At 40.0% G+C, this 71633-nt stretch overlaps 3 protein-coding genes across 6 annotated transcripts in view; all 3 read left to right on the top strand.

Moving 5' to 3' along the window:
• The first annotated feature begins 15753 nt into the window (after nucleotides 1-15753).
• On the top strand, nucleotides 15754-25322 carry IL12B (interleukin 12B). Its single transcript, XM_010579102.1, has 7 exons — nucleotides 15754-15791; nucleotides 18219-18300; nucleotides 20166-20447; nucleotides 21605-21722; nucleotides 22748-22941; nucleotides 23726-23871; nucleotides 25165-25322. The coding sequence occupies exons 2-7, from the start codon at nucleotides 18219-18221 to the stop codon at nucleotides 25288-25290; spliced, it is 948 nt and encodes a 315-aa protein (XP_010577404.1). The 5' UTR covers nucleotides 15754-15791; the 3' UTR covers nucleotides 25291-25322.
• Nucleotides 25323-35106: 9784 nt separating this feature from the next.
• Nucleotides 35107-40217, top strand: LOC104839010 (ovomucoid-like). The gene is made up of 4 exons (XM_010579101.1): nucleotides 35107-35170; nucleotides 37283-37302; nucleotides 39512-39639; nucleotides 40172-40217. The coding sequence occupies exons 1-4, from the start codon at nucleotides 35107-35109 to the stop codon at nucleotides 40215-40217; spliced, it is 258 nt and encodes an 85-aa protein (XP_010577403.1).
• Nucleotides 40218-54785: 14568 nt separating this feature from the next.
• The window catches only part of FBXO38 (F-box protein 38), a 26282-nt gene continuing 9434 nt past the window's right edge, over nucleotides 54786-71633 (top strand). Inside the window, exons 1-15 of one of the 4 annotated variants that reach the window (XM_010579096.1) lie at nucleotides 54786-54865; nucleotides 57596-57737; nucleotides 58621-58754; nucleotides 59890-60053; nucleotides 60454-60619; nucleotides 60968-61105; nucleotides 61410-61547; nucleotides 61973-62066; nucleotides 62490-62620; nucleotides 62939-63109; nucleotides 63365-63507; nucleotides 64380-64602; nucleotides 65296-65415; nucleotides 67616-67795; nucleotides 69608-70327. In XM_010579096.1, coding sequence (XP_010577398.1) covers nucleotides 57610-57737; nucleotides 58621-58754; nucleotides 59890-60053; nucleotides 60454-60619; nucleotides 60968-61105; nucleotides 61410-61547; nucleotides 61973-62066; nucleotides 62490-62620; nucleotides 62939-63109; nucleotides 63365-63507; nucleotides 64380-64602; nucleotides 65296-65415; nucleotides 67616-67795; nucleotides 69608-70327 — 2650 coding nt within the window. In that variant the 5' untranslated portion in view covers nucleotides 54786-54865; nucleotides 57596-57609. Of the gene's footprint in view, nucleotides 54866-57551; nucleotides 57738-58620; nucleotides 58755-59889; nucleotides 60054-60453; nucleotides 60620-60967; nucleotides 61106-61409; nucleotides 61548-61972; nucleotides 62067-62489; nucleotides 62621-62938; nucleotides 63110-63364; nucleotides 63508-64379; nucleotides 64603-65295; nucleotides 65416-67615; nucleotides 67796-69607; nucleotides 70328-71633 lie in introns of those variants that run through there. The other 3 variants (XM_010579097.1, XM_010579100.1, XM_010579099.1) reach the window with 3 other exon arrangements.

Raw genomic sequence — 71633 nt, 5'->3', positions numbered from 1 at the left:
ATTGAGGTCAACAGGAACTTGAACTTTTGTGCCAGGACTGGGTAGGAGGTAGTCTCTGGTCTGAAGCTGGTAATAAAGGTCAAAGGCTACCAGATGTTACTGGCAGCGCCTTGTGCCATCCTGGGGTTCCTGTTATATCTCAGATGCAGGAACCCTCCCACATGGTTGTGGGGCAGGTCTCAGCCTCCAAAAAAAAAGACAGTGACTGGGAAGGGGAGATGCCAGATGTTCTAACTTCACACTGAATGATGGACACAGTGCCTTCTCCTGTAGAGAGGATCTTTAATCACAATTTCCTAAGTTTAAGCAAAGGGGATTTTTTTTGCTTTAACTTTGACCAGGATTCCCCTTCCAACTGAAAAGCTTGGTTCTTTTAAGAGGAGTGGCTTTAAATTTTCCTTCCTAAATGCAGATCTGCTGAAGTTGTTTGTGAGGAATATTAAACTTATTTGCATTCTGCTGGATTTCAACAGTAGTAATGCTTTTTTATACATATAAAATGAGAAATGGAGGTAAAGAACCTCTAGGACAAACCCTCATGGCTAAGTATTTGAACAATGAATACTGATAACAGACATAACCTATATACAACTACACACAATGTTATCTACTGATGCCTTGTCCACATCATATGGTTTTTTATGTGCTGTTAATGGAAGTGTACCTATGTCTTCACTAGCGCATTTCTGCCTTGCTTGCTAGGAATTCTCATTCAAGTCGTAGCAAAAATCTAAGCACCACTGAATATGTCAAATGGGACCTTTCTCAACAAAGATGTGTCTGGCTCACCTATGAATGCAGACATGATGTACAACAGCAGTGCAGCGTGAGATAATGTCGTGGTTTAACCCCAGCCGGCAACTAAGCACCACGCAGCCACTCACTCACTCCCCCCACACCCAGTGGGATGGGGGAGAAAATCGGGAAAAGAAGTAAAACTCGCAGGTTGAGATAAGAATGGTTTAATAGAACAGAAGAGACTAATAATGATAATGATAACACTAATGAAATGACAACAGTAATAATAAAAGGATTGGAATATACAAATGATGCACAGTGCAAGTGCTCACCACCTGCTGATCAACACCCAGTTAGTCCCAGAGCGGCGATCCCCCTGCCCCCCACCCCCCCAGTTTATATACTGGGCATGATGTCACATGATCTGGAACACCCCGTTGGCCAGTTGGGGTCAGCTGTCCTGGCTGTGTTCCCTCCCAACTTCTTGTGCCCCTCCAGCTTTCTTGTTGGCTGGGCATGAGAAGCTGAAAAATCCTTGACTTAGTCTAAATGCTACTTAGCAACAACTGAAAACATCAGTGTGTTATCAACATTCTTCTCATACTGAACTCAAAACATAGCACTGTACCAGCTACTGGGAAGACAATTAACTCTATCCCAGCTGAAACCAGGACAGATAATGTAACCTTCACTGTCTTGACAAAAATCAACACTATTTAGTAGAATCTGTGTTTCTCTCCCTGTCTTTCCTTTTCCGTAGATTTGTTATACATAAATAAAGCTGCAGTGCAAGTGAATGAAGTTCTATCTCAACTGCTCAGTCACAGGCATTCAAGAGACATTTGTGCATAAGATAGTATGTTTCCGGGGTTCTTTTCTCCTCATTTCTATTTCTTCCTTTTCATGAACAATTAACTGCAAGGAAAGGGCAATGCAAATGTAGTCCCCTATAATGAAATGGTAATTATAGTATTGTCACAAGGGAAATTCATGACTGCTAGGGATTTTAGCTCTGATGTCTCTGTTCTCAAATTCATGGCTGTGCCCAGTCACCTCCCATCTAGCAGCTGTGAATAAAATTTGCCATGGATTATTTATAACTCTACTGCAGATTGGAAGGTTCCTGTTTTCTTAAAATGACACAATTTGTTGCAGAGTTGACTTCTGTGGAAAGCTGTGTGGTGACTCCAGGAATATGGTTGTCTTCATATCAACCCTGTGTCTGTGGTGTTTCTGCCAGCTGGTTCATGGAGCAGTGCCAGGCTCGTGATGCTGACCACAACCTGCAATGTGACTGGCCCTTTCAGCCAGCATGAAGCTCCCTGCAGATCCAGATGGAAGTGTCCTTCCTTAATGATGCTCACAGTAATTAAGTAGTATGTTCATTAAATTCAGCTGGTTGGGGAAAAAAAAAAAAAAGCAGGAGGTAGCAGTTAACGTGTGAAGGATACTGTTTGATATATATTTTTCTACTGCAAAATTCCTATTCCATCCAATATATCTACTGCATTAAGCTACCTCTACTGAGCTGCATTGTGATAAAAGTGCTTTTCTGCTGAACTCTCTAAATATGATTGACATCTTGTTTGCTTTGGGCAAACAACAGTTCCTTTGACAAAGGGATTTATTGTTACGATTGTCAGACTAAAGCTCTCTGAAGTGATTCTTACTATCAGATGTTAATTATAGGTGGAGTGAATTGAAACAGAACATCTAAAACTGATATTATTATTACATATACAAATAAGCATTGCATAGGAATATTAATGTTTAACTTCTGAGGTAGTCAGGCGTGTGCTTATGGAAGAGATTCTGCAATGCAGGGCTTTCTCCTGTTGTTTCTCACTTGCCTTAGAAATTCCATAACTAACTGGAAGATAGTACAGCTTTGCCTCACAATATTAGAGGAATTTACATTGTGGAAAGTCACAAATACAAGCAAAGTCTTTGCTCAGTCAACCGAAGTCACAGAAATAAACAGTGAATATTAGGTGCACTGTTTTCATATGGTGTTCCTTGCAGTAGCTATTACCACGGAAAGGAAGTAATGTCATTTGTGGCTGGAACCCACATTTGATTGACTTTCTAGTGCCAGGGAAAGGTTTGGTGGAGATAGGAAGAAACTCCATGATGTGTTCATTACGTCAATACCTATTGTGTAACTTCATTTTGCTGTGCACAGTGGAATTGAATTTTTGTTTTGAGTACTCTGAGTGTCCTAGGGGATTTTGCCTATAGAAAGAAGCAACAGAAAAAGCCAAGTGAAAATGGAAAGTTAAAAATGCAGTGACACAATTTTGGCTCAAATAGCTTATAAAGTCAAGTGGAATTTGGGGGCCAATGAATCTTTATGCTCTGCAGCTCTGCACTGTGGGGTTGGAGACTGAGTTTAGTTTCCATCCTGTTCATTCATTCTCCAGCTAGATAGAGTGAGGACTACCGCTGCAAAAAACACAGTTAAGCTTCAGGGAAGAGCAGAGTTAGGAAGTGATACAGGACAGTCAACAATCACTGTGTGACAGCTGCAGGGGTTATTTATTTACTTAACAGGATAGCATCCTCTTCTCCCCATAATCTAGAAGGTCCTGGTTTCATTACCTTCATACTTTCTGCCTATAATGAGAGGCGAACCCAGTAAAGACTCTTCTTCTGGCACAGGATCAAATGGGCTCTCATATGTGCAACATCAGTCAATTTTAACTTGAATTGAGTATTGATATTCTGCTTGCAACTCTGAAGGCACCAAAAAAAAAGGAACTGGGTTACATTTTTGGCAAAAACCAACCCTTAGTACAAATCCATGAACATTTTAAATGTGAAGCATTTCCTTTTCTTTTTTTTTTCTATGTCTCCTCAGAAAAATTTAAGAGAGATCTCATTCCTCTTCAAGTCCAGGAATTTACTGACATTGGTCGATGACTTCATCTGTGTCAGACCTGTTGTGGTGCATTTACTCAGGGTGATGTCAGAGCTAAGGGAGGAGCAAGAGAGCACAATTCCCAATATGAGCAACTCCCACATCCTCATACTCCATAGCATGATGGTAAGCAGAAACAAATTTGTTCACTCCATGCAAACAGTTTCATCATTCTTTTGGGAAAGTACTTAGTGGAAGTTCCCTCATGCAAGGCTTTCTCCTCACTTTGACACCTAAATTGTTTGCTGAATGACAGTTATTGACCAACCAGTAATCTCCCTTGAATAAGGAACAGTAGGAAGGTTCACACTCAAAATCTCAAAAGGCACCCCATAATGACATGAAAAGCTATGTGTCTGCTTTTGCTTTGCTCAAAAAAATTGTAAGCAGTTACCTCCTTTCCTGTTTTGCTTCCTCTGTGCCCCAGTCCGGTTACATTGCTCGCAGGCAGTAAGAACTGAAGGACAGTGATCACTCCCTCTGCTCCTCACCATTCTGCACCTGTGCAGCTCAGGCAGTAGAGACCTGCTCCTTGGATGAAGCAGCTTGATCTTAATGTCTTAACCCTCCTACTCTCTTCCTTGCATCTGAACACAGGAGCCATACCAGCTGGCTCAGTGTTCACCTTCTTAGCTGGTTGGTTGATGCTGTATCCCCTGAAAGTAGCTTTTTTAAGAAACTGCAGAACAATAGCAATAAAAACAACACTGGAGTACGTGACAATGTCTGTTAGTCCCATTGCTGTTAAGTCTTGAGACAACGCATTGCAACGTACTTTGCGTCTTGTGCCACACATAGGCACAAAGACACAGGACACTGCAGTGGAACTATTCTCTTGTTTTTCCCCTGCCATAGTGTTTGGGGTCAGGTAGATGTTCAGATCTTTTAAGGTTAAAATAAGAAATAAAATCCGTGATTTCTCAGAATTTTTAGAAGCAATACTTTAAAAAACAAATTACATTCTTTTGTTTCTTTATTTCCAGTCACATTTCTATCATTCTAGCATCTGTATATGTAACACTGTTGAGTACGATTCTGGCCTACGGATCAGCATACGGATCAGTCAGCAGCTGAATACGAAAAAAACTCTCTTTAGGTACCAGTGTGTGCTTGGTCTTAACTAACCTAAAAGTCTTCCCTGTGTTCTCTGCTACCGTTTGAGACAGGATACTCACCTCAACTGGGCTTTGGCCTGATCTGGGCCATACATTCTTATTCTTTGCTTCCAATTTTACTTTTTTTATTTTTTTCTTAATTAGAAACCTAAGGGGAGATCAGAACTGTTAAACCATGAACTATTTATAAAAATGTTATATGACACAGCAAAATCTACCAGCAAAGAGTGACTTCTACAGGATCCAGAACTGAGTCAGAGATCAAGACTCTCTGTGTGTCCATACGGACTCAAAAACCTGCCATTGCTGCATTCTCGTGGTCACAAAGACTGTCCGTGTGCCTGTCCTCTGTAGTTTGTGTAACCTATGTGCAAATAAGGTTGTGAATTTTGGGGGCACAAAATGAAGTGAAAGCCACAGGCCATACAGCACACAGCAGGGAAAAGCAGCAGAGCAGTGGGCTACAACCAACAGCTGAGTCACTTGCACCCAGTACAAAACTGCCGTTCAGTTGGCGTGAACAGAAACGACGTATTCCTGGTAAGGAATGGAGGTGGCAACACTGAGAAAGCTCAGGACAGGGACCGTACAGAGATGCAACTTCAGATTGTCGTTAGTATTCCATTCTTACAGCTGGCATATTGGCACCCACACCTGCCCCTGTATCTTGAACAAGAAGCCTTCTGCAAAGATTTCATTCAGAAATGTGGGGTGGTGAGAAATGAAGTTGCTGTGGTTAAGCATGAAACAATGTAATTCCCATTAATCTTGTAACAGTCTGTATGCCAATGCCGCTGGGAATGAGGCAGACAAAAACAGTTAAAAACAAGAGACTTTTTCTTATGTCTCTTTCCTCTGCCTGTTGAATTACTTTTGGCTGCAGAGACATCATGGTACTGGTAAAAGAAATTTTTAAAAGACTTCCCCCTTTCAAATAAAAACAAGATAAATACAGTTAACTGAGTAGTATCATATACATTGTAACAACAAGAACTTGCTGTTGTTACTACAGCAGTTTAAAAAATAACAAAGAAAGATGATACTGTTGAGAAGAGAAAAAATACATATGGATCTCCTGTTTGATGGCTACAATTAATAACTAATAAAGGGCAATTTTTCGGGGACCATAATTTTTAAAAGTAGAAAAATATAATACAAAATTACAGCACAATGCAGTACTACAGAAAGTGTGGTTTTGCACTCAAAGAAGTGACACTGTAAAAATAACTTTTTGGGCTTCCATTTTTTTCTTTTACAAAGAAATACATTGAGAAATTATTGAAATATTTGTATGCTCCCTATTAGAGTTCAGGTCTACTCTGAACACCTTTTTAATGGACAAAGTTAAGGAGTGTGAATTCTATTGCACACTTCCAACTTAAACTCATGTGTTGCTGGTCTCCCTAGTGGTTTGCTGCATGATTAACTATATGAAATTAACTACACAGAGAGAACAGAATATATTAGTTTTCTGTCCTTGAAATTCCATGATATGTGACTCAAGTGGATATTGAAAACCTGGGTTTCATATTTCTTCAAATTTTCCAGTGGAATTTCAAATGTCTGTTGAGAATTGTAGACTACTGTGGTGACCTTACTCTTTAAAAAACTCATTTATAAGCATCTTAAAACAGGCTGTGGGCCAGTTTGCAAACCTCTGTTGCATAGAATATATTTTAAAAGCCTAACACTTGCATTCATTCCCTAAATAAGCCAGAGGATAGACCTAGGTCTCCTGGCCCACTCTTTGAGAAGGCATGCAGCACACTTCAGGTCTGATCATGACCCATTTGAAAACAGTGGAAGTTTTTCCTATCAAGTCCAGTGGTTCCAGGTTGTTTCAGCCAAAGCCTGTGCACATGGGGCAACCTTTCTGCAGGGACCTTGGTCAGATTCAGAGAAGTCTGAAAGAAGTTTTCCTGTGTAAGCATTGTAGCTTTAGTACCCAAGAGGGTTTTTTGTTAATACTGGTGCAAAAGCTGTTTTCACTGATGTCTGCACTGAAACACCCATTATATTAGAGGGACAATTAAGCCTGTACTGTTTTCTCTTTAAACATGGAACATTCCTTTTTCTACTGTACAAACTCTATAAATTCTCATTAATCCAAATTTGTCTTCTATCAGGAATAGAAAATAAAAGCCAAAAGAAGGCTTTTCTTTCAGCTTTCTTTTAAGACTGTGCTGCAAAGTTCCAGAAACCGCTCACAGATTAGTTTACCTTTTGCAGTTTGTTGACATAAAAGCTATGTAAAGTTTTGAATTATATAGTTTTAATTAGTCCTAGACTAGTACTAAACAACCTTATTATTTCTCTAATTATGGTAATAACAACTCTCACAGTTTTACAGGGACTCATCTTTTCTTAACATGACAGTTAATTTTAAGGCTTAGATTTACATGGTAACACATGAGATTGAATCCTCAGCTTACATTTTGTACTAAATCAGCTTCTAGCTATTGTGGTTGCAAAGAACAGCTCATGAGTGTAACTTTGCTCTACCCTAATCCTAAATACAATAACAGCAGAAGACAGAAAATATTGTTTAAAAATAACTTCTTGGAGTAGATAGTATCTGGGGACTATGGAAGACTAGCAGGACTGTAGCCCCTCCTGGGTACATTTATTGCAAATGTTATCTATCTGGTACATAACAGCAGGGAGGATTCGTCAGACCACAGTCCCCCTCTTTTCCTCATTCTACTGTGGTTGCTAGAAACCATCACATGTCAAAGCTGAATTTTTAGCACTCTGGGTTGTTAACACTGTAGTCCCACTTATTACAACATGACTTTAGCAAAGCTAACGTTCACAGAAGTTACAGAAGCAAATATTGTATCACAAAGCAACCACTGGAGTCATTTCAGAAATTTCCTTTGACTTTCAGAAGTTGAGGGATGCTTCAGTGGTTCATTTGTGAAACATCTTTCCTTTCCAAATAGGCCTTGTATGACCTCATTCATTAACAGTCACAGGAAGTGTTAAAGCTCTTATTACATAATTTAAAACATCTTTTCACCACCTCCAGGAACCTGGAATTTTCTGACAGATAAAAAATGATGCAACAAGATGCCTAGACCATGACTGGGCACTGGATCTTACTATGAGCTCCTGGTATCCCTTATAAGATGAGGTCCCATTCTCAGTTTGAGTCTCTAGGCTTTAGCATAAAATGAATATATACGCATTAATAATTACATAGCAAAATAGGAAGTTGTCATGACTTCCCTTTTCTTCCAGGTATATCCCTGAGTACTTTAATTTATGTCCATCTTTCCCTTCAAAATAGCAATAAAGGCAGATAAGAGAAGTATTTTTCATAATGATTACACTTTGTACTGACATACATGCACCAAGAGTGCAACTGAAATTGTGTCAGTACAGTATTTCATACACAGATGTCAGCTTGCTCTGCTGGGACCCTGAACTTGATCAGAAGTTGCATGGCAGTAGCGCAGTCCCAAGCCTGAACGACGTGCTCTCTTAAGAAAGGTTCAGATCTGCTTGTGGAATACCATGTAAACGTAGACTTAGTCAATGGAACTACTAGCAAGAATAACTCCTCTGTTCTGCTCTACTTTGACCTCATTAATGCCCTGATAACAGGCTAGTACCTGAGCAATGTGCACGTATACAGCACAGATTGTTTTCCCCTGAGGAGGAAGTGTGTGCAGATTAGAAGGGCAAAAAGGAGGGTTTGTTTGTTCTTTATAGATACAATGCAGGCAGGGGAAAAAAAAAAAAAAAAAAGGTGCATTTAGAGCAGAAGGCAATGATGTTTTCTGACTTCCTGGAACATGTCATTCAGAAGTCTTGGGCCATTTCTGCAGAAAGACCTATTTTCCTCCCTTCTTCCCTAAAGAACCATTACCTTTATGTCCAGATTTCTTACTATTAAAAAAGGTGAGAATTCTTAACCACTATTATCCTCTTAACACTCCAGGTGTTTTAGATTTCCTGAGTGCAGCTCTGATGCAGCTGGAAAAGAATGGCCATGAGGGTCCCAGATAAAGCTGGAAACTTATGTGCATTTTTGCAATATACTACCAAAAGGGTAGAGTGGTTCAAAATGTCTTTCAGTGCCTTTAACAATTTTCCCTTTCCCCCCAAAATGGAAGGAAATGAACAGCACTTTTTTTCCCCAGCTCTTCCCTTTACCAAAGCTGCAGACCACTTAGGATGGGCTATGCTTGCCAGTGCAAAAACATCAGTCCTTCACCTATGGTTCATGAGCAGCCTGTTCCTTGTAAGGCCCTTTGATATTGCATGTGGCCATAGGGATTTAACAAGCGCATACTGCGTTAAAGGAGAACAATGTCTCATGTTGCCAACAGCTTATTATTTCTTTCACCTCTGAGACATTAAAGGCACCTCTGAGACTGAAAATCCAAGTGCCAAAATGAATTCTTACAGTTGCTGAAACAGAATAATTAAAAAAAGTAAACTGTCCTTCAAATACTGTGTTATCAAGTGGTAGGTGAGTGGTTAAAAATAGAATATTCCACATAATTCCACAAAAATTGCTACGTAATGACACCTGAAATATAAAAGATCTGCAAAAGATGTTGTTATAACACCTCGCTCTCTGAGGCATGCTTAACCTTTGCAATTCTTTTGTACTCTGCTTCTATTTTCATAGAATCATAGACTCCTAGAACAGTTTGGGTTGGAAGGGACCTTAGAGCTCATCTAGTTCCAACCCCCCTGCCATGGGCAGGGACACCTTCCACTACACCAGGTTGCTCAAAGCCCCATCCAACCTGGCCTGCAACACTGCCAGGGATGGGGCATCCACAGCTTCCCCGGGCAACCTGTTCCAGTGCCTCACCACCCTCACAGTGAAGAATTTCTTCCTTACAGCTAATCTAAATCTACCCTCTTTCAGTTTAAAACCATTACCCCTCAGCCTGTCACTACCCTCCTGGATAGAGAGTTGCTCCCCATCCTTCCTGCAGGCCCCCTTTAGGTACTGGAAGGCTGCTGTAAGTTCTCCCCGGAACCTTCTCTTCTCCAGGCTGAACAACCCCAACTCTCTCAGCCTGTCCTCATAGGAGAGGTGCTCCAGCCCCCTGATCATCTTTGTGGCCCTCCTCTGGACTCACTCCAACAGGTCCATGTCTTTCTTATGTTGGGGGCCCCAGAGCTGAACGCGGTACTATTTTGCTTAAAGTCACTCACTGAACACTTTGTCTTAAGTGTGTGCGTTAAAAGCATGTCACTCGCTGTACAAAACTGACATGTATCACAAAGTTCATCCCCACCTATCAACGAGTATCTTTTGTAATGATATCTAATCAAATAGATGTATTTCATATGAGAAAATCAATTAACATCTGAGAAAAGTATTTGATTAATTTTAGAAGATTAATACAATTCTAAAACCTGAGAGTAATTTCTCAGTAACTTCTCTAACTGAATGTTAGTGTAGATGTTTTTTCTTCTGTTCAATGTCATGCTATAGTTCTCCACTTTATCTTTCTCCTGCATTGGTCTTTCTTCAACTGTGGCCAAGGAATAACTGAAGAGCAGTATGAGAGCATCAAAGCTTTTCCAGATCATACAATAGATGCTCTCTAGTAAGTGTCCACATTGAAATAATTTTCCTACATTGCCTGATCCTAACACCAATAGCAAGTCTTATGTAAAGAAAATACAGACTTTTAGTACTGAAAATACAGACTTTTCCAGGGTTGTTCTTATGGCTTAAAGTACTGTGATGGACTACATTGGTTGCTGCCTCCTTTGTCACCTTCAAGTTTATGTAGAAAGGCTACTGTTGTTCCCTCTAGACTTGTTGATCCCAGTCCAGTAGTGTGATTTTGGGTTTTAAAAGTCTGTCTGACCCCATCACACATCCATTGCTAACAATCACTGGCTCTAAAAACTGTGACCAATCTATCTACCTACCTACGTACCTTTCCCTGTCATGTCTTAAATCAACTGAAATTCCTATTAGTGTAATACAAATCACAAGTAAGTCATCAGGTTCTCTGCACAAATACTCAGCTACTGAATTTGTTGCCCAAGGATTTTATCCTTGCCTATTACTAACTTATTGTGAATACCTGAAAAAATGCTATATGCAATTTTAGAATTGCAAAGAAATCAAGTGTCCAGTCTCTTTTGTATAGAAGTTGCCTGACAAACAAGAAAATGCTTCTTGAATTTAAGTCATTAAGTTACTACTGGGTTTTTCCCTTTACTTTCAGTTTGATATGTTATTTCCCCCACCCCCAGCACTATATCCTGGCCTAAGTAATGGTGGCAGTGGATTTCAAATAGTTGCTACATCACACTCAAGAAATGAGTGAACTTCACGTAAAGTGAACAACTTGCATCTAGATCCTACAGTTGAGTGTAGCATGTCAGATTTATCAAATGTAAACAACAGATTTATGATGGAAACAGCAGACTGATGTAATAGGAAGCATTGCATTGCACTGCATTGCATTGCACTTAAAAAAAGCAATGAACCGTCTTCATATGCACGCTCTGGGGGAGGAACTTCTGTGCTTCTTGCGTTAAAGAGGACTGGTATCTCTATAGTTCTGCAATGAATCTTTCAGAGATACCAGTTTCTTTTGTATCTCTGCCCCATATTTTCTGAGTGACTATGAAGATTTGCAAAAGCATATCATAGACTTAGGTACCCAAATCCCATTGACTTTCTGGAGTCATTTACTGTAGAAAATGTGATTTGGTTCTTAAAAGTATTTTGAAATGTCATAGCTCTTTTTGCTTTTTCTTATCCTTATGCAGGATAGTACTATCTTCTTCCTCGCATTCTTTTTTTTACTTCTAATATTGTCTCTAAATACAGGCTCTATGTATAATAGAGTCTATGTAAAGACACCCAATGCGTTGTGAGTTACAAATTGACTGGGCAGATCTGGATTTACCGGGGGAGAAGGGATTATGACTAAGAGATTAAACCCCCTTCTTTCCACTTCTCTTATTTAGCACCAGCTAGTGCTCTGTGTCTACATGTATTTTATATCCACATTCAACACTACCCTGAACAACAGTTAGCTGTAATCTGAACGTTGAGTAGCTACATTAGCTACTGGCCAATTGATTAGGTTAGGCCACAGTAATACTATCGTGCAATTTCTATTCTGGAGGTAGTGAATGGTCTACCAGATGGAGCGCAAATGAGGTAAATAATGTCTTACTGTCCTCTCCATCTAAGGAGAGATACCCAAAGTCCCCATCTTGGATGGCTGCTCTAGTTGTATCATGATGCAAATGAATCACTGTTGTATAAAGCTTAGATTTTTTTATTTTTAGTAGAAGTGGGCTGTATTTTTCCCCTCTATTGTTTTGCATTTCTCTCAAGGTTTGATCTTGGTTCAGTAATTCCACGTAGTAGCTTGCGACTGGAATTTTTTAGGAAAGTTCATTGATATGCTAATATTACGTAGTATTTCCTGATGAAATTCACTGTTTAGTGAATTATATATAAAGAACAGAGTTCCCTTCTCACTGCTACTACATTAATAATAACAATTAGATCTTTGGCATTAATCTCCAAATCGACATCCATGTATAACTAGACAGATGCTGAAGGAAATTCCATATAGAGGAATCATACTGATTATACAGTTAATATAAATCTTCCTTTTACTAATGTTATGCAGGTTTTTTCCTGGATTGTGGTGATATAACTGTGTCATTCCACAAAGCAAAAATCATCTGTCCTTCAAAAGAAAGGAAAACCATTTTGAAAAGGGCCATTTCTGCCAAAGAGGAGTGTTTCCACTGCATTAGAGGAAAGCAAAACATGGACATAGAGTTTCCACCATTCTCTTTCAGTGTCATAGGGGAAGTAGGATAAAATGATGGGAGAGAAGCTGCTCTCCTCCAAATTTCCCCTTAAGAATATATGAGCTCATAATGGAAAACCAGACTGTCATCAAAGGATATTTTCATAATCTCTATGTTTTAATATTTAAAAATTCCTCTGATGGATCATAGCAAACTATCCCATCATGGAAGTTCCACACAGATGTGTCTGTGCTCCATAACTGGCATCTGGGGTTCTTGACATAAAGCTTGGGTACCGTATTACTCCATTTGTCCTGTAACAACTGAGCTAAGGCAGTTACGTAGGCTTTATGCATGTGTGTGCAAGCATACACTCTGAAAATGTATATTTATTTATATTAATCATTAATTATTCATGTTCCAGAACTGAGCAGGCATTTAAAGATTACCATGAGGTTGGGCAGATGTTTAAGCTATGCATTAGTGACATCAAAATCAAAAAAGAAAAGCCATAATACACGGCTGACATAAGCAAATAGGCAAGCTAAGATGGGTTGAGAAAGAAGTAGGCAACATGTATGTAAAGTTACTTGTGCCCTTATTTATCTGCTCAGTGACTGAATGCAGCTCTCAAGTTTTCCTGGTCATTGCTGGCTTGCTGTTAAACTTGTGCATTATCACAGAAGTGAATTTTGGAAATTGGAAATTGTCTTAAATGGGAACAAACTGTTGCCTAACCTTGATTCAGCCTGGGCTCTTTCTCATTTGTGAAAGGAGAGCTGCTCTAAGTGCTTCCCAGAGGCTGCAGTTAGAACAGGCTGAGACTACAGGGGGAAAGGGGTGACACTGTTCACTGAGGCTTCCTTCCTGCCCTTGTTCCAAGCTTTCCCCTGGGAGGAGAAGCAGATGAATGGGAATACGGTGCACAGCCCAGCCTCCTTCTGACATGCATTTCAAAGGTAGTGAGGAACCAGGATCAGAAGGAGACAATTTTGTCACCTGGAACAGGTTGAATACCTTTCACTTGCCTCTGCCCCAGCTGCTTCTGCCACATCTTTCTCAACATGCTTTCTCAGACTGCCATTTTCTCTTTCCGAACCATGAAACAACAGCAGAAGCTTCAGTGTCTGCATGGCCCACCTTTGGCAAAATGGCCTGGATAACAACAGCTTTTAAGATAGGAGTGGGAATATCAACAGCGTATGTGAATGGAGGACCCAAAACTGCCTGAGAAGACGTTTGTCCCAAATGATCATGTAAGAGAGGAAGACAAGCATCAGTCAGATGCAAAGACGGTACATGTGCTTGTAACCCACACATCCCCTTGATGTGTGTGTGTAAGACCATGTGTATATGTGGGGGACATATTTTTATATGTTTTTGGGATAAGTGGAGGGTGGAGATGTACAGATATTAACATTTTGGAAGTGTCTAGTACTCTGGCTTATCTGTTATATTATTGATATGTATCTCAAATGAAGAGTTCACTGGTTGCTAGTCAATTCTGTGTCATGAATAAATCAATAAACCACTTTGATCCAGACTCATTATACAGTATGTGAAGGGAGCAGTTCTCCTCTGTGACAGAGCCGCCATTTCAAACCTGCTTCAGAAAGCTGCCCTCAGAGCCTGCAGCCTTCTCACTCTGCTCTTGCCCAGCCCTGGCTGTGAGCTCTAGCAAAGGGAAGTCCGGGGCTGACATTCGAGTAACAGGTTGGGTACACTGGACTCGGCAGGGAAGTTGTCAGGCCCACCGGAGACTGCAATGCTCTAGTTTTGTGTTTTGTCAGATGGAAGGGAGTTAAAGCTCAGCTGCCAAAGGTGTATGTGATCCTACTCAAGCCATGTTTCTTTGAAGAGGATGGCTAAGGAAAGAAAAGGATTCCACTGGCCATACTGTACATTTGTGTAAAGCTTTCAGCACGATTAATCAAGAATCCTGAAACGACTCCGTTTCAAATTAGAGCATGCCACCCCCTCTGCTGTTTGCCTCTCAGATGTGTGACAATAAACAGGAACCCCATGCCCTGGGAACTGCTGGGGTTCACAGTGTTTATCTCACTGTTAATTTAAGTTGTTCCTCCTTTTGTTTTATGTTCTTGCCATATTTGGAGGCACCAAATATGCAACATATTGCAGATGCTTGTGTTGTTTCATCTGTGTGAAAGACTTCTGAATGACCATTGACTATAGCAGAAGGGACAGGCACCATCTTTTCATTGCTGGATTACTACATTACAGCTTTGATCTCTGGGCTGTGGGAATGCTAGAAAGCACACAAGATAGAGTTGTGTCTCTTTATGAATTCCTAAAGCATGTCAGGTTGAATTTCAAACCATTTTTTTTGCTTTTATAAGGAATGTGTTTCTTCTTGCTTATAACTTTTCAGTCATCTTATTCAGGTTTGGAACAGGGCTAGAAGAACAACTCAGTTTTGGTTTGCCTGACAAATAAAGGGAATTCTTTGCTATTATTTCACAAATAATAAAAAAAAATAGAAATTTTTTCCTCATTTTCAAAGTATATGTTATGTATGGCGCTTTTCTCATGCTTGAGTACATGTCTATAAATCACTTCATAAAGAAAAAACAATAGGTTATATTTAACAACTGCAACATAAAATGATGTGACAATCTCAGGCTTTTATCTCTAAGCCAGAAATAATTGTTTATTTTTTGGTTGACCTAGGTCTCAATTTTTAGAATAAATACAATTCTAAAACAGCAATTAAAAATTAATTTTCCATTAACTTTAATTCTGATTGATGTGATAGCTGAGATTTTGTTTCATATAATTATCTCTTTTGTGCTTACCAGGTAGAAATAGATTTAGTTTATTTAACTTTCTCTTTCTGTCTTCATAATGTATTTCCCATCAGACAGTTTTGGAAGTTTATTTAGTTTGTATTTACTCTTCCTCAGATGATGAACAGGCAGTATGAGAGAGACAGAAAATCAGGCAGGAAAAGAAATGCCTCTGGCATACCATAAAGGTCATTGTAACAATCTCATAATCTCATTTCCTCTTTAAAGTTTACCTGGGAGTCCCAAACTTTTTTTTTTTTTTGCCTTAGCTCTGTCACTATGTAAAAAAGGAACTCAAGCCACGTGTTGCAATTCTGTGGTATTGCGGTGAAATGGAGCATCCCTTTGCTTTCAGAGTTTAGAAGTATTTATAAGGGAGCCAGCATTTTGCTTCCTTCAGATCACAAAACCAACCTGCCTGGCAACTTCAGCTAACAGGCATCACGGAAAAAGGTGAGAATTCCTTTCTTCTCTAACACTGGGGCAACACAAGTCTGGTACCAGCTGCTTCAGATGAAACTAATGAAAACTTAAAATCATTTATTTAAAAGTGTATTTAAATAGTTGTTGTGACATTTTTCTTAGGACAGTTATTTATACGCTTATGTGCCTGAAATTAAGCATGATGTATATATGTATATAGCTCATAGAATTGTTCTAACTAACAGGACAGCTAATGTTATAAGGTAATAATCTTTTTTATCTTACCAATATTCATGTTGCTGGTGTGTGTGCATCAACAAATACGTATTTTGGTCAGACCGTCCTCTGTTTTAAAAAACATGCAACACCATTGACTTGGCCCTGCCTTGAGCTGGGACTGGTCCAGATGACATACAGAGGTCCTTTCTGACATAAATTATTCTGTGATTCTCAGTAAAGGAATCTGTGCTGATTTACAGCAGATCACAGGGAATATATGATGTTGGTACACTCTCCTCATCTATGAAGTGCTGGGGCAACTGCACAGCTTAGTGCTGTTCAGAAACTGAGCTTATTTCTGATTAATTTTTCAATAAAATTTTGAGATGGGGGGAAGGGGTGTTCTCCCTCCATCTCAAAAACTGAATAATTTTCCATGAAAATTTTAAACTTTTTTCATCAAAAACCTGAATCATGAAGCTGCTTCCTAAAACCAGGAGAAAGTTTCCTGTTTCCAAGGTTTCAATTTTGATGAAAGGTTGATATGGAAAAGAAGGCACATTTTACACCCTTTCCCTCCAAGTTTTAGTTGATATTTCGGATACTGGTTTTATGAAGCATAGTGATGAATGCCATGTTACAATGAAAGAAATTAGTATCTTTGAGAAAGTTGCAAAATGTATTTTTCTTTCACAAATTACAGATAATCCTGCCTGCAGTAGAAAATCATGAGGTGCTAAGCATGTTTGCCTTTTAATGAAGCAATATACTGCTGATAGGCTGCTTGATAGTATCTGGCTTTTCACTGAGGCTCGTGCCTCTCTCTGAGTACAGATGCAATTTGAGCTGGTTCCTGTCCTAGATACTCTCTCTAGATACTACATTTGTAGCTTCTGGTCCCATTAATAGCTGTGCTGTGCAGTGTACAAAATCAGATGGCACACTTTCTTGGCATTGGTCCAGAGACAGCTGACTTCTGATCAAGATTAAGGACTGCTAATAATAGCAGGAGCTGCCAGTGAGTAACAGATTTGGTGCACATAGAAATATACATATACTCTTCCTCCATAAACCAAAATGAAAATGTTTTGTAACACATGAGAAGAAATCAGGAGGACTGCTCTCCTTTCACTGAAAAAGACTGGTTTGGGAGGGAAAAAAATCCAAACCACTTAATTTTGTGTTTTTCATGTGCATTCAGACTCCCACTGTGGTCAGAATAGACTTTGAAAGATATATTCACCAATCTCTTTTTCTAAGTCATGCCCCTATTCATTTGGCTTCATCTCCAGTTGAAAAAGGTCTGAAAGTGTAGCTAAATAACTGTTGTTGAAGTTTTTTATGCACCTGGTAGTTACTACAATATTTGGCAAATATGTTTTGTTTTTCATGAAGAGCTCTAGCTGTATTTTGAATTCAGGACAAATATACATTTATGTATTGTATATACAGCTATCTCAAGTGAGATATATGGGTATGTCTCAAATGAACGCAGCAACAATGATATACATACCCAGCCATTTCTGCAAATATAGCTGTGGCACAGAAACCAGTAGCAATTTTGCCTGAAATTGCTTACAAAATTAATTAGACTATGCAACCTCAGGTGGATACTAGAACTACTATCAGTTAGGCAAGTGTCAGTATTGATGCTAGCTCTACACTGCATTATTGACACTGCTGTCACTTGTTCTCACATAGATGGTGAAGACTACAGTCCAGCAAAACACTTCAGCAGGTCCTTAATTTTATTTGCAGTCCTTTGTTTTAATAGGACTACTGAGATGCTTAAACCAAGGAATATACTTATAAGCTTTGTATGACTGGAATTTAATGTCCATTGATCCTTTAGTCCAATGCCTTTTTCATGCAGCTGGCCTCACTTGCATCAGTGGGGCTTTTCTTGCATGAGAAATATTTGTCTGAGGAACCTGGGAATGCTTCTAGGCTCCTGACCGTATAAGGACTACGCACACAACAATTTCCTCTAAGTTCCATAATTTCTTCTCTAAACTGGTTTGCGGTGTGAATAACAAGCAGATCAAAATCTTGGCTTAAGCTCCAGTACTAACCTGATATTAAATTTTTATGTAGTCTAAGAGTTCTTAGAATGGGAGAATATTTCTTAGTTCACTGGAACTGACTCTGTCGTCTTATTATCCTGTCCAGCATTGAGCTCGATTTCAGTACAACTCAGCAATCCTCAGTGAAGTTTAGTAATTTATTTTTTCCCTACAGATGTCTCACCTACTATTTGCCTTACTTTCATTATTTTCCTTTGCTGCCCTTCTGGAAGCACAGTGGAAACTGAGGGAAAATGGTAAGCAGTCTTCACTTACTGAGACCTACAGCTGACTGTAGGACACGAGGCTATCTCAGTGTCCACAAGCGCAGAATTTTTTAACTACAGTATTTTAGGCCAAGGTTCTTCCTATTTGTTTGTGAATAACTAGCCAACTAATTGGTATTAATGGTAGAAATATTTAGAAGTCCTAAAATGTCGTACAACAGCCATTCTGAATATTAGCATTAGTAACTGTCTTTATATCCTATTCCCTGTTCTCTTGTTTCAAAAGTGTCAGTCATGCAGTCTGGAAGCAGAAACAGTATCTTGTGACTTAGGTAACAGCCCACAAGCAAACAAGTGAAGAATTAGTTGTCAAAAAGAATAATTTACAGTAAAACCTAAAACATAGAAATAGTTTGTCAAACTTTTCTGGTAAATAACTTAAATGTAAATACATTTGTAAAACCACAGGGTCAGTAATAAACAAACAAATCTTTTGAATAACTTACCAGAAAATTGGGCTAAATTCAGATAATCAAATTTGCTTCTCTTATTCACCTAGTGTAGCTCCATAATCCAGGCTGTCTTCAATGTGATTATCCAAAAAGAAGGACCCTAATCAACATGAGAAAAGCATTCACAATCTGATTGTGTTCGTGCTTAAAACTGCAAATATGTTTTCCAGTACTGAGAATAATCTTTGTGTTTGAAGTCTGTAAGATTTACCTTGCCTGTGCTTCAAATATCAATAAGCAGTTTGGTAAGCTTCCAAGCTTCCTAGAGTTGCATGTTTTCTGCCATTTTAGATTCAGTGTTTGACATGTATTTCTTAGTGTTTCTTCTTTGTGGTAAAGTCTTAATGCTCTCATTCTGGTAGTGAAATGCTCTGGTGAAAAGGTTTTAAGAGCTCCCTGGAACTCTGATTTCCTGAGCTGAGTGCTTGCTGTGGTGTTGACACACTAAGAAACAAATTTTTGCCGCTTCTTGCAAGTAGAAGAGTCTCTGAGGGCACTGAGCATGGTTGGGGAGCCTGTGATGGCAGTAGTATACATGAGCAATGACAGTTAAATTTGAGAACTGTTGCCACACAGGAGTGTAGGTGAAGTACTTCAGTCAATCACAGCAAAAGAGACAAGAGAAGATAATATTTCTTTAATGGAATTGTTTCAAGTTATTTTGTTATGTGGTGTGTCTTCTAATTTGGAAAGACCAGCAGGGCACTTCAGAGTTACAAGATGGCGTTTAGAAGTCCACATCTCCCTGTTGCAGTCCATTTAGCTCTGCTGTAGGTCAGCGATTGCCCGTCTCTTAGTAGTTGCTCCACTGGGACCAGGGTGATAGGAGTACAGATTGTTCCCTGCAGAAAATGGAAAATTGCATCAGCTACAGGCAAATACAAACCACTTACCCAGAGCTTCCCTCCTTCCCATTGCTCACTCACAGACCTTTGACGCTGAAGAGGGCAAAGCATTATAGCTTTGCACCATAGCAAAGCACCAAAGTACAGAGTGGTTTTACATGCCATTCTGTGAGCAAAGGCCACAGGCCACGTGTGGGAGGAATACCTGGGCTCAGTGTGTCCTGGCATCCTCACCTTTGAAACAAAGGTACCTGCCTACTTCCCACAGTTATGAACTGCTGTGAGATTTTCTGGGAACATGGGAAAAACCTCCACTTCTTCCATCTTCTGATCAGCAGGTTCTAGATACACTGTAAATTTCTAAGTCAATCCTCTTCTTGTAGTAAAGATTTCCAGGTGATGGTGAGGCCTTGCGCAAGAAAGCCAGAGATTTGTTAGCAGTTTTCCTGGAGAGCAGAGCTGAAAAAAAGGGCTCAGTTCGATCTTCACACTGTTAAGTATGAGTAGCTGCTAACATGTCTCTCTCTGCAATGTCCAGTGTACGTCATAGAGTCAGAGTGGAATGATGAGACACCAGCTAAAAGAGTGGAGCTCACCTGTAACACATCTGATGAAGCACTGCCAGTTTACTGGAAAAAGGGCAGCGAACTGCAAGGAACTGGAAAGACTCTGATTGCCGAAGTGAAAGAGTTCCCAGATGCTGGCAATTATACCTGTCTGACTGCTAATACCCATGAAATCATCAGCTATGATTTCTTCCTCATAACTAAAATAGACTCTAATGGGCAAATGATAAGGTCAATTCTGAAAAGCTTTAAAGGTACAGTCATAAGATGATGTGATGCATCTTGCTCAGCTTTGTGTGTTGGAGCTTTGTGAGGACCAGAGGGAGCTCTCTGGAGAAATGCATGAGAAATACCCTCTTTAAAATGGGTCCTCTTCAAATGCTTTACTGACTGTGAAAGGCAAAGAATTACTTTTGTGGGTCTGTATACAGGGCAGCTGATGAGCTGCATAGGAATTGGTTGCCATGGGATTAATTTAGACCTATAGGATGGAGTGATGGTAAGAATGATTAGATACAGGATAACAGCAGTACCACACCATAGCTCTTCTGGTGGGGGAGCAATTGATTTGCTTTGCCTCCATCTCAGAGACCCAGCCCTCAGGAGAGGGTTTGCAAAACCAGGGCTACATGATTTGACAGAACCAGGGACTGATGTAGATTTTAAGTGCTGTCATTTGGGCTTCTCCATTCATGATTAACCCACTGGGACAAGCCTGCAATGTTTTGCATTTTCTGCATGAACCTCACTCATCTATGTCTCATATTGCAGTCTCTCACTGTAGTGCCAGGAACTTATGAATTTCCAAGGCTTTTTCCCTGGCTCCTGGACCCACATATCAGATACAGTAGGCTTGTCCGCCAGTCAGCTACATCCAGGGTACAATATGGAGTCGTTGAGAGTCTGCAGTGCTGGGCAGTAGAAATGAAACACACACTTATAGTGAGGCCTCATTCACTTCTCACACTGGAAACATTCCCCATCAAGTGCCCCAGTGTGTGAAGACGTGAGATTATCCACTGCACGCACTCTCATGCGTGGGATAACAAATACAGAGGTTTGCCAACTGAATAGCTGCAATGCTTCTTTGTGAAAGGAACAATGGATTTGTGTATATAAATCTCTTACTGACAGCTATCTGCAACAGCTTGCGTATGCTCTAGCTCCTGTCAATAGCCACATAGATGTGGTTAATGTGGTGCCATGTAAACGAGCCTTCAGCCACTAACTGTGGTTATATGGCTTTTTAACTACAGGTGGCTGCCCAATGGGCAGTATGAGACTGTCTCTGTCTATGTACCCACCACCTGCCAAAAATGATGGGAGTCTGTTGAATTATTATTTTCTCTCTGCTTTGACCATTTTGGCAAAAAGAGTAAATAAATCATGTTTTCTTTCTTTTTCCATCTAGAACCAAACAGGACATTTTTAAAATGTGAGGCAAAGAACTACTCTGGAATTTTCATTTGTTCATGGATGACAGAAAATGAGAGTCCAAATGTGAAGTTCACAATCAGAAGTCTAAAAGGGTAAAAGCTTGTACTTTCCTTAACAACCTCATAGCAAGGCTGGAACAGCCCTTTGTTTTACTCTGTGTAGGAGATCTGGATTTTAGGCTACTGAGGACATGTAGACGGCGAGGAATCCCACTTCTAGAGTCAGAACATCTGGAAAATGTTTGAGCCATCACTGGGACTAACTTAACTAATAAGGGCACGGATGTTGCTCAGAAATTAATAAAGACTTGAAAATGGAACAACCCCCACTGGACTGTTACAGCTGCTACAGTACAGCCACAGAAAAACTTAAGCAATAGCAAAAACAGTTCATGCAGGGGAGAGGAAGTTGAGCCAAAAGCAGAAACAATCATAGCACTGAGTCCCTTCACAGCAGATCCAGTGGAATTAAGGGAGTGGGAGGCTGCACCCACTGCAAAAGCCACATGTCCACTGACCAGTCTCTGTTGAGGAACACTGCAGAAACCTGCGAGGGAAATATGTGAGGGGAACCTTGTGGGGATTTCCTACCTCCCACTACTCTTGGGGGTTTCTCCAAAACATGGAGTGCTTGAGCAAAGGTCACTTCAGTTTGTAAAAGACGAAAAAACTGCAAAGTGTTTTATTTTGCTGAATGCAAAAATAGAACCAGATTCAGGTAGTACTTTATAGATGGCTTTTCTTATTTATTTCCCAATGAATACATTTTAACCTGCCCTTATTTCTTCCAGCAAGGTTTTGGAAAGGGCTAAGGAACAAAGTAAGATACTAGAGCTTTTCATGGGACAGCAGTAATAAGAAATGAGATTATATCCTGTGTTAGGTTTAAACACTAATTTCTTCTGCTAAGGCAGGAAGGCTTTTGTGATTTTACATTAATATGTAATACTGAAAATGTAAGATCTCCCACTGTACTGTTTCTGTAGCTGTTGAAGCACAGCCATAAAATGATACAGGCAACATCAAAACATTGCCTTACCAACTACATGTTATTGTTGTGGCAACAAATTCTCAGAACAAACTAGCATTTCCAGTACTTTTCTCTGTTCTCTATTCAGGTCTCAAGGAGATGTAACCTGCAGCAGTCCTGTAGCTCACACTGATAAATCAGTGACTGAATACACAGCCCAGTGCCAGAAAGAAAACTACTGCCCATTTGCTGAAGAGCACCAGCCAATTGAGATGTTCCTGGAGGTCATTGACGAGGTGGAATATGAGAACTACACTAGCAGCTTCTTCATCAGAGATATCAGTGAGTAGACGAGGAATCATGATTAATTCTTAGCTTTATTCTTGCCGTTGATAGTGGAACTAACAACGGTAGCTAATCAAACCAAGCTTGGGAATCCCTGCCCTATTCTACTGTAAATCCATATCAAGCCTCCAGTTACAGGAACAGGGGAAAACAAATCATAGCAGCAGTCTGGAAGAGGATGAGGAAGTGAAGAAGCAACATCTCCCTAGCTTGTGACCTCCAACCCTCTCACCCCCACATCTCCCATAAGTTTCTGTAGCCTTCTCTATTAGATGGACATGTTTTAGAAGGGGTATGTGGGAGAAGTCAGAGAATAACCCAGCAGGCTCTTTGAGAACTGCAGATTTACTCACATATGGTTAACACTATGTATGCTTCCCTTCTGGCCCATTCTTACAGATGGGCATGCAGGGCAGGTTAATAGAAACTGACAGGAAATCAGAGGACCAGTTGTGACCATGATGTCACAGGGCACAGGAAAATTAAGCAGCATCCTAAAGAAACAGATGTTTTGCTAAACGCCCTAACTGTCAGTAGGGGTTGAAGATATTCCTCTGTGTCCAACAGAGCCCTCTGCAACCCTTCAAGCAAAAAAAGATTCTGTGAGTGTGCTTAATTTTCCATAAGGAGCATACAAGGCAGTTCTTACACATCATGCCTACTCCTCTCTTAATCTCATGGAGGCTCCCAAAGCTGATTCCTATAAAACTGTCAACAGTAGTACACCAACACCTGATATGCTGCTAATGTGAATTAATTCCTTCTATATTTTCTCTTGCAGTAAAACCCGACCCACCCCAATGTCAGTATGTGGCCACAAATGGAACAGTAACCTGGACATATCCCACAACATGGAGCACACCAAAGTCCTACTTCCCTTTGACTTTCAGGGTCAAAGTTGAAAGTACAAAGAAACACAAAAGCCAGGTAGAGATACAACATTTGAAACACATTTTTCTTGCTTGAACAGACAGTATAAATAATATAAGCTTCATATGCAAGAATCATGGACTAAAACAAAAACTAAAAAAAGGGTGCTGAGACCCAAATGTGGCAAGGTTCTGTCTTGGCAGAGAAAGACCTCCTTCCCAGTTCTATGAGTAGTAAGATCCAAACAACACACTGTGGGGTGGATGCAACCCTGATGTAACTGGGGAGATAAAATCGTGCCCAGCATTGCATAGCTGTGCTAGTGTGAGAAAAGTATTTACTAATTCATTAGTAGGCTGTGTGGGTCCTAATGTGGGAAAATCCCAATTTCCAAATCACGAAGTCTAGGATCTGTTGCACTGATTTCCTTGTACGTTGTTTGTACCTGGGTAGCTCAGACTTTCTTTATAGGTGAATTGGCAAATAAGGAATCAATGATTCATTTGGTAGCTTTTCTGTGGAGACTGGATGAACACTACAGCCTTTGCCACTCACTTTCCAATTATTAGTTAATTGTTAACTAAACATTGCTACTCTGTATTAGCTTTAAATCACAAAATTATTCTACTTCCTTTGCTAATGCTCATGTATACACTAAAGAGTACAGGACAGCAGTATGGTGGTTTGCCTAGGCTGGCAAAGAAATCAACAGCAGAACTGGAAAGAAATATACAAGCCAGCTGACCACAGTGCAGGTCCTTAACTGCAGTGCTCCTCTTCCAGCAATCAGAAAAGTAAACAAATGTAATGATCATTCTAGTTTGTCAACTGATTAAACCAAAGACACTAGACGACTTTTTCTATGTGAAAAAAATTAGCAAGCCTGTACCAGCAGATGGGGCCATTCCCTTAGTGCTGACTCCTTGATTTTAGCAGTGACTCTACAGAGCGCTTCTTGTATCAGCCACAAGTCCTCAGTGGAAATTTCACCGAGACTGAAAAGCAGCAACTTCTGTCTTTTAGGGTTCCCACTCTGGGAGAAGAAGCAAAAAGAGAAAAACCCAGACAAACAAACAAACCCTTTGTTTCAACGACTGTTTCAGTTTAGGGGTTGGGTAACTTTACAACACTAACTTCAGTGGAAAGTGGGCTTTTTAGTTTGTTTCTACTGAGGCTCAAGTTCTCACAAGTCATCATGACTTTGGTATCTGAGGGTGAAGATTGCTGCCTTTGAAACAACAGCCTACCAGTAGGTTAAGTTACATGTGCTTGTTGCAATCTATCTGGCACTTCATTGTATGTTCTGCTTGACCTTTACAATCCACTGATGGAGCTGTGCCCTATTGGTAGGTCTATGATGCTGATGAGCAGTCTATTCAGATTCCAAGGACTGGGCCAAAAGACAAGATCTCTGTGCAGGCCAGGGATCGCTATTACAATTCATCCTGGAGTGAGTGGTCTTCACTTTGCAGGTAAGGCTTAAGGAACCTTCTACTGGAGGAGCAGGGATGATTCCTAACCTAGGAGAGTAAGGAGTCTACGAACTTCTTCTGCTTCTTAAATACTCATTTATTTCACATTTCCTCATAACCATTTTTGTCTCCTAAACATTTTTTCATGAAATAAGAGAATAAACATGTAAATGTATTGGGCTGTCTAAACGATGATTCTCTTAAAAAAAAAAGAGAGAGATGAAACAATTAGATTCCATTTAAATCAGAGAGGAAACAATCATAGAATCATAGAATCATTTAGGTTGGAAAAGACCTTCAAGATCACTGAGTCCAACCATCATCCATACCCACTAAACCATGTTATGGAGTACCCCGTCTATGCGCTTTTTGAATACCTCCAGGGGTGGTGACTCAACCACTTCCCTGGGCAGCCTATTCCAATGTCTGACAACCCTCTCAGTAAAGAAATTTTTCCCTAATATCCGAAATGGATGTAGGTTCATGGACATGGGTAGCATTCTACCTAACTAGGCAATTATAAAATATTCTTTAAGAAATATATGAGCATTTGGCCGTTGCTAGTATAACCCATGCTGATTTTTATCCTTTCTGTTCATTGATAATTTGAGTCAATGTTGGACATCCAAATACAGCAGACATTCCATATACAGCCAAGTTTTACCAGTCAAATGAGAAAGGGGGGGAGAGAGAGAGAGAGAGAGAGAGAGGAGGTATTTGCTATTAGAAAGAAAATCTATTAGCAGCTTCTGCTAGTCCTAGGAATGGCTGTTTTCTTATTCTGTGAATTGATTAGCATAGTCTGACAGATCTAAACTACTCTCAGACTAGTTTTCCAGTTTGGAACATATTTTAAATACAGAAATAGCCTCCTTCAGAGCAACACCAAAAAGAATTATGCAGATTTTTTAATCTTCTTCCTCTCTTCTGTTTTGTAATTTGGGGGTGGGTTTTTTTCCAATTAGATGTAGGTCCAAATCTCTCCGACCTCCAAGTTTCCTGATTCACACTGTTGAAAAGTTGTAAACTTGTAGCCCTGTTGAAACACTTGAAATAAGATCACACTGTTCCGTGGATCCAGTCTTCATTGGTACAGAGGCATTTATAGATCCCAATGGGAAATGAAGGAAATTTTCAAAAGGGCTGTAGCTGGACAGGTGCCTAACTCTCAGCAGATGAAGCTGAATCCGTAATCCTCATCAGACGTGGGAACTTCTGAGCCTTGCATTATGTGGTCCTGAGTCCTTTAGAGAAATTGAGTGGTGGCATTTCACTAGATGGCTTAGACCAGCAAAGGTTTATTAAGAAATGGATTAAAAATCTAGGTCTGAGGAAAATAAAGATAATTCTTATGTAAATTTCCTTTCTCTTATTTTACAGATAACCAGTAAGAGCTTCTAGGAGAATGGCACAATGCTCTTAAAGAAAGCAAAGAAAGAATTAGCACAAGAACATAAGCATAATTAGAAGAAAAATCTGCATTTGAGATTATTAAGAAGCCATACCATATCTTTTTTGTAATAGATTAATATGGTCCTGATTTTGGCAGCTCTTTTAAATTCCCCAGATTTGAGTAACACTTTTAGCATACATCATGTTATATTAACATGTATAGTATTTTGATACATTGCTGTCAGCTATTATTGTAGATTCCGCATATTATTCTATTGCATCTATTTATTTATTTATTTATTTATTTATTTATTTATTTGATATGACTTGCAATGCCAGATGATGGCAGTTGCTATTCAAACTGTTTCATGTGTTAATTTATTTAGAAAGTAACTTACTGAAAGAACTGGTTTAGTATTCCATTATTTAACGGTTTAATTTTTTGATTATTTAATTATTTATTTTGTTGAAATGTATCAGCATAGAAAGCCTTGGCTGCATGAGGCAGCTATGTATCAAGTATCAGGGCCATCCTCATCTTCCAATATGATGGCAGACATTTTAGTAAAAGAAGGAATTGCAAGCTCGGAGTCCTAGAAATGTTAGCTGCTGCATTTTGTCAGCTGTCTGTGCCTACATCATGTTGATGCCCAACTGCTGAACACTGCAAATGGTTGTTGCATGAGAGATCAACCACTCTCAAAGCCCTACGCTTGCAGCTGAACCCAAGCTGCAGTGGAAGCAATGGGAGTGCTAGTGTCTAGGCAGCTTTGAGGTGCTGTGGTTGAAAGAGTCCTGTTGCCACCTCTCATGAACATGAAGGGAGATGGGAGCCAGAAGCAGAATATAACATCTCCTAAACAAAACTCCCTTTCTTTCATGCTTGTGATCATTAGATGCTCTTTATTCAGTACCCATGTGTACCCAGTGCATCTCTCGCAGTGGAGTTTTCTGGCAATAAAATTAATTCAGACCTGATGTGCCACAGGCAAAACCACAGTGCACAAGCAGTCAGGAATCTGCAACTGAAACCAAGGCAGCTTAAATTATTTAAAAGTTTAACTGCAGTGTATCTGATATTTCAGCAAGCAATTGCTAACTGATTTTATATGTGGATGTTAAGCATCTAATTAAAGTTAGAGCTTTAAAATACAGATTTTTATAGTTCATTTTGAAAGTATTTCCCTACTACTGCAACATACACTAGGTGTCTTCACAGAACCTTAGGAAAAAAACTCAAATCCTGGTTCTGAAGTGCTTACAGTGTAAGTCCCCAGGCCTGGAAAGAAGCAGAAGCATGTGTTGAAGCCTATACATTTTTGTCAAACCACCTAAGTCCTGATTTTCAAGAGGGCAAAATACTTTAAAGTATCTTTGAGGATTTAGGCCTTAATCTCTGATACAGAATCACTGAAATTAAAGAAAGACTTCCATTGTGACCATGCTTAGTTTTTTTCCAGTCCTAGCAATGGGTGGTAATTTAAGATATTTAAACATTGAAATGTGGGAAGTATCTGATATTTCAGAAAACTGTTGATAGTCTAGCTACAAGTGCCATTAGTATTTATTAACATTAAGTGTACGCATCTTATTTCTGCTATAAATGCAATTTACTGTGCTTGTTTTACAAAGGAGCTAATAATAAATACGTCTGAAAACAAGAAAATTTTGTTTACTTGTGATCTTTTAAGAAATATGGTTAATATCACTCTTCACTTCCTACCAGATTATACACTACTTCTGAGGCAATGTTTGTAGGGAGAAGTAATATTCCTGATCAATGCTACCAAATTCATGGCCTGTAAAACTGTCCAGGACAACACAGACAAGTGAGGTCTGTTAGTCAGCAGTCTCTTCTAAATCCTTTTCTGCGGGCTAAGAAGTGATTGTTTCTTTTGCAGTCTAAGAGTGCATTGAAGTTCACTGGCCTTTGTGGTCAGGAGGTTTGCAACTGAAACCAGGCTGACATATATCTTGAGGTCTTTGAGGTTTCTCTCTAATACTATTGGTATACTGTTCAGAATTAGTAGGACCTTCCTGTTCTTCAGATATCTGGGTTGAAACCCTGGCACCATTGAAACTAAACATTGAAACCTCTCATTAACTTGATTCAGCCTAGTTTTCACTCTGAGGCTAAATTTACAAGTATTCTGACAAAGATTATATTGATCTATTACCTTTAGAGGAATATGCCTTTCTGTGCCATGATCCCATAAGGTGCGTGAAACCTCCCTACAGGAAACTTTTCTGGCATAGATCGTGAGGTAATGAGGAGCTGGTAGTGAGGAAAGTTATTGTCTAAGATTCTTCAGAAAAATAACAAAGCACAGCTTGAAACTGCCTCTTCTTCTGTAGAAATCAAGTTAATTGTAAATGGCTGCTCTCTAAGACATAAAGTTGGTTTCAGTCCTTGATTATCCATTTCCTGGGCCTTATGTGGATCCAAGTGCCTCTAAATATCTGCTCTAGAAATTGTCAGACAGTCTCCCATCTCTGAGAAACTCTATAGATTGTATAAAAAGGTGATAATATCACAGCACATATATTCATTATGGTGGCTCCATATGCTGGAGATACTTTCCTAACATACTCCATCCAGTCAAGAAAATAATAGTTGATGTATCAGCTAATCATTGTACTTCTCTCTTAATTCCTCTCCTTGTTGCACTGCAAATAATCTGGAAACCTTGTTATAAACGTCACGATGCATGGACTCAATCAGGCTGCACAATGTACAAAACTGCCCCCCCCAAACCTTTAGATTGCAAAATGAAAGCTTCTGAAATAACACAATGATAGAACTAAGTTTACTCCTGAGGCCCCTATGAATGAGAGTCATTAATCATATAGGGACAGAATAGACCTTCTACTGGACGGACCCCTGTCTTACTCGGTGACCCACCGTTCTCTGGGCAGTGGCAGCTCCTCCAGCTTTCTTTTCATACTCATCATTCAACATGTGGCTTTAGGTTTTGCCTACCACACCTCCCTGAATCTGCACTGAACAGAGACTGACTAATTCCCTCCAGGGCTTTTTGTGGGTGCTCCTCATCTTAAAGAATGCTTTACAAATAGTTGGTGTACTTAATGAGGCACTAATAGGTTGCAGTCCTCTAAGTGCTTCAGCCATTAGAGCTGGGTAAGCAGGCACCTGATAACAGCAAAAGGAAAAAAAAGGCTTATGTCTAATTAGAAGTTCTGTGAGAGAACACATATTAGATTTCAGGTCCAAATGCTTCATATCCACCCCTCCTTCCATGTTGACCTTCATCTTTTCCCAATTCTTCATAAGTTGTAGCTTCTCTTTTATAAAAGTTATAATACTTTTAATAGAGGCAAAACCAATACGTGTCCCCTAACCTTGTTCAGAGACATGAAAAAAACTAAGAAACCTTTCCTCAAATATTTCAGTTGAACTGACTTCAGTGTGACAGAAATTCTAAGTGCTAAACATCTGGAAATTACATGTTAAAATACGAAATAGAAGGCATTTTTAAATAAGTCCTATTCGATGCTCACTGCCCAATTCATTCAGTGTTAAGCCGTTAATGCCTGTTTTGCATATATCTGTAAAGAATCAAGTCATTCAGAAATGTCAATGGTATGACACTAAGTAACTCAAAGGATTCACAAGCTAGTTGCACAACAGTAGGTCTCACAGCCTTGTAATTTATCTTAAAGAGATTAGAAGACACAAAGAAAAAGAATAAATATCAGCTCCAGCCTTTGCAGAGAGTCATGGTGTTGGGTTGTTTTTTTTTTTACTTTCTAAAATAACATGTGAAACCTTCAGCTGGGATCTGTCCCAGCTTGATACCTACAATTTTAAAGAAAGGCTCCTTTGATCTTTCCTAAGGTGTGGAAAACGGGAAACTCACCTTCCTTCGGGCAAATACCCAAGTGTTTTGGCACAGTCGGATGCCTTAAGAAATACCTCATTTAGTTCTAAAATCTTCCATTGAGCAAGACTTTAAAAGTCTGATACATTAATTGCAGGGGTGGACAACCCTAACCACCCACACAGAATAAAACTGAAGGAGCCTGTGTACTGGGTTGTGTATAAACATGCACTGGAATCACTAAGAGGTCTGAATTCCCACTCATGACCATATCAATATCTATCTTGGCTTGTACATTCTTCCCAGATATACATGGTGTATGAGAATATGTTTTTCAGCTATTCCATGTGCCATTTTTTCAGCACTGTTGATGTCCTCAATGTGAGGTACTCCATCATATGAATGGGAACAAGCTACTGCCCATCAATGCTCTCTGGAATGCAGCCACATAACATCCTCCCATGCAGAATAAAGCAGGCACTTAACTAATGATGTGCTGCAGCAGCATATTTGGCATAACATTTGTGCTCCATTTGGAGTTCCAAAAATAAAAGCAATATATCAATAATTGTGACAAATGTTCTCACTCTCAGAAAAATATGCATTAATATTTTCTCAGATGTAACAGGCCCATTAAAGTGAATAAACATTTGTTCACCAAGTAATTGCTTTTTCTTCTTCAAAATAACAACTGGGAGAGGTAAGCAGTTGGGGAAAGACAAGACACAATGATAAAAGTCGGAAACTATCAGAGGCCCACAGTTAACATACATTGTATTCAAACAGTACCTCCCAGCTCAATGGAAACCAGTACAAGTTTACTGATGAGGCCAAAATTTCACTCATAATTTTTCAATCCAAACAGAGTATTTACCATAAATTTCAGAATTAGTTTTAGCTATGGTAAAGAGGCCTCAGTTATCCAACTCTGGGAAGCAGCTATTATTAAACAGATCTCAACACTCGTTTTCCAACAAACAACGTTTTTTTCAAGTAGCTAAAATCAATCCAATGTGCTCCTCTATTGTCCATGTCTGCTTTGTCAAGTCTAGAAATGTTAACTCATAAGGACAAATATAATATGCTACAAAGTCCCATAGCAACTGACTGCCAGCAAGAGTTGTGATTCACCTATGAGAACCACAGAATCAGTTCAGGTTGGAATGGACCACATCACCTGGTTCCCCACATCCCCGTCCCACCACCAGACCATGGCCAGTTTAGAACAGATCCATTTTTTAGTGCCTCCAATAATCGCTCTGGGCAACTTGTTCCAATGCTTGACTACTCTCATTGTGAAATTTGTTTTCCTCACATCTAATTGGAATTTCTCTTGCTGCAATTTGCACTATTCTCTCTCTTCCTTTTGCTGTGCACCTCTGAGAAGAGTCTGGCTCTTGTCTTCTCTGTAGGCCCCTACGAAGTAGCGGAAGACAACAATGAGACTTTGCCTTCTTTCTTCAAACTGAACAAACCACTTCTCTCAATCTTTCTGAGTATGACATGTGCCTCATCCCTCTAAACATCTTGGTGGTCCTTCACTGGATTTGATCCAGTATTTCAGTGTCTTTCTTGTGCTGGGGAGCCCAGAACTGTACACAGAACTCCATATGCAGCCTCATAAGAGCTGAACAGGGGGAAACAATGATGGTTTTGACTTGATAATTACAATCTTACTAATACAGCCCAGTATGCAGAACTGGACTCGTTCACTATAGGGGCAAACCATTGACTCATGTTCAGCTTGTCCACTGAGAGAAGAACCACTCTACTCTCCTCTCAATCTGCCACTGAATGTTCTTGAAGACAGCACTCTGACCTAAACAAACCTGTAGCCTACCTGAGGATGACAAGTCTCAGGTTGTCAGACCAGCTCCGTATGAAGACTACCAGGGCAAACAACAAGCCTCTGCAAGTCTTGACAGAAAGGCACCTCAGACAAACCATTTTTTCAGTCAATGAGTGACTATTTCCTCCAGTTGACTAATGTGAATTCTGCCCATTCTTAAAGCTAGGCATATAGATACAGAGGTATTTCAATATCATTTTAAATTGCAAAAAATGCTTTGTGGCATTGCTTTTTACCGAATTTCATTTTGAGATTCTGCATATGAGTGTTACCTCACAGCAGAAAGTGAAACAGATTATTGCTTTCTGTGTATGGCATTTTTCTTCTCAAAGCTTCAAGACAGCTTTGATATTTCAAAATACAAAGATCTCCAGAACTTCGGCTGACCCCTGCTATGCCTCACTTGTAGTGAGTGGCTATTTGCACACCCTACAATATGTCACAGTTTCTCATCAGAACTGTATCTCTCCTACCTGAGTGGTCTGGGAAAGCCCTAAAAAGCTTAAGGTCCACTGCTCAGAAAATGAATCATCATTTGATTCAAAAGTCCTAATCAAAACACCTAAACATTACCAGAAAGAAAACATTCACACCATGGCTTTCCTGCTATGGGGCATAGAATAAGCATCAGGAATCCTTTCAATAGCAAGTTGATTTTCAAATGCTAAGAAAAATCGGATACAAAATCTGCCTCTCTCATTAGCCCCCTCCAACCTCCAAAAGTCCTGTCTTCCTTTCTACACTAGTCCTCAGAAAATCTTCCTATATCAACTCAGAAGACTGCAAACAGATGTTTATATTCTTTATATTCTTCTGCTAGAGGGATGGGATGGATACTGAGGTTGCATCAGACAGTACACTATGTAGCACCATATTAGGCAAGAGAGTGTAACTAAAGTGGCAGATTTCCTCATACCAGTGTCAAGGAACCTACATGTTCTGTCAAGCTGCAGTTGTATAGTTTCAAGATATCATCAAGATCCTTGTTTGCTCAAAACTATTCAGACTAGGAGTATCCTCTGCATTGTTTTGGGTTTTGCTCTTGTTGCCTAGTGTTTGTAATTGTCCATCAACCAATGAACGTGTCCCAGATATTCTCCATGAGTTTATGCATGCTCTATGCTAGGGTCTTCAGAGAACTTTTTGGCTTTCCAGAATAAAAATTTCACTGACATCCCAAAGCAGCAGAATCCAGACCAACACAAATTTAAATCACAGCATGTCTTTTGTGATTACTGAAGTAAGGGTGTTTAAAAAAAAAAAATCTACAGGCCCCACCTGAAACCAGATCTTTACCTATCCTGGAACTGGAATTTGATGGCATCTATGGTTTTTTATCCCATTAAGTGATGAGAAATTAACCATTTATTCATAACCTACATTCTTGAAAGACAAGATGATCTGTATGCCTCTTGGGGTGAGTTAGTGGGGCCCAAGGTCTACTTGACCTATTACAACCTTTTCTGTAAAAACTTTCAGTCCCTCTGTCTTAGTGAAATTAGCATATATGACCCTAACTCCTGCATGGGGAAAAAGCCCCAGGCTACCTTGCAATGTAGGGAAGGTGATCACTGAAATATTGTGAATTATAATGGTGTGCAGGGATGTCTCAGATTAGACAATTTGCACATCTGCATTGTAAATTGCTAAAAAGAAGGCAGTTCTGGAAGGATGGGTTCAAACAAAACTATAGGCTCAAAACTCCACATTACTTTGAACTTTATGAAAATTAAGACTCAGATCTGAGTTTCCCATCATGACTCTACCCCCGGTCTGTATAATAAAAGCCAGAAAATCATGCCTATTGATTAAGTCACTAGCACACTGGTATGTTGGATTTGTTTAAAGAATCTCACATGATACGATACCTGTTGGGTTGGAAATAGCAACAAAGGAGAAGATGGGCAGACAGAAGGATCTTCTCCGTATATCCATGACAGCAAACTAGGCAGTAACTCGGCACAATGCACAATGGTTGTGAACTCATCACTTCTCTTTGCTAGGCAGTGCAATGCAGTATCTTTGCTCCTGTCACAAAGCATTGTTTCTGATCTCTAAACTAGCGGAACTTTAAAGGCAGAAGAACACTGAAAGACTGGGGTATCTTCTGGGTTGTGTGTGAAGGTGAGGATATTCATGTGAAACATAGACTTTTCCAAGCAGCAACTACTACCACAGAGCAGTCTGAAAGCTCAGTGCAACCAGCATCACCTCTATCCACAGCTAGCGACAAGGGTCTCCAAAATTTCAAGAGAATAGGAATTAAGCACTTCAGCTCTACTGGTATGAATCTTTTGGCATGCACCCAGTAAGAATTATTTCTTTCCCCAGTAATTGTGTTCAGCTCTGAGGGTCAATATGGCAATAGCAGAACAGCAATAAGTAACCACCTTACTGAGTCACTCATTGAACTTGCTAATGGAGATGAAACAGTTAATTAGGCAAGGGGATTAGCTAAAGTACAATACATCTCCTTTATCAACACAATCCACGCTGTGACGCTCATCTTTGTCCTGTACTTATGACCTTCATGTTGTACAGAAGACATTCTTATTGATACTACCCATGGGCAACACCTTCTTCTAATTACCTTCTCTACAAGGGGGATTTCATCATCAGGATTCCTGCTCTTTGTGCGTGCATATATATATCTGCTCTCACAGATACATGAACACACGTTTAAGCTAAGTGTACTGCACTACTTAGACCACAGATTGGCTGTGAAACAAGTCAAGAACCCATGTCTGCCATGAAGATAACAGGCGCCTTTGTGCTCTTCACCCTGGCAGTTCTTTGCTTAGCAAGTGAGTAACCTTTTTTACTTCCTGATATATTGTATTTCTAATGTTCAAACACTGCAAGCTTCTCAGTCTACTGGGATAGTAAAGCAATGGTTGCTGGACTTGGGTGGCAGAAAGCAAGTGAAATTTTATGCTTGTGTACTATTTAGCAAGCAATACTGCACCAGCTTTACAGTTGCCAACTTGAGCAAATTAAACCTATTCCTTGATGATGGCATGAATCAGACCTATATTCTGCACCATAACTAAAAAATGAACTGTAAAGCCTCAGGACTAAAGCAGGTTTTTACTACATCTGAGCAGGGAGCTTGGACCTGATGAGGTCCTTCTCCTGACAAACTGAGCAAGCAGGAGACAGCTGATTATGCACAGGCCACATGTTAGTTTGCCAGGCTGGAGAGAGCTTTGAGGTGCAGGTTGCTCTATGGTAAAATAGGCAGCTGGTAGGAAATTCTTGAGCCTTCACTTGGTAATTGTTTTTTTAACAAAACATTGCAATAAAAAAAAGGAAGAGATGATAGAAAAATAAGTGCATTTAGAATAACTGAAAGAGGACAGTCCAAATCTTCTCTGCTAGTAGTATAGCAGTTCAATAGTATTATGAATGTTAAAGAAGCAAAATAATGAAAAAGTTAAAACAAAACCAAAATTATGAAACAAAATAATCTTTTTCCATTTTGAATAGCTCTGAAAAGTTTATTTTGAAAATTGTCTCAAATTCAAAATTATTATGAAAAAAGTCCATTTCAGTGAAATGGCCACTTTTGATGGAAACTGTTCTTTCAAACAGTGTTTCATTAACTGCAGAAAAAATAAATAAATACTGCTTTCATAAGAATTCCAGCAAATCCTTTGAAATTTCTACTTTATCTTGTCTGCATTAAAATTTCATGGATCAATACTTTCTGAGTCGCATCTTTTTTGCATTCACTCCCAAATACATAGTGGCTACTAAAAGGTTATCAGAGAAAAAATAACATGTTTTTGTGGAAGTGCGTTATATCTGACCCGATTCCAGAATAATGAAAACTCGTTGAAACTTTGGGTGACATAGACTGAAACTTGACATGGAACATTATTTATGCTAGTTTTCTTTACCTTGGACAACTTTATTTCATGAGAAGATGTAAACAGCTCCATGAAAGGAAGTTTCAGTGGTAAGCTTAATGGCTTTAAAGATCAAAAAAAGCTACACTGAGTCAGAAAGACAATTGCTAGAGCTGTACTGCCTTTTGTATCATAATAGATTTTCTTCCTGCCCCTTCTATACAGAAGCCTCTGCCTGATAACTTTTATCCCTTGGAAGCCACAGAATGACGATTACAGGACAGGAGAAGAACAAAATACATTCCTAAAGAAAGTAACAAATGTGTCACCATAATGGAGACATGCCAATGTTACTTGATTACTTTCTGGGAGGCGTAATTATCATTGTTTTGAAGGAGCTTTTTGAAGCCCCACCTGAGAACAGGGCTCCCAGATTAGATGCCATTTGTATACAAAATAGGAGCCCATCCTTCTGCCAAATAGTTTAGAATCTATACCAACCGCCAAGGGAAAACACTTTTTAAAGTGGTATTATGATCCAAATTGCATTATCATTATTATATATATTTAGTATAATATTTTAATGAAGCTATTTTCCTTATTATTGACAGAAAATCAAAGTATAAAAGGACCATGTGTTTTGCCTACAGCCACATACAATTTTCTTTTTATAAACTTGGGAATTAAAACCCAGTCATGCTTAACAACTAGTTCATCCTAAACAGACTAGCTATTGAACATAATATTGGCTCCTGGGTCTTCAATCTTTTTCTGGTGAAAAGGGGAACGAACAATAGCCTCCATTCCCTCCCACAACAAAGGCTGTTCTAGTTGCTAACACACATTTCTAAGGTAACACAACAACACAATAAGGTCCACTTGTTAAATAGGTTCTGACACCTGTATCTTATTAAAGACTGAAAAACTATGTCAGTATTTACTTTCAAGGAGGTAAGAGATTTAGTATTGTTGGAAGGGCTGGTACTAATTAAATCATCCCAGTTACAAACTGAATGTTTATCAACAGTGTTTTTTATTTTATCTTTTGTGATTCTGTTTCTACTACAGATGCTGCCAAAGAGAATGAGGTGAGTAATTTTATCCTTTACTTCTGGATAAAAATATATAGTTTGTAGCAACATGAAGTCAGAAAAGAACACATTAAACATTAATTAAATGCTGCCAAAGTATTGAGATTTCAGAGAGAAATCCCTGAGTTTGAGATATGTGGTTTCCATACAGTTGCCCTGACAACTTCTAGATGTTTTTACCTGTAATGCATTCTGGGCAAGAAATTGGGCAAGGCTAAATTTTAAGTCAGAGAAATCAAGTTGGTTTTTTGTTGTTTTGGGGTTTTTTTATATTTATCTGGTGATGACACTATAAGGCTTTCTTGGTGACTTTCAGATCCTAAATCATGTACCTAGAGATTTTAATTTCTCCCTGACTATGCTGGAGTGTCCATCCTGGGGTTAACCTCTGAAAGAAATGAGGTACCAAGCAACAAAAATCCTTACTTGGATGAGCAGAGACAAGCCCTTTTGCAGTCCAGTGGACAGTAGCTGGGAGTGGAAATTCACACACGCACACAGCTGGTCCCGTACTAGCACAACATATACAGCCTCTGATGCCTAAAACTACACCAAGACATAAATACTTTTCCAGGAAGAGCATGTTCCACTCTCCATACCAAACTAAGTGTCTTTCCCATTTTGCCAGCTGTTACACATACACATATGGGACAAATTCATCTAGTTTCTAGCTTTTTTATTAGCTGGCCCTTGCCTCTCACAAGTTGCAACCAAACTCTCACAAGTTTTAAAAGTTTAAAAATTATAAGTTACAAGCTACAGAGATTCCCTTCCGTGCCACTGCCTCTGCTGGGTTATGTTGTGGAAACCTGTCAGCTATACCAGGTCTCTGACCTGCTTTTGCAATTGGGGCTAGGTGTGCTGCCTCCTGCTTTCCAGCCACAGAGAGAAATGTGTGAGCAGCCAGGGCTTTGGAGGAGAGGGAAAGGACCAAATGAAGGAAAAACCTAGGTAAACTAACATCCCGTATGTTGGGGTTTTTTAATGGGACACTGGATTCAAGCCCATAATACCCAAAAGAGTGATCGGCTAATGACTCTTTTTGCCAGTGGAGACCTCTCACTCTGTGCTGAGCCACAGAGCAGGGGCTGGGCTGCTGAAGGGGCTGACCACATACAGCTCCTCACTTCACCCACCTGCAGACCCTGGGCAATGACTAGCATAAACCCAATCATATCATCTGTAATAAATTCCAGGGTTTGGCTGAAGTAATACTCCTGTCCTTCACTAAGAGTTGGAATGAAGGGGAAAAAAACAGGCCATAACAAGAGAACAGCAAGACTAGGTTCTGTTTTAAATATATACATTTATAATACATATTTTGGCTAGATATTCAGAAAGGATAAGCTCCAGTCATAATGTCTCTCCAAAGTCTGATATGCTTCAAATTGTCACTAGACTAGCAGCAAAAAGAGCTGCACCAATTTTAGTTACAACAGCACCTATAAGGACAGGTGATTTCCTAGGCAAGCAAACCCTAGGCTTTTGAGGATGACAAACAGCACATTAAATAGAATATATGCGCTGCACAAGGAACTCCTTGCTTGTCAAATACCAGGAATGACATTCACTTGACAGGAGAAGATTGAGCTCCAAAACCAGGACAGGAGCACTTTCAGTCATTTCTTCTATTAGTTTGTACTCCCATTTTCATATATAAGTCTGTAATCAATACAGTCCCACTATCAGATGAGAGCCTTTCAACAATTTCTTTTTATGCTAATACTTAAATAAGACTTTACTTAATTCTGTCTGGGCAGATCCGTTCACCAGCGTAAAAAGCATCAAGAGCTGATACTTGTGCAATAAAGAGACAGAAACCCTTCACATCCTTAAGAACTAATTTCACCTGAATTTACTGACAATTGTAATCAGGTAGAAAAAAAATATATTAAGACTCAACTTTTCTGTAGATGGAAAATGGGCCATGTTTTTTCCAGTGACGGTAATGTTATTCAGATAGATAGCAAAGTCCCTAAAGGTGCTCAGTACCTGACAAGGGTAGCACCACATACATGTCTGTCAGAAGGGACACTTGTTTTTTGAGGCTTAGGCTCAGCTAATATAGGTGGTGGAGCCCCATTGACTGTGCTGCTCTCGAGCAGCTGACAGGCTCGTCCAAAAATTTAATATATTCATTATTTCTGTAGATGAATGGAGAATGTGAGAAAGAGGGATTCAGATAAAAATGATACTGTATTTGCAGGTAGACTGCAGCGAATACAAGAGGTTAGAGAGAGGAAGACCTATTTACTGCGAAAGACTCTATCAACCGTTTTGTGGCTCTGATGGGAAAACATATAACAACAAATGTTCTTTCTGCAAAGCAGTCCTGTAAGTACAATACTACATAACTACTCCTGAATAAACGAAAATCTGAGATTAGCTGAGTTATCTGGTATTTCCATTCCACCTAAATGCTATCATTTTTCTCAGGGTTGCTACTCCTCTGCTTCTTTGTTTAATCTTTATAGACTAATTGTTTCTCCCACCATAAGGTCCAACTGATCTAAACAAATAAGCTTGATATTTGTGTGAGCAACTTCCTATTCTAGCAGAAACTGTAGAAGTCGGACAGTAAAGAGAAGAGTCCAATGAGCAACATGGGGCTAACAAGGCATCTAGACCCAAGTCAGGTCGTAAGAATAAGAATTCAAAAGTGGTACCAGAAATACCTTGCTTTTTATGGGTAAAATATGCAATTTTGAAAAGAAAATTTTTTACAGATCAATGTCTTCTTGTCTGCTTCAAACGTTTACAGTGTCTTCTCTGTTAGCAAGTTGTTAGCTGAGAACTTCAGAGAGATTTTACTGCATAAAGTTATGCTTGCTGTCTGCAATGTCTATGTCCTTCCTTTCCTTTGCAGGAGAAGTAGAGGTGCCTTACATATGAAGCAAGCAGGAGTATGCTGAATGAATTCTGCATGATAGAGAAGAGTGCTGAGAACAGCTTTACACTGCTGTATCACAATCTCTTAATTTCATTCATCCTGCCTGTTCTGATGATGGTGAACAAGGCACAAAGTGGGCTTTTCATCTGTGCTCTGTCATTTGCTGCTTCTCTCTGCTCCAGAGTATTGGGATTGACACTTCTGTCCTCCCTGCAAAACACTTCCTCGGGATTCTCAGGAACATTCCCGTTTCTGTAGCAAGTTGGTTTTCACACGAGCCCTTCATTATATATTTGTCTCCACGGTTTAAGTTCAAATCTGACAATGCCACCTGATCTTAGTGGACACAAGTCAGTGCAGGCATTGCCTCCGTTTTCCTTGTTGGTGAAGTGTTTTCTTTCATTTACCCAGAAACTTTTACAGATACTTTTCTTTTCCCCCAAAGGCTTCAGCTTTCCTAGGCAGTGCTTTGACTCTTCCAGTTTTGTAGCTAAATTTTAAATGCTCATTTTTCTGCTAACTTTGTACAATTTTGATTCATGTATGTTATTTAGCTACTTAGTCTGCATGTTTATTAAAATAAATGTTGACTTTTTTTTTTGTCCGTGGTGACCTTTCTAGAGAATAAATTTATTGCATCCATTATTCACAAATGAGATTTCACAAGTTACAGAAAATAATCATAGAGCAGGAGCTAGGGCCAGAGGCAAAAGAAACAAAGCCTGGAAGACAAAAGTTGTCTTCCACTAGATGGCCTCATGTTACTGTAATTTACCCTACAATGTGGCTCTTCTTTTCCTTCAAATGAAACAACTCTGGTAAATTGTAAGACTGTGTAAGCTTCATAGCAGTGTCTCTGTTAAATCCTGTCATTTAAATGTGGTCATTAATGATTTTCTTCAGTCTGATAAATTGGGAGCTTTCAGACCTGAAGAAATTTCTGTTCTGCTTTTACAACCTTATTATCTTCATTATTAAGATAGTTTATGTCTTTTACACTTGAATAGTCAGTTAATGGAATGCATTTTCCCAGAATTAAAACTTATGAATGACTGACTTTACTGGGCTTACACATGAAGAAAATTTTGGAACTGGAATGTGGGTATCACTTCTGTCTGGTACTGTAGTTGGGCTAGAGTAAGACTTGTACTTCAAAAGAATGGAAAATGAGGAAAGAAGCTCATGTCCTTGCGTTTGAAAGCAAGACAGCAAAAAGCCTAGCCATTCCACTGCTGGCTAAATGTCGCTGTAGCATCAGGTAGGCTGCATTCTGTAATGGAAGGACCAAGAGGATTTGTTGGGCCACAGTGTTAGTATGTGCTCTTTCTCCTGGCGGAGGTGAGAACATCACCCTCATTCCCTGTAGAGGAGAAGAGGCTGTTGGACTTTGTGATGCTGATTACCAATCAAAGAAAGAGTCTTTCACAGGCTACTTTTTTACCAAGGAATTAAACAGTGCCAGGACACAGCTGTGAGCACTGGAACACCGTCATCTTTACTTTGAAATTGTTAGCATGGCCCTGCCATGATCCTGTCTTGGATAGCAGTAGCTACTGAATGTTATGTAAATCTTGGCCAGATGGATTTTTTTAATATATTATATAATAATATATGCTTTTCCCAGTCACTGGTGTGTCCCATGAAACCACAGATAGCAGAACAGGAGCCTAGGGACTGTTTTTGGGATTGAGTGGTGTTTATTCCTCACTGTGGAGGAATAAAGACTCCTTCAGACTCCTTTCTAAAGGACAGTGGTGCTCTTACTACATCAAAAACCTGCTCAACACTCTGGATCATTCAAAGGCCACTGAAACTGATAGGAGGCTACCTGTGACCTTGGCTTTAACTCCCTTCTTTCAGAAAGGAGGAAATGGGCATGTTGTTTTCTAGGTGATGCATAAGCAGAAGATACTCACTTTGACATTCTGTTGAGGTTATCAGTTTAGAACAACAGTCTTAGCCAAGTGGCAGGATAAAATCGGAAGCTTAAACATTGAGACTAATGAAGATGGATGAAGAGTTTCTGCATAGCCCGCTTCTCTTTGTAACTGAAGGCAGGATTAATTAGCATCTTCACATGTCAAAGGACTGACTACTGCTCTGAATGCCAGATCACACAAATATGTGAGGAACATAAAGCTCCTAGGGCGAGGACTGTGGTCACTTTCTTCATGGTACCTCCCAGACTGTGTTACTGCTTGGTGTATTTCTCTCAATAAACTCAGACTTTATGTATGGTGTGGGTAGGGAGAAGTGGTGGAGGGGCTCATCTCCAGGGGCCATGTTCTTCAGGAAACAGAAAAAACACAGTTCATTAAGAGCAAGCATTGTAGTTCCCTACAATGCCAACTTACTGATGTTATTCCAGAAAAGCTGGCAGAACAGATCACATTTACATTCTTCATCTTTGTACTCTGTTAACAAAGGCTTAGTTAATAAAGGTCATTTCCATGAAACCAAATGTTCATTTCATAGTTGAAAAAAGAGAGCCTCAACAGACAGTAACCAGGTTTCTATCACATATATTTCTTTATTTAGTCCCTCCATCATTAACATTTTCTGATTGTGGGAAGTTTATGTTACTATGAACTATGTTCTGATGGATATGTTTAAAATAATTACTTCATGAGACTGTCCCAACTGTTGAAGCAAGTTATCAGAATGGCACATTTTCAAATGTAATTTACACTCATGGTTGCTTTGGAAAGCAGACCTTCCTTCTACATTAGTGAAGAATGGATGCAACAAATCACAGATCACGAAAGCTGTCATGTTCAAGCATTTTCAGATGGTGGCAGTGGCAGCACCATGGGCAGATAGGTGAATATCAAACAGAACCAATGAACAATGTTTTAACATGATACAGGAATCTACGAGAGATCAACACATATAGACTAGAGTTTAACATCCCATAAGATCTCTTGTGTTCATCTCTTCCTCTCCATTAGCCCCCACCTTGACCCCGAAAAGGGAAAGGGAAGACAGAAGGTAGATAGACAATACTGGAGATGAATATATAAAATGCTGAGAAGCAATGGAATTCAAGTCAAAGAGGATTATTTTTATGGAAGGTAAAACACATTATCACAACAAGGGAAGTTAAAGGTGAAATGTAACAAATACTACAAATCTTAGGAAAAAAATGAGAGGAAACCTTCAGGAGAAAAAAACTCAGGGAAGATTTTAAAGCAGGAAGCTGGAGAGGACTTGTCCATTCCTTCTCCTCATTATTGTCTCAGGCTTACTTTAGTGCACAAACCAGAACAATATAATCTTTGCCGATTCCTAAGGACGCATCTGTTAGCTGAAAAAAATCTGTAGTGAAACACATATTGACCATGCTGCCTTCTTTCTTTTCCCATGATTCTTCTCCCATGCGTGGAGAAGACTCCATGCATTCAGCTAAGCCATGTACTCAAGAATCCTGCAGGCCAGGTGAAACACTAATAAGGGGTTAGGTACAGATGGCATTTTTTCTCTTCTCTTCTCTTCTCTTCTCTTCTCTTCTCTATGAAATAAAGAGGCTGGAGATTCTTGTAATTCTAACACAAAGTCATGTTGACTTTTTTAGTGGTTTATACGGTTATCTTCCCACTCTCTTTCAACCCAGCATGAACTTCTGTGACTAAATGATGGAGAACACTAGAATGGTGGCATATATTATGAAAATACTGAAGTAAACTGGCATTAGAGTTTTTTTCTATTTTTCTCTGGCCAAAGATAGGGACATTACCTACCATTGAAATATTTTCTAAAAAACTACCAGAGTTTAGTGAAGTTGCCATGTCTTGAAGTTACAGGTAAAACAGCTGACTAGAAAAGCATTGCAATAAAAATCCTCCATTGGGTCACCAGACTATTCAGATACTTTAAATACATTTTTAGTTTCTTCTTTAGCTAGACTGCTCACATTAGTACCTCCAGCATTAATTAAATATGTTGCTCGTAAAGACATAAATTGTAAATCTTTATTAAGGTAATAAGAAACTGTTGGTTAGAACCACAAGTGCTCATGAACGCTGGCACAAGAACAGCAAGACTTAAGGGCTGTGTGCATGGGCTGGTGACAGAGGCTAGTCAGATGGCTCTGACTATTATCTTTTGGATTAGGACATGTATAAAGCATGAGGATGTAGGCTGGTACTGCAACTAAAGATAAATCAGTGGCAGCATAAAGTCTGCCAGTATGGAATGTTGCTGCTCATCAGCTGGAGTTGTTTCCTGTTAAAAGAGACAAGCTAAGAAAGGTAAGGAATCTAATTCTCTTAGTATTGAATGAGAGACATAAATGGAGGACGTTGGCAGAAAATTCTTCTGTCCATCCTAGGAGACAGACTAAAGCCACCACTATCATGAATTCTGTTTATCTGGAAACCAGGTCCCAGCAATTAGGCAGTAGGAATGCAAATGAGCAAGGTAAGATTGTAAAAGTTTCTCATAGCTCGAAGGCTTGTGGCTCTGGACAGTCAACCTAAAAGAATTCTCACAACAGGTCATCTTGCCCTGAATGTGTCTTGACTGAGAAAGATCAAAATGAGAAAGCAAAGATCAAACTGAGAAAACAAAGCCAAACTCTGATGTTTCATCATGATGTCAGAAAATCCAGCAGACAATTTGGGGGTATTTTCTGCCATCCAGCTTGGCTTGTTATAGCCTAAGTGGATATTCATACCATCTGCTTTAGTTATTGAGATATTTAACTGACTGTGTTGGTGGACCAAACCTAAGATACTAAGTTTCCTATAGAGCCAATGCACATCCACAAAGGCGATTCAAAGCCCTGTAAGTTAGAGGTCTGAAATAGTCCACCACAGACCCCTGCATCTACCACAGACCCCTGGGACTCTAATTTGTTTCTGATAATTTCTGACATGAAATGGTAGACAAGAGCAGCTGGAGAGCAAAACTTTCCAACATTGAGTGCTTGTGCTTTTTATTAGCTCCTGCTAGCATCATGTGCTGGCCCATAGCTGCAGATAACGCTGAGAAGCATACCAGCTTTTGCCACACACCAGAGCAAAGAACATGATTTGCAAATTGCTGTAAATGACATCTGAAGAAAATGCTGAAGTGGCTGGACAATCTGGACAGTCAAGTTTGTGTGATGGAGCAATGACATAGAAATATGGGGAAGGAAAATTGTGCATAGCTTGAGTGAGCTGATGAAACATCCTCAGATCCTGTTTGCTAGAAAATAAAACAGAGGTAGCCAGATATTGGCATTGAATGGAAAAATAGAACAGATCTCCTTGCACTCTTTGAGGATTAGAGTTTTCAAAACTCTGCACTGTAAAGGTAATTGTATATCGTTGATGTATCTATTTATATGTGGAGGAGAAGGAAGGGCTTTCACAGTAAGGTCTTAAGACATTTTCTTTTTCACTTCTATGACAAGAGGTAATGAAACATAGGCCTGAAAATCAGATGGGTTGGATTCCCGAAAAAGAAAATGCCAGTGCTATAATAAAGCTACTTCACTTGTGTATAAAGCCTGCACTGGATTTTCTGATATTGTTGTTACTGTCATTTTCTGATACTGCTTTGCTGTCATTGTTTTAGCACGTAAGTACAGCCGATGAAGAGCACTGGCGCTCCACATGCTCAATATAAGAAATGGACCCTGCCCCTAAGACCTCAGAGACTGACCTGGAAAGCAAACTGTTGAGGGGGAATGTAGCCACTTTGATCAAAGCCTCTTACATATCAGACATGTATGGGTGAGCCAGAATCAACATCCAAGACTCCTAACTCCTACACTACCAATTACCTTCTTAAAGACATCAAGGGCAAGATGAAAAATTGCCAGCTGTGCTCTACAGTTGCTATTGCATAAATCATTCTTTAGATCAGACCAGAATCCCACATCTCTGGATTGAAGATAATACCAGGTGACTGACTGGTGAATTATAATGGAATATAATTCACATTCAGCTGGCTTCATTATGGTGTATCAGTGTCTGGTCAGCCTGGAGAGCTGCATTCTAACCCTGCTCTGAAACCAGTGTGATACTGCTCAGGCTGTTTACACTAAATAGCTCAAAGGTTATCTCATGCTTGTTGAGTGTTTATAGTTACTACAGTTATTCGGTGTTTCTGAATCTTTTAATAACACTAAGTATTTGGATAAAAACAGGCCCTTAGTGTCACAACTTAGAGAAAGTAAGCAGAAGACATTTGCAACTATTTGGTCTTAAGATCATAAGGTCATACTCCATAAGACTCTGTAACTTGTGGCTGCAAAGGGAACTGGTAAAAGAAAAGTCACCACTGAAATACCAATGAAGTTCTCAACACTTAGTGCTCTTTCTTTCAGCCATGTGTCAAGAAGAAGGCATCTTGAAAGCTTAAGTTTTTATTGAATTTGCATTTTCATGGTAATCTCTTGCTTTGGAACATTCTTCACCTGGCTCCAATATAAAAAAATACACAGGAGAGGACCAAAAGCAAGTCTTGTGCTAATGGAATGGGTAAACAACCAAGATACAGTGCTAAATTAACTCTGATCGCATTATATGTAAGCTTAGAAAAAGATAGAAAAAAAAGTTTTCCTATCAGATTAGACACCTTTAACAATAAAGGAGATTGGAATGCTATCCCATTACTTTTGCACAGAACATGCAGACTCCCACATACTCTTTAAACATGTTTAAACAGACATGTTGCCCTCTCTCCCCAAAGTTTTAAAAATTACAATGCAGAACATCAGAGTACCAAAGCTATGTATTTCAGTAATAAGCAACAATCAACACACATATAGTATATTAACCAAGGAGCAGGAAAAGAAACTGGGGACTGAGGAAATACAGATTTTTTTAAAAGAAAAAATGGTTATAGGATTCTACATATTCACTTACAAGAGAGGGTCCTCTTCTGAGTTCAACAAGCCACATGGAGCAAAATATGTATCTGTCATGAAAAACAAAACAAAACAAAAAGTCATGACAATTGTCAAGAAATACGAGACAGACAGACTTGCCTAGGAATCTTTCCCCAAAAGGCTATTCCAACCATTCTCTGTGGCATGGAGCTCATTATCTCTAGTTTTCTTCTGTTCTGTTTAGGCTTTCATACTTCATCTCTCACTATGACAACTCTAATCATTGTCTCACTTTTTTTTCTCCAATTCAACTGAGGCAACCATCAATGTAAAACAAAACAGACTAATACTAAAGTGAATTGAAATGAAATGAACTCTGATATTCTTCAGAGAACATTATTCAAACTTACCATCCTTACTTGTGCTAATGTACCTGATGACTTTTGGTTTTTTGGACTAAAGCCTGAACAAATTCCATATATAGATTTTTGGATGCTTTCTTCCCCTTTCCTCAGTTTCAAATATTACAGATTTCCTTGCAAAAATCATTAAAGAAGCAAAATTTCCTCTCTGTTTTGCAGAAGATAAATGGACCATAATCAAAACAAGTAAAGTCTGATAACAGTTGGGTTCTGGGATTCAGTTCCTTGAGGAATTGGGAAACTGAGGCAATAACAATCTTCCTCAGGAATCACTCAGAAGGAGGCATGATCAAATTTAAATAGGAATCCAAACTGTGTATCTATCTTTCCTTGGACAACTCATAAGCATGTAACAAGATTTTTCAACTTCTGTATTACAGCTTTGACAGTTTGGACAATTTCTAGTAATGCAAAGCTTTGTATGCAAGTTATATACACCATGAGTTACATGAATTAACTTATCAACTGTTCACAAAGGGCTATTTTTTCAATTCTGTGGGACATGAGGTGTGTTAAACTATTGAGACACAAGCAAACATATAGAGATACATATTTAAAAACTGAAAAACTGAAAAGATCTAAAAAATTTTCTTTCCCTTTGTCCTGGTTTTGGCTGGGATAGAGTTAATTATCTCCCTAGTAGCTGGTATAGTGTTATGTTTTGGGTTCAGTATGAGAAGAATGTTGATAACACACTGATGTTTTCAGTTGTTGCTAAGTAGTGTTTAGACTAAGTCAAGGATTTCTCAGCTTCTCATGCCCAGCCTGCAAGAAGGGTGGAGGGGCACAAGGAGTTGGGAGGGGACACAGCCAGGGCAGCTGACCCAAAGTGGCCAACGGGGTGTTCCATACCATGTGACGTCATGCCCAGTATAGAAACTGGGGAGGGCAGTTGGCCTAGGAGGGATTGCTGCTCGGGAACTAACTGGGCATTGGTCGGCAGGTGGTGAGCAATTGCATTGCGTATCGCTTGTTTTGTATATTCCAATCCTTTTATTATTATTACTGTAATATTATTATCGCTACTGTTATCATTATTAGTTTCTTCCTTTCTGTTCTACTAAACTGTTCTTATCTCAACCCACAAGTTTTACTTCTTTTTTCCCAATTCTCTCCCCCATCCTACTGGGGGGAGGGAGGGAGGGAGCAGCTGTGTGGTGCTTAGTTACCGGCTAGGGTTAAACCACGACACCCTTCTTAATTGGATTTTAAAAATCCAGCACAAGATGGTCACAGGCATCACTAATTATGCAGCTTTCCCCTTGTTAGGCCTAGATATTTTCAGATACAGCAGGAAATCAGAATGCAACAGCCATAAGCCTGACAGTTCTAGTATCTCATTCCCAAAGGTTAATGATTCCTCAAAGAACAGCAGCTCCCCTAGACAGAGAAGTATGTCACATAAACCTTATGCTAATTTAGCCAAGCTGTGACCATGTTCCTTTCAGACCTCCCAGAAGCAGCACCTGAAGGTAGGAGGAACGTGGGCATGGGGAAGGCTGTTTTCCCATCCATGCCACTGAGGTGCCACCTCCTGGGAGAAGCACAGCACATCTGCAGCTGCTGGCCTCCCACCAGCACACCTCTACCCTTTCTGAGCACAGCTGGGAGGAAGATGATTTCATGTGACACAGAGCGTAACAAAAGAAGGACATGTTTGTTTCTGCTGCTGTATCCACTCTGGTGGCTGGTTTCACTCCTGCAGTGAACAAGACCATCACTGCAAGGACTGAAGCTGCATTACTTCCATAGACTACGCTTCAGTGTGACTTTACAGGAGGGCTTAAGGATTTCGATAGGGAAGGACTCACACCCTTCCAAACAGGGGAATGACAAAACAAGTGAGTTCCCTCCCCATTCCCAATAAGTGTTGCATAATAGCTCATGGTGGCTCCAGCTCTCATCTGTCTCCCACAATGAGTAGGACCCCAGTTTAATCCCAGCTTTGAAGGCCCTCATCTCCCCACCCTAATCCTAACCATAACTGACCTGAAGCAGGGGGCTGCAAATTTCTTTCCACATCTCAACTCCAAACATATATTTAACTATAGCTCCCTTCTGAATCCAATGCTTATTGCAGCTTTCCTGTCTGAGCAGGAAAAAAATTCAGAACCTCAAGGGAGGACACAGTTGCCTTTGCTCCATTTGTAACTCTGTGAAATAACAGAACATCACCCCTGTACCCATTGCCTTCACCCCATGCCGGCCTGAGGAAAAAGTGCAGACACTGAGATGCTGTACTATTTGATTTTTTGAAAGATACCTTTGTGCTGGTTTTGGCTGGGATAGAGTTGATTTTCTTCATGGTAGCTGGTATGGGGCTATGTTTTGGATTTGTGCTGGAAACAGTGTTGATAATGCCGAGATATTTTCGTTACTGCTCAGCAGTGCTTACACAGAGTCAAGGCCTTTTCTGCTTCTCAACCCACCCCACCAGCAAGGAGGCTGGGGGGACACAAGGAATTTGGAGGGGACACACAGCCAGGACAGCTGACCCCAACTGACCCAAGGGATATTCCAGACCATATGATGTCATGCTCAGCATATAAAGCTAGGGAAGAAGAAGGAAGGGGGGGTACGTTCAGAGTGATGGCGTTTGTCTTCCCAAGTTACGTGTGATGGAGCCCTGCTTACCTCGAGATGGCTGAACACCTGCCTGCCAATGGGAAGCAGTGAATGAATTTCTTGTTTTGCTTTGCTTGTGTGCACAGCTTTTGCTTTACCTATTAAACTGTCTTCATCTCAGCCCCAGAGTTTTCTCACTTTTACCTTTCTGATTCTCTCCCCCATCCCACTGTGAGGGAGGTGAGTGAGCGGCTGCGTGGTGCTTGGTTGCTGGTTGGGGTTAAACCATGACAACCTTACTAAGAATTTATTATATTTCTGGAGGCTGTTTTTATTTTTGAACTCTGTCTTGCAGCACAGCCTCTTAGGCCTGTTTTAACAGACTCTGCACCCTCTTAAAGGAGAGGAGAGGTGCATTGCTGACTGTTACCAGACCGCACCTCCCAATGCCACCAGCACATTCTGCCACAAAGGACTCCCCATAATCCTCCCACAAACAGACAAAAACGGATAACCCTCGTCACTTGTGTGAAATTAAACAGCCAAGCAATGCCTCCATGTTTTCAAGCAACCAAAGGATGTTACGTGGCTATTCTGACCATGCTCCCTGGGCAGCTAAACTGTCTCTTTCTTGCTGGAGGAAATCACAACAGCTTCCATCAGCCAGGTCAACAGAAGTCAGCCCTGGGTGACTTATAATCAGGGAAGACAAGACAGTTCCACTCAGTGTAACCAAAATACCTTGGCAGCAGATAGACTTCCCATTTACGAAACTGTAAATATAATTCAGAAGGGTCTACGTGCCACTAGAGAGGTACTTTCTCCTGTGAATGAACTTACTTCAAGTTCACAGCACCAAATTTGTATTACAAATGCATGCATCATTTTTTTTCCATAAATCCTTCCATAATTAAAGAATTAGTGAGAAGTTATTTCATGCCTTTTAAACTTCCATGACTGTCAAGAACACTATGGATCTGGTAACTTCCTACTATTGCAAACAGGTATGTAATTGCCCAAGCTGAGACCACCTTCCCTAAAAGGATGAGACATGTAGTCCCAGAATCCTCTATATTTAAAGTATGTATCATGACCAAACATATGGCCAGTGCAGATATGAGTTGTAACATCCAGGTGTGGATACAGACAGTATGGTGGCATTTCAGTGAAACAGGCAGACAACAGCAAGTATTAGCAATAAGAAGTAAATATTTTTATAGTATTAGTGCCATGCTAATCCCAAAGTTTTTATAAAATGTTCTTGAGCTTTTTCAGGGTGAAGAGGGACATGTGCATATCAGAAAATAGAACTCATTCCTTCAACATTTAACCTTGTTAAAAGAGAATATTTCTATGTGAAAAAGACACAAAAATGTAAGACTAGATATTTAAACCTTGGGGAATGTACTACTGACATGTAAGAGGAGCCATGTATGTCAGAATCCCTTTGATTCACTTTTATCAGATATCCGCTGTGGAGAGAGGAGCAAAATACTAACTGCTCACTCAGTGATGAAGGCGATACACATTAGGCACAGATTTCTTATAAATACGGAGAGAACGACTCTTCTTGGAAGAAAATAATGGTATGTTGGGGATTTGGGTATGCTAAGATATTTTCTAAGAATTATGTTGATGGGGTAGGAGCAGATACAAGAAAAGTGATATATAAATTGTTAATGAGGAGTTATAGATACAGTAAATGTGTTGGGTTTAGAAGATTTTCTCAGCTTGAAGTTTCTGTTTGGAGCTAGATGGGTACTTAATAAGTTGTTCCCTTAGAAGCTTTGACATGTTGATGATTTTTTGCTAGCCACTTCATATGTAGTTAGTGCCTAATTTTGTCATCAGTTGGGATGGAAAGTATTCATTGTCTCAGAAGATTAAAGCTTAGAAACATCTCTTTGGGAGACTGGTAAGTATTGAGAGTCTGTGGGTTGTAGACTTTTTTCTTTAAAGCATAAAAGAATGCATTAATTCCCTCAGGTCTTTGATTCAATAATACTTGTGTTACACAAATAAGATTATGAAACCTACATAAAATAAAAACTTGTAGTATGTATGTCCAAATAGCTTCTACCAGCTCTAAATGTGAGGCCTCAACACCCCGGATAAAAGGAAGCAAAGCCAAGGCTCTAATATTAGTTCAAGAAACAACAGCCTCTTAACTTTGTAAACTTCTCAGTAGTGTGCTATATGTAATGCAGTGTCCTATTTCAATTAAAATTTGATCAAGACCAGAACAGTATTTTTATTGATGGCTGCTCAGCATCTCTAGTTTCTCATGGTTTTGCTTTGGCTTTTAGTTCAGATATCCTTGAGTGCCGCAACCTCTAAACTTTCTCATATGTAGCAGTGGAGAGAGAAAGAAATAGAACCATCAAACTACCTTCAAAGATCCATGTATAACTGATCTATGTGATAAGTTACTGGTTCTCTGTTAAGAAAAAAAAGAGGGTGTTTTTGGTTTCTGCTGTCTATATTGTAACCACCTAACCATTCATGCATGTTTACACACAAGTTTAAATGACAGTTAAACCAAACTGCCCTGCCCAAATTCCTTAATTCAGTCTCTCTTGTGTCCTTCATGCAGTCTTCTCTTATTGCCACTAAATGCGTGTGCCCGACTTGAATCCTGCTATTGAATGAACTACTGTTTCCCTTTTCTTGTTTTCTTTTCAGAGGAGGCCTCACTTGCCTACTTTCCTTATATTTTGGGATCTAAATTTTTTGGATGCTGCTGTTGACAGATCTAAAATCCACACTGATTGCCCAGAATAGGGTCTGTCCCTGTTTTGCACAGCTGTTACCAACTGTTCTATGTTCAGCAATAGCATCAGTGGCACCAGTTCCTCTCCTTCAGCAGCCCAGCTTAAATTCAATCTATCCTGCATGAATTCCTGTCACTGGCTCATTCTTTTCCTGCTGTATGCTGCCTTCTCCTGCTTTTTCTTCTGTACTGAAAGAATCTTACAGGAATGTAATGTGCCACACTGTGGGTAGATTGTATGAGGTATTAGCCAATAGATGTTCCGGCTGTCTTCGCTGTAGGTAGCAGTGATGATGTGAGAAGTTAGCTGGGGGTTAAAGAGAAACAAGACTTGGACAGAGCAGTTATTTGATTTTGCAGTCATGAGAATTGCTTCTAATATGCAAGAGGAAAAGCCAAACAGAAACATTTCCTGAAGCCATTTCACAGTTGGGGTAAATAAGAGTAACATCAGACTAAATGTGAATGTTACTGCATGCATTTGCTATACGATCTTTCAAAAGAGATGGTCTCAGTGCTTCCTTGTGGTTTAACCCTAAGCACCACACAGCCATTCACTCACTCCCCCTGATGTGATGGAGGAGAGAATCAGAAGGGTAAAAGTGAGAAAACTCAAGGGCTGAGATGAAGACAGTTTAATAGGTAAAGGAAAAGGTGCATGTGAAAGCAAAGCAAAACAAGAAATTCATTCTCTGCTTCCCATTGGCAGGCAGGTGTTCAGCCATCTCCAGGAAAGCAGGGCTCCATCACACGTAACTTGGGAAGACAAACGCCATCACTCTGAACATACCCCCCTTCCTTCTTCTTCCCTAGCTTTATATGCTGAGCATGACATCATATGGTCTGGAATATCCCTTGGGTCAGCTGGGGTCAGCTGTCCCGGCTGTGTGTCCCCCCCCAGCCTCCTGTGCACTCCCAGTCTCCTTGCTGGTGGGGTGGGTTGAGAAGCAGAAAAGGCCTTAACTCTGTGTAAGCTCAGCAGTAAAGAAAACATCTTGGCATTATCAACACTGTTTCCAGCACAAATCCAAAACATAGCCCCATACTAGCTACTATAAAGAAAATTAACTCTATGCCAGCCAAAACCAGCACATTCTCCACACATTATTCCATGCCATTTACCTCGTGCTCAGGTCTCACAGTATCCAATACATTCTCATTACTCGCCACCCCCCTTCCCATCCTGTGATATAAACCACATGTATCATTCCCTTGGTCTATGGACCACCCCTGTAAAATGTCCACAAATATCCACAAAATGTCCATTGAGTTCATTTAGCCCACGACATTGGGCTCCGTCTGTTATGGTGGTCACTCAGGGCAGGAGAGGTGGTGTGTTGCTCGGAGTTATTGGGCACCAAAGCCAGCTCAGGTCAGGTCACTGCTGCACTTGCACTGTTTCTTGTAAGGCTTGTCCCCCGTTGGGAGGGGTGTAATTTTTTGTAAATTACACTCCTCTCCATATGTGTGCAAAGTGACCTCAGAGTCTCACTGTGGCCTGTGAGCTGTTTTAATCCACACCTCAAGGGTACACTGCCACACGTGCGTGCTTGCTGTTGTCCTGCCTGAACTGACCAATCTTTCAGGGTTTCCTCAGTTCCTTCTCTTTCAAAATACCGAATTTATGTCCCTGTAGCTCAGAAGGCATTTAATGCTCTCAGGAGTCTGACCTGGGGATCTCTGCCCGGTCACCGAGTCAGCGGACACACGTCCTGCCAGCCGCCGCAGGGCGAGGTGAGAGCAGGACGAGGTGAGAGCAGGGCGGCCGCGGCCGTGGGAGGCCGCGCGGGGACCTCTAGCGTGGGCAGCGAGGGGCCGGCCGCGGCTGAACCGTAGCCACCACAGATATGGCGGCCCCCTGGGCGACGCATTGAAGATGGCGGACGCGACGCCGCACTCAAGATGGCGGCAGGAAAGCCCCGCCTCTCGCTGCCCTCAAGATGGCGGCGGGGCGGGGCGGGGCGTCCCCGCCCCCGGTCGGCGCCGGAAGTGGGACCGGAAGCGCGGCGGCGCTGGCGGAAGGGGAGGCGGAGGAAGCGGCTGCCGGGGTTGGCCCTCCCCCGCGGCCACAATAACAGGGCGGCGCTGAGGGACAGGTAGGGAGCGACGGGCCGGCGGCGGGGGGGCTGAGCCGGCGGGGGTACGGCGGAGCTCGGTGAGCCGGAGGCTGCCGCCTCCCGTCGTCTCGCGGCGGGTGGGCCTGGTGGGGCGGAGCGGTGCCGCTGTCCCCCTTCGCCGGCTGGGGCTGCCGTTGTCCGGCACCGGGGGCTCGGGCCGGCCCGGCCCGGGGCCGGTGAGGGCCGTTCCCCGGCGTGACAGGCCCTGAGGAAAACTGCTGTCCTTCCTGCTGCTGCGGGGGAGAGGGGAGGCCCTGAGACGCCGCGTTAGGGGCGGCTGCACCCCCCACCCCCCCTTCGCTGAGGGAACGGCGGCGTTTGGGCCGGCTGCAGCGAAGAGGGCTGTGGGAAAACCTGCTTTTATATCGCTTATCTAAGCAAAAATAAACTTGTTCCTTTTTTTTTTTTCCTTCTCCCCATAAGGAAACACGCCTCTTAAATTAGCACTTGCCTGACCGTTCCTAGCTATCCTCTCCCAAATTTTCTCTAAAGCTGTCATTTCTGTGGGGCAGTGTGGGTCTCCCCGTGGCTTTTAAAGCTTTTTAGGTTCAGTGTAGTAGTTATTAATCAAGAAGATAACACATTGAGCTGTTGTTTCATACAAAGACTCTCCTGAATTAATTGAGTTGGGGAGAGCAAAAACTCTGTTTTGTCAGGTTTATTAAATATCTGAAGGTTGTTTTTTTTTTTTTTTAAATGGGGTCAGCTTCCTAATGTAGAATGAGATGTTAAAGCTGCATGCGTTAGCTCAAAATAGCGTCAAGAGGGGCATGTATTTTGCAGAAACTGCTGCCTCATAAGAGGCTAGGTCATTCTTTTTCCCCTTTACTTAATGGCAGAAGCCAAACTAAGCTACAGTCCAAACTCAGAGGGCAGGTTGTGCTCATTGCATTTAAATCTTACAGTATTCTTTCAGACATTTTCCCTATATGCTGGTCTCTTTGTTAATACATTTCTTTTTCTTACTTTAAATCACAGTCCTTTTAATGCTGTCCTTTAAATACTGCTGTATTGTACTCCGTCATGTGTCTGCATCAATCTAGAATTTTTTGCGTTGTATCCTGCCCTCTGTTCAAACCGAGTCATCAGGTGACATTCACTGGGAGTCTGTGTAATACTTATTTTCATTGGAATGCAATCTCATAAGTAGCTTGAAGTCAATTTGGGGCTTCATGAAGTTGAACAACATTACAGTGCAGTATTATGAACATACTAAACCCTTCCAGTGTGCACCAAAAGGGAGAGTAGTATGTGTGCAGGCAGCAAACTCAGTGTCTAGCTTTTGCTGAAGAAGTCCCAGCCAATCCAAAGGAGTAGAGATATGTTTCATGCTGTTGATGGGCAGAAGGTGCTAGTTTAGTTATTTTAATATTTTTAGAATAACATTTTAAATAAAATTAATTATTACAACATACCATTGTTAATTTAAAATGCATACAAAAATGTGTGAAAGCACATTTGTCAACAATTAGATCACAGTGAAGCTATCAATATTACAAATTTTGTGCTAGTATATAAATACCTTGTGCTGGAGAAGGCAAAATTTCTCTTTTTCATTTTTATGAGGTACTTTGTCTTCCCAGTTGCCACTTCCCATAATGTGAAGCAAACACTGTGGTATATTTACATCACAGTGAATGCAGTAACAGACACATCTCTGATAAGTTTTCCAAAATCTGTCTTTTTTTAAAGTTCTTTCTTCTCATCCACTGAATTTTGGTATTCAACCTGTTAAACAGGTTTACTGAGTTAATGATGCTTTACCCTACTTACTAGAAAGCATTCCTCAGCTAAATAGCAGTAGTGAAGACGTTTCTCATGCCGTTCATCTGCATGAGGTGTTAATTCAGTTATTCTAATATTAACATTAAGTTCATATTTATTTTAGTTACTTATTTGTTACTACTTGTAATCAATTTGTATGTTTTTAAATGAAACATATATTATTGTTATTTCAGTCCTCCTGTGTCTGTATGTGTACTCAGGAACAATGTAGACATGAACACGTTAATTCAGTAAGGGGAAAGAGGAGAGGATATCCTGCACGTTGCTGCTGAGGCAAGGTCTTTCAGTTTTTTCTGGAGCTTTGATCTTTAACTAAGCAACCTGAATATTTTATTTGGTATTCTAACCTCTAAGAAGAGCTAGTTTGAGGACATTTAATAGGGCATTTTTGGGGAATGATCAGTAGGAGCCTGTTTTTTCTAAAAGGGAAATTATTTATTTTTCTGCTAGATAGAGGCTTTGGGCTTTCTTTTTCACTGGAATATGACTAGTTAGTATTTGCTTGGTAACCTCTGTAGTCTTTGCACAGCTTTCCTGTGATTTGTCTTGGTCAACTAGTGTGTGGATGGTATCCTGAAGACATGTTATTCACACAGAAGAATTGATCTGTGATGAAACCTGTGGTGATTTTCCTCTTTGTTAATTTCCCTTAGCTTAGAGGAACTTTCTAGTTCCTAGTTTATCTAATAATTGTCAGGTTTTGTCTGAGACCTCGTGTGCTAGGCAAACTATAACTTGTTGGAAGAATTTTTCTATTTCTTAGTTAACTCAATTCAGCTGTACTGGGGCTCATCTTTATTGGCAGATTTTACTGGGTTTTTTTCAGTAAACAAAGCTTAACTGGTGTGTCCTCCTCTACTCTGTCCCTTTTCTCTTTCAGTTGCACTGAATTTGCATAACATTGTGAACATTTTCTTTCATCAGAAATCATTGCAAATATGGGTCCCCGGCGGAAAAATGTGAAACCATGCTCAGTGAACAGGGAAGGCTCTGAGTCTACCAAAGCTGATGAGCCAAAAGATTACATGAACCAACTCTCTCATGAAGTGCTTTGCCACATCTTTAGGTAAACAGCTTGTTGGAAGTCAATTTATTGTTTATTATTATATTGTTTTCTATTTTATTCTCAATTTACCTGCATTGATGCTTGTGTCACATAGTATTCACAAAGTGTAGAGGTACCATGAGTGAACTGGTGGATAAAAACTGGATAAAAAGGGGTGCTAAATGTTTTTTTCAGTCCCAGAATTCATTTGGATACTTTGAAAATTAATTTATGTGAATGTCATGAATGGTAGAATGAAGAAGAAATAAATAAGTGATTTAATTCTGTTCACCAGTGTATGGTAACAAGTGTTTTAATATTGATTTCAGTGCAGAAATATATCTCGGGTAGTACATAGTTGAGGTGCATGGTTTGAAATTGTTGCATCTGCCTCATAGTGTGCGGAAGGGAACTTGGATGAGTATATAATCTTCCCTACAGCACAGTCCTTCTCCAAGATGTTTGCTTAAGCCTATTATATTCAAAACATAATACCTTACTGACAAGTTCTTTAAAAACAGTAGCTTTCCAAAATGTTTGCAAATTGAGCATGCTAGTATGTACTAGAAGGTGAAAGTACCTTTAATTAAACCATGTAGAAACTATTGTGGCAAATGGTTCGGTCAGCAGTATTTATTAGAGAACTAAAGCATCTCTCCATTTTTATATTATATTTGTACCTTAAATATCCTATATTCAGTGTCAAAAACTGGTGAGTCATTGTGCTTAGCAAAATTTCACACTTTATTAGAGCATGGTGTGAAAATTCTCTTTGAATTAATGTTATTAGGTGTTAGAAATACATGAATTTGTGTAGTCATGCTAGGGATGCTCTTTAGTTTGGAAAAAGTCGAAAAGGATCCACCTTTGATAAATCAGAGGGGTGTTTTTTCCTCTCCCAAAGGTACCTTCCCTTGCAGGATATCATGTGCATGGAATGCCTGTCCCGGAAGCTGAAGGAAGCAGTCACTCTTTATCTGCGAGTAGTGAAGGTTGTGGATCTATGTGCAGGCCGTTGGTGGGAATACATGCCCACTGGTGAGTAATGCACTCACTCAAGATATGGCATTAAAGTGGTATTGAGCAAAACTGTCTGTGCTATCCTGGTATTTATAATGACATATGTAGGGTAAATTTTCAAAAGCAGTAAAAGGAGTTAGATGTTTAATTCCTTTTGACTTCTGTGAGATTTGGGTGGCTTCCTTGTGTATGTGGTTTGGAAAATTTATCTCTGTGTGTGTATGGATATATATGTTAGATACTACTGTAGCAGAAATGAGGATTCTCTGTAGCAATCTGTAAATACAATCTGTGTTTGTCTGATTATTGTAAGGGAGTTAATCCAAGGGTTAATCCAAGAAGAGGCTGTTTGCATGCAGGCAGGAAAAAATACAATGGAATGAGAGAGCAACTCATCTGCCAACACTTAACAATGTAAGAATAAATAAGTTTTGATGTCACACCTCAAGCCATCTTCAGATCAATAGATAAATTTGGCAACCTAGGTCAACCCTGTGAGTATTAGGATTTCTGTTGGATATAAATTACACTGCTGGGATTTGCTGGGGGAGAGAGATAAAATGAGTGAATTCTAAAAGTTAGAGGATCTGCAAAGTTAGATTTATTAGGGCTAATATCAGGTAGATGGTTAGACCTAACCTTAGATAGATGTAAATACAGGTAACTTACTAGTTTAAAATCCTTTGTATGTGTTGTCTTATGTTAGATTAAAATAATCCTTTGCTTTAAGAAACTGTTTTATTTCTTTGAGAATTGTGAGCTGTGGTGAATAGTGATGAACTGCATATAACTGATCCAGCTGGGCATTTTTGAGCCATGTAGTTGATAAATGGAATTCCAGGAAAGATAGAGAGAAAAAGCCTGACAGTCTGCAGAGGTGCTTCATTTGAGAAGGGAGAAAGTATAGTTAACCCTGTAGCCATGCAACTCCACTGAAGGAAACCTATAGCAAGCCTGCAAAATTCAAGGCAGAAGAGTATGTAGGTCATGATTTCTAGAATCTGGAAGTAGAAGACAAGCTATTGCTTCACTGAGTATATCTTTCGACGTTGTCGAATTTATACTGCCATATAAAGAACAATGTATTTGGCTTTTCCTTTACAGCTAGGTGTTTACTGTCACACAAATACCAAATCTGCTGTTGTCATCTTAGGTTTCACTGATTCCAGTTTCCTAACGCTGCTGAGGAAGATGCCAGACATTGAACAACTTTATGGTCTTCATCCCAGGTATCTTGAAAGACGCAGAGTCCGTGGCCATGAAGCTTTCAGTATTCCTGGAGTTTTAGAGGCTTTGCAGGCCTGTCCAAATCTGCTGGTGAGTGGTTAGACTCAAGAGAGAACCTCCTTCAGCAGCTGAGGTGATGCATGTTAACAGAGCGGAAGAAATGTGGCAGGGACTCATTGCTTACAGGGCTTTGTGTTCAGACCCAGGGTTTTATTCAGATCTGGCTGTACAGAGTAACAGTTAACTGTGACAATATTTGCAATTGAGTACTATTTTTAGTTGCACCAGTGGGAATCACAGGTGCTCTTAAGTCCAGAAATGAATTAAAACTCTGATCCCTCTGCTTTTAAAGAGGCAGGTCTGGCTACAAATTAAAAGTGAAATAACACATTGCATTATGTATTTTGTGTTATTGAGAAGTTTACGTGGTTAAGAGGATGTTGTTGCTTGAACTGGTGTTAGAGCGTTTGCTTTGCTTCCTTTTATCCAGGGTGTTGAGACCTCTCATTTAGAGCTGGTGGAAGCTATTTGGACATACATGCCACAAGTTCACATTTTAGGGAAGTTTCGTAATCGTAATGGTGCTTTTCCCATTCCTCCTGAGAACAAGCTGAAAATTCCTATAGGAGCTAAAATTCAGACTTTGCACTTAGTAGGTGAGTGTGGTAATGGTGAAGTAGTTGGTTTCAACACAGGTGAATTTAAAGGCTTTGAAACTCTGCAAGATTGTAATTCTTTTTAAGAGAGGAAATTTGGCATGTGGCATTTTTGAAATATTAGGTGCTATATATATGATAGCAGGCCCAAAGGGCAAATTCTAAAAAACTGTGTTGACAGACTAAGGTGAAGAAGTTGTGCTTAAAATGTTTACAGTTTTTCTCACATGCCACATAGCAAAGACAAGACTTCCTTTTTAAAGCCAGAATGTTAATCCAAAGAAATCTATCCTAGAGTTTATAGTTTAAACCTTGTTTAAAATGTTTGTTTTGTTTATGTATTATTAGGGGTGAACGTCCCTGAGATTCCTTGTATCCCAATGCTGAGGCATCTTTATTTGAAGTGGGTGAGACTCACCAAACCACAGCCTTTTAAAGATTTCCTTTGTATCAGCTTACGTGCTTTTGTCATGAGGAACTGTGCCGGTAAGAGGGATTCATATATGGAGGGGATGTTTTAGCATGTAGGAAATCTAATTCTATTAAAGCTGTATAGGCACCAACTGTAAATGGAAATCTTAGAACACAGGATTCTGAAAACAGTCATTGTTTTATTCAAGGTGTTGGGTAGAAATGTATCCTGCTCCTGTAAATTATTTGGTGTTATGTAGTTCTGTTGACTTCCTGATCTAGATGGATATATGTGGACATTTTAAAATTCTTTAGTGCGATACGTTCAATGTTGTTAAGTGAGAAACCTTCTTTGTCTATGTTGGTTTGTTCTGTGTAGGACCCACAAATTCTCTGAAGTATGTTCCCCTAGTGACAGGCCTGGCTTCTGCTCGAAATTTGGAGCATTTAGAACTGGTTCGCGTTCCATTTCTTGGAGGACTTATCCAGCACGTGGTAGAAGATAGCTGGAGATCAGGTATGAAACTTCTTATCCCATGTACTTAAAACAAAAAAACCAGATAAATAAAAATATTACAAAATACTGGAGGCATGTGAAGCATTTTTTTTGTCTGTAGCATATCCTTTCTTGATCATTATTTTAAAGGTATCAAGTTTGGAACTATGGTTATGGTGCTAAATATGGCTCCGTATTGAGTATTGTTTTGATCTTTTAACTGCAATGAACTATTGACTGGTAAGCTAACCCTCCAGTTGCATTTGCTGGTGAGTAGAACTAGCAGGATTGGAGGGGAGTTGGGTGCAAATATGTGTTTTATTGATTTGCTAAAAAAGATGTGTTTTGTTAATTCATTTGTCCAGACAACACTGGTGGAAATGTATAAGGCTTAAGGTTGTGATGGGTGACTGAAGTGAACTAATTTTTTATTTTTTATTTGCCAGGAGGTTTTAGGAATTTGCACACTATAGTTCTGGGAGCTTGCAAGAATGCACTCGAAGTGGATCTTGGCTACCTCATCATAACTGCTGCACGAAGGTATGGGCCTTTAGATCTTTCTTTTCCCCCCTTCTCCTTTCTCAAAATAAGTATCTTAGTAATGAAGTCAAAGAACATGAAGAAATAGAACAAACTTCAAAAATTGAAAGAATGAACATTTAAACTTTACAGAACAGGAGTATTATGTGGTTAAAATAACTGGAGTTATGTCTATTTCTGAATCACTTTGTGTCATAAGCCTTTTTCTTAGACCTATGTCTGAAAAGTGTGGTGCTGTCAGTCTCACAACTATATTGCTATGTAACTGCCTAATATTGCCATAAAGATACAACAAATACCCTCTTAATCCTGCCATTTTTGAAAGAATATTTCTTCTTATTATGAGAGGGCTTCTTGAGTGGTTTCTATGGCGATTGTGTTTTGGCATGCCTTTTAATAGGAACAATTCTTAATTGCATTCAGGTTGCATGAAGTGCGGATCCAGCCTTCCTTGACCAAAGATGGTGTTTTTTCTGCTCTGAAGATGGCTGAACTGGAATTTCCACAGTTTGAAACTCTTCATCTAGGATATGTTGATGAGTTTTTATTACAGTGTATGACATTTTTTTATGTACATAAATTATTTGACAAATACAAGGATTAAATAAGTTGGTGTGTTTTCAATAATTTTGTAAGAGTGATTAAAAAGAATATTAACATACCCATATTGAGGCTGGTGATATCATACAGCCAAATATGTTTTTCTTCACTGCCTGAAACTCCTACTGAAATTGGGAAAGTCTTAGCTTTATTGAATTGAAGTAATAATCTGATCCATTTTGCAAAATTGAACTAAAATAGGGAGTTAGAAAATCATGCTATAAAAGACAAGTTTCTGGAATTTACTGCTGTGTTTTCAACCTTTTTCATAGGTAAAATGACGAATGGAGACTTGGTGAAGTACGGCTTGGCTGATGTGGTTGAAAATCCAGGAATTATTACAGATATTGGTATGAAAGCTGTAAATGAAGTTTTTTCTTGCATCAAGTATCTGGTCATTTACAACTGCCCACATCTACATAACCCAAATAATTGGATCACAGGTATTGCACACCTTTGAAATTTTAGAGATGTTACATGAATTGCTGTGATACTAAACCAGAGTTTTTCTGCTCATAGTACTGCTTGTTCTATTTCTTATTAAGTACAGTAGATGATGCTTGGTTTGGAACCAGAAAGATGCTGGTAACAGTCAGAATGGAGATAAAGAAGATGTCTACTCTCAAATCTGAAAAGGGTATAATGAAAAAAAAGTGAGATAGGAATCCTTCAGGAAATGCATCTCTTCTCTTCCGCAGATCATTCAAGGTGGACCCGACTGGTTGACCTCACCCTGGTGCGATGCCATGCGATAAAGCTAGATTCTTTTAGTCAGTTCATTGAGTTATTGCCAAGCTTAGAATTTATTTCTCTGGACCAGATGTTCCGAGAACCTCCTAAGGTGAGTCTGTCGGGGAACGGTTTTGCTTTTTATTGTTGCCAGCTCAGTGGAAATATGGTAAGCTCCAGCTGTTATGCAGTCTTTTAAAAGTTGTAATTAAATAGCTTGGTAAATAAATGGCTTTGGTTTGCAGTTGCTATTATCATATGTTAGGGAGAATGATGCTTCTTCTGCAGGTGGGAGCAGAGGCAAGGTATGATATTGTATGAATATGTGACCAGGAAATAAGACTCACATTGATTCTGTGTTTCTGTTGAGGTCTCTGGTGCTACTTCATTTTGCTGCTGCTTTTTGTATGATTTTTTTCAGGCTTAGGGATCTGTTTACAATGTTAAGGCATTTTTATGATTTTGTAGTGGGTGAAATGGGGGTACTGTTCTCCTGTTGGAGTGCTTTCAGAGCTTAGGAATTTTATTTCTTTGTTGTCCCGTTTCCACAATGTAACACAAATCTTTGTAACAGCTGTTGCAATGTAAGAAAATAGCCTATGTAAAAAAAATACTTTGATAATTAATTTTATCTCGAGGCTACGGTTTTCTGGGAAGACTATATAATCTGCTATTTGTATTGATGTTGTATGATCTCATAGCAAATGAAATACAATTTAATAACGTAAGATTATATGCTTTGTGGAGTTCCCTTTCATTAAGAGTTTAACAGAGTGTTAGTTTTCTGGGTTGCCAAACTTAAGATGGATCTCTGCAATGTGTAGCATAAGGAAGTATTAGCAATGATTTCCCTGTTCTCCACGTGCATATTGTTCTGCTGTCCTGGATACTACTGACAGAACGCTTTTTCTGTTGGCATTAGAATACGTTGTTGAGATAATGTATCTGTGTTTTCAAATCTTAATAGTTGCTCTTTGTTGTCAGGGTTGTGCTCGTGTGGGCCTAAGTGCAGGCACAGGAATTGGTGTCTCATCTGCCCTAGTCAGCAATCAGAACTCTAACAATGACAATGACAACAACAATAACCACCAGAATAACAATAACCCAAACATCCACCACAACAATCACCAACACCCAAATGACCAGAATGAGGAGAATGAGCTGCGGCAAGATGGTCAAGCTGAAGAGCAGCAGATTGCAGCTGAGGGTAATCTCTGATCTTTGTGAACTTTTGTAGGGAGTGATTTTGTTTGCATTGCCACTTACATAGGGTCCTAGAGAAGATACAAATGTAGATTGAAAGCTTGTTGCTCTTTCAGTTCTGGTACGTAACTTCAATCTTTTCTGAGGGCTGTCTGCACATCTCTGATACCTGTGTGATAAAAGCTGTCTTTATATTGTATCTAATAGCTGTTATAGGCCCATTACAATTCAGTGATATATATCGGTACAGATCTTAGCAGTGTAGAGTTTCAGTGTGATACTCATCTGTGGAAGTGTGAAATGTTTTCTAGGCAACTCTGGTCAGAGCTGGGAGTACATTGCAGTGTCAGATGGTATATTTTTAAATTTACCCAGCAAAGGCAGAATTCATTGGAGGGAGTGAATATGTAAAGCCTGGTTGTGCTGCTTACTGCAGTAGAACAAGACTTTTGAGGAGGAGTAGCAGATTTGGGAGAAGTAAACCCCAGAAGTTAGGCTGGGGCCTTGGCTAAAGAGATGTAGAACAAATCTGTGAGAGACTTCTTGCAACCTAGAGATTCACTGAAGGAATCAAGGCAGCTATTACTTATTTCTTGATGATTCTCTGACTCTCTGTGGGTACCGGTTGAATTCCTCCTATGCTTATGGGCTCTGTTCCTTCTGTTTCCTCTTCTTGACCTCATCTTAATCTTTTCAGCACTGAATGAGATGGAGGAGGTGGCGCAGGAAGAAGGGATGGCTGCTGGGCAGGGCCAGAATGAGCTCCCGGCTCACAGCCAGGCTGTTGTTCCGATGGAGGTTGATGAAGAGCAAGCAGGTAACTCTTGTTTTTGGAAGAAACTACCTTTTTGGTATCCCCTTCCTGAGGGGCTAAATTTTCAGTGTAAGGCTGGTTTTGGATGGTTTTCTTCAACTGGATTGTCTGCTGTGTTTGGAATAATGATGCTAGCACAGCTTACTGCTGTGAAGAAATTTATTCTGGTTTAAAGTCTGTTTCACAGTCCCCAGTTTTCTTTTGCATTGGAGTAAAATATCTTGATCTTAAAGCCTTATTTGTGTGCCCAGTGTAATAAAAGACTCCAAAGCTGTATTGGGGCTGCATGGCAAGGTTTTGGTAGTGTCAGGGCTACAGGGGTGGCTTCTGTGAGTAGCTGCTAGAAGCTTCCCCTATATCCGATAGAGCCAATGCCAGCTGGCTCCAAGACAGACCTGCTGCTGGGCAAGGCCGAGCCTCAGCGATGGTGGTAGCGCCTGTGTGATAACATATTTAAGAAGGGAAAAAAAGTTGCTGGGGCACAGAAATTGCAGCCATAGAGAGGAGTGAGAACGTGTAAGAGAAACAACCCTGCAGACACCAAGGTGAGTGAAGAAGGAGTGGGGCAGAGGTGCTCTAGGCACTGGAGCAGAGATTCCCCTGCAGCCCGTGGGGAAGACCATGGTGAGGCAGGCTGTCCCCCTGTAGCCCAGGGAGGTACACGGTGGAGCAGATATCCACCTGCAGCCCGGGGAGGACACCATGCCAGAGCAGGTGGATGCCCAAAGGAGGCTGCGACCCTGTGGGAAGCCTGTGCTGGAGCAGGCTCCTGGCGGGACCTGTGGCCCTGTGGAGAGAGGAGCCCACGCTGGAGCAGTCTGTTCCTGAAGGACTGCAGCCAGTTGAAGGGATCCGTGCTGGAGCAGTTCATGAAGAACTGCTGCCCGTGGGAAGGACCCAGGTTGGAGAAGTTCATGGAGAACTGTCTCCCTTGGGAGGGACCCCACGCTGGAGCAGGGGAAGAGTGTGAGGAGTCCTGCCCCTGAGGAGGAAGGAGCAGCAGAGACAACGTGTGATGAACTGACTGTAAGCCCAATTCCCCGTCCCCCTGTGCTGCTGGGGGGGAGGGGCTAGGTAGAGAATTTGGGAGTGAAGCTGTGCCCGGGAAGAAGGGAGGGGTGGGGGGAAGGTGTTTTAAGATTTGGTTTTATTTCTCATTACTCTATTCTGGTTTGATTGGCAATAAATTAAATTAGTTTTCCCCCAGTTGAGTCTGTTTTGCCCATGACAGTAATTGGTACATGATCTCTCCCTGTCCTTATCTCGACCCACAAGCCTTTCTTTGTATTTTCTCTCCCCTGTCCAGTTGAGGAGGGGGAGTGATAGAGCAGCTGCGTGGTGCTTAGTTGCTGGCTGGGGTTAAACCACGACAGAATGCCTGAATGAACTTGTCATGTTCCTATGTTGGTGTTCACTACCTTACTTCTTTCACTGCAGCATGTAGATTCTTTTTTGCCTTTTTTTCTTTTTTAAGCCAGAACAATTTGTTCCAATGCTAACTGCATTTGTATTAGTGACATAAGGCAGTCTTGATTTTTTTTTTTTATAGCCACTATTTGCTGGACAACATAGTTTTCTACTAAATATGCCAACAACATTAACATACACGTATGCTGGATCTGTTCACTTTTTCAAGATAGCTCCTGAAAAGGTTATTTAACTTCATGTTCATTTCCTGTGTTACTCACAGGCAGATACATCATTGTGATTGGTTAATGCCTTCAGTTAGTAGCCAAGAGAGGTAACTAACAAAGCACATTTATACTGAAGCTTGATAATTCATGCTTCTCCTTTCCACTTCCAGTGGTGGGATTTAGCAGGATAATTGCAGATGTTCTGACCAACATTTCTGCCTTTGTGGTGAAGGTTTCAGGGACTGCTTATAATATGAACTGGTGCAGTTACTCATACTATTGTGGAAGAACCTTTAAACTGTTCTGAAGTAAAGAAACATTACAGAAAACCTGTGTTTTGTCTTACATTGTGACACTCTTCCCCTTCCAAACTAGAGTTCTTTAATGCTGAAATACAGTGTTTTGCTCTTCTTGTATTTGGATTTTAATGAGGGACCCACAGAATGGTTGGGTAAATTGAATCAAATTCATCTCTTGTCATTTTGTAAAGCAATTCTAGAAGTTCTTCAGCCCTTTAATCCATGCTTGGCTTATTTTTACATGAACTGTTGGTATTCTACTGTTTTCAGGACCAAGTGGCATTCAGCCTGTCGTAAAAGCAGCACCTATTACTGTCCATGATTCAGACAGTGAGGATGAGGAAGAAAACATGGGGACTTCAAGAGCCTGCATCTCTAACAGCATTGCACAGAATTACTCAGATGGTGAAGAGAAAAGCAGGGATCCAGTGGAAACTAGAGAACCTTCAGGTGTGGAACACATTGGTTCCTGGGCACTGTTAAGCAAAATTTATTCTTAAGTTCAGTCTTTCCACCTTGTTCAGTTTTATTTCTAGCTTTGTAACAGGCATGCTTGTTTGTTTGCCCCGTACTCTTTTCTTCCTGTTGTAAATCTAGAATTAAGGTGTAAGGACACGTGTCTCTGAGCTCCTATCACATAGTTGCTGTACAGAAACACAGGGATAGTGGTGCTGCACTGCTTTGCATGCAGAAACCTGCAACTCTTTTGGATTTCCAAGTGCACAGAATTTATCATGTCTGTGAAGCCAAATTTGCAGCTATGTTGTCTATATGATTCATCTGTCAGAGCACTGCTGCTGAAACAAAATGTAACCATTGGGGCAAATGCGTGAGAGTTGTAGACATCTTTTGGTTCATTGGGGCCCTGTGGGAGTGTCCTGAAGGGGGCACTTTAAGATCAACTTTACTTTGATGGGAGCTTTGGAGATTATTTAGAATTCTCAGGCTGATGTTCAGTACTGTCTTCACTTCTGAACAACACTTACTATTACAGCATGTGTATGTGTATTATTATTATTATTAGTGTATATATATTATTATGACTTATTCAGAGTTAGAAGTCTAGAACTTCATTGTAGTATGACAGCTATAGAGAGTCATAGAAAAGGACATTCCCGGTCTTTTGAGTTTACAGCTATAACCTGCACATCTGTGGCATCAAGTCCGAGTCCTGCTTCCGATGCCATATGATATACGTCCTTGCCAGCAACATAGATGACATGCTATTTCCTGAATTTTGTATTCTAAGTGAAGTAGTTTCTTATGTACACAAGAAAGGAGGAAGTTGAAGTCGATTTTTGATCTATAAATAATTGACAGATGAAGTACATACAGTATTAGGCCTTAACAAATACTTAGTGAAGCAGTTAACATAAGGATCTTGCATTGTGAAGGACTGAGAAATGTACTGGTCTAGTACTGGTTTAATTTCTGCAAAGCCTAGAACATATCAAAGCTGTAATGGATCAAGTATCTTCCTATTGTAACTAGTATACTCCCTACACATCAGCCTCCCTGTCATTTTAGTACATTTCAAGACTGGTGGTTTGAACTTGGAAATCTGTAGAGTGCTGTGCTTATAGTGTAGATGTCAGTTGTGGTTTGAGGTTTGAAAGAACCTGTGTTTGGAGACAATTTGCATAAACTTTTGTAGTGCCAATAATGTTTTTTCCAGGCTTGGTTTAGTGTAGTTAGCTGAGAGGATTAAGACAGTAGACATTAAGTTCCAATTGCTATTTGTACACTGTGCGCTATGGTTTTTTATTCATCTATAAACTGAGTCTACTGTAACCTATTGACACCACTTTCACTACCCAGGACGGGGAGCTAAGGATTGCTATTGAAAGCATGAACTTTAGTCCTGTCTATGTTACTATTTAATTCTTCAGATTTATTCCTCATATTTAAGAAAACAGGAGCCTATTATCAGTGTGCTTTTCATATTTTTATGCTTCGGCCTTTTTAACCAGTTAGCTGCTTTGTGAACATATTAGTCTCTCTGGCAATTATGTATCTCATTTACTGACAAACACCCCAGCACATCACTACAAAAATAGCTTCAAGACATTACAGAGATTCAGCAACTGCTAGAAATACTACTAATTACCATAGCATGTGAATAGTGGTATGGTCCTGACAAGACTTGTCATTGGCCTCTAGGCTGCCTTCTGTTTTAAGTAGTCTCTAACAGAGTAGCACTCAGCATTTATTTAAACTGTGTATTAGGTTGTCTCATTGTTCTCTCTTGCTTAACTCTTACAGTGAGGGGAAAAGGCAAGACACCACTGCGGAAGAGATGTAGTGCCAGCCAAGTGGGCCAGACAAAGCAGTTCCATACTGAGGAAAGCAGCTGTGAGAAAGGTTGTCAAGTAACAAGTGAGCAGATTAAAGCAGACATGAAAGCAGCAAGTGACATGCCTGAAAGGAACAAAAGCAAGGATTCTTACCCAGGCTGCAGTAATGCTACAGGATCAACGGGAACATCCAGCTCCTGCAGTGCTGTTTCTCCTAGCCCTGACTGTGCACAGACAGCTAATAGCCACTCTGCTGGCACCAGTCCAGCAATTGGAGATGAATCCAGGCAGTGTGTCTGCTCGCCTTGTAAAAGTGAAGGTTCCAGCAAGAGAGAGACTGAGGAGAGCTCTGTTTGTTCCAGGTGTTCCTGCTACAAGCCACAGGATGCACAACAGAGGACTAGTGGGTGTTGCGATGGGGAATGCCCATCCACGAGTGGAGCCTCCAGGAATGGACCAAACAGCGCTGGGTCAGATTTTGCACTTAGGACTCTGCCAAACTGTGGGCCTCCAGGAGAGACAAGTGATGAGAGGACTAGTGGGAGCGCCTGTGGGCCTGCCAGTGAGGAGGAGAGCATGGGCTCACAGAGAAGGAGCTGTGAAATGGAGTATAAGGAAGAGTATCCTCGCCGACCACTAACAAGAGCTAGAAGCAAGCTGTCCCATGTCCCTCTGGTGTCAGAGTCAGGTATGACCTATATTAATATCTGAGTAAACTACTGTGCTGGCATGAGATAGTATTGAATAACTGCAACACCCACAGATAATACTGAAGCTAAACATGAAGTTTATTGGTTAATCATTTAAAACTAATTGGTTTGTTAAAGGGTCAGAATATTGATGGAACAGAAATGGCTGACTTCACTGCCATAGCTAGGTAAAATAACAGATCTCTCTGAAAGAGTGCCAGTGACTTTTTTCTCCATGCAAGTATTTCTGTATGTGTTATCCGTACATACTAAACAGTGTTTGATTTACTCATTTGAAAACCAAATGCAACTTCTTTTGACAGCTTCTCTCTTCCTGTGAAGGCTGTTATTCATTGAAACATAAGACTGTCTCCCCCATTAAAATTCTCCCTTTAAAAGGAAGAAGACAGCAGGTATGCTCAGATCTTAGCAAGAAGGCAGAAGTTAGTAACTGATACTTTATCAGCCAATAAAGAAAGCCATAATTATAATTGAGCCAAACTTGTGCACCTGCCTATTCAATTCTACTTGCAAGCGTATAAGGTGTAGTGATCGAACTTATTGAAGATTGTCTTTTTGTTGGATAGGTTCTTGCTTTGCATCCTGTAAACCAAACAAAACAATAAAATAAAACCAAAATCCTGAAGGGCTTGAATGAAGCCAGATATGTTGGGAGAAAAGAATACATGTGAGAGGGACACTTGCTGTTTCTTCCAAATATACTCGCTTTCCAAAATAATCATCTTAGTCTGGCATAGCACACTTTATAATTACGTCATATATCCAGGATTCTTTGCTGAGATATCTAGCAAGTAAAATGAAACTGAAAAATGAAAAGTGCTAGTTACAGAGCTGCATGCATTGGAGGTAGAAGAGATTCATAGCAAATTTGTATCTCTGTTAACGTTCAATGATTCAAACACAATACGTCCTAGTGTCTTTCCAGTTTGTCTTAATATTCTCAAGTGTTAACAAAACCTAAATCACCTAGGATATTGTTCTGTAGCTAGATGCATCTCATATTGAAGAAATGATCTTGATATTAAATTTAAAATGTCTGTTTTCTACCTTGCTCCACTATGATTAGTAACTAGTCTACAAAAATGAAAAGAAAATATTTCTTCTCTATCCTCATCCATTACAAAAACATGAAGTCAGTCAGATCTAAACATTAAATTAGGGTGTCTTTCTGAAAGTATCTCTGTTTTCATGTTTCAGTTGTTAGGAAAAAGATCTGTTCTGCTCACGGAGAAAAACGTCTCAGTATTTCCTATATTTAGCCTGTACAAGTCAGAACTGTTTGCC

The sequence above is a fragment of the Haliaeetus leucocephalus genome, unplaced genomic scaffold (assembly GCF_000737465.1).
Source record: "Haliaeetus leucocephalus isolate CR32 unplaced genomic scaffold, Haliaeetus_leucocephalus-4.0 Scaffold656, whole genome shotgun sequence".
NCBI lineage: Eukaryota > Metazoa > Chordata > Aves > Accipitriformes > Accipitridae > Haliaeetus > Haliaeetus leucocephalus.
This window is presented reverse-complemented; position numbering and strand designations above follow the sequence as displayed.

Excerpts from the sequence above, each read along its gene's own strand:
- LOC104839010 (XM_010579101.1), top strand. The coding sequence starts at position 35,107 with ATGTCTGCCATGAAGATAACAGGCGCCTTTGTGCTCTTCACCCTGGCA. Across the intron at positions 35,171-37,282 it reads GGCAGTTCTTTGCTTAGCAA|ATGCTGCCAAAGAGAATGAG; the intron begins GTGAGTAACCTT and ends TTTCTACTACAG. Across the intron at positions 37,303-39,511 it reads ATGCTGCCAAAGAGAATGAG|GTAGACTGCAGCGAATACAA; the intron begins GTGAGTAATTTT and ends CTGTATTTGCAG.
- IL12B (XM_010579102.1), top strand. The coding sequence starts at position 18,219 with ATGTCTCACCTACTATTTGCCTTACTTTCATTATTTTCCTTTGCTGCC. Across the intron at positions 18,301-20,165 it reads GTGGAAACTGAGGGAAAATG|TGTACGTCATAGAGTCAGAG; the intron begins GTAAGCAGTCTT and ends TGCAATGTCCAG. Across the intron at positions 21,723-22,747 it reads ACAATCAGAAGTCTAAAAGG|GTCTCAAGGAGATGTAACCT; the intron begins GTAAAAGCTTGT and ends TTCTCTATTCAG.